A 72,089-nucleotide genomic window follows, 5' to 3' on the forward strand; every position below is an offset into this window, starting at 1 on the left:
GGTCAGACGAAACAGGTGAATCAGTCCATGGAGCAATATTTGCATTGCTATTTCTCTAAAATGCACAACAACTGGACAGAATGTTTACCCTGGGCAGAAATTGCTTACAATAACACTTGTCATTCTGCTTCCGGTGTATCCCCTTTCTACTGCAAAATGGGTTTCCATCCTTGTTGCAATTCGGATTCTTAGTTCCCAAGTTCTAATACACCTAACCCTAGATCTCCTGCCCATCATCTCAGGGCAAATCTGGAGAAAGGTCCATTCTGCTCTTCATGCTGCCTTCATTACCTCCAAACGATTCGCTGACCGACACCGTATCCTGTGCTCATTTAAAGTCGGAGAGCGAGTTTGGCTATCTACTAAAAACATCAAATTAAGACAGCCATCTCAAAAATTCGGGCCTCGCTGTTCAAACCAGTTATATTTTACTCCAGGTTCTCACCCCATGTCCAGACCAAACCTCCCTCGATTATGGTCGAAGGAGAACCTGAGTTCGAAATAGAGAAAATCCTGAACTCTAAGCTTAGGAGAGGTCAGCTCCATTTCCTTGTCCACTGGAAAGGTTTTGGCCCAGAAGAAAAATCCTGGGTTCCTAGTGCTGATATCCATGCGAATAGGCTCAAGTTTGAATTTTTTTAAAGAGTTTCCCGAGAAACCAGGTTTTAGGGGTTTCCTAACCCCTTGTCAAGGGGGGGTACTGTTATGACTCGCCGGGCTCTCTGTCAGAGTAACTAGATAGATGGATAGACATCTAGATAGATAGTTAGGGATAGGTAGGTAGGTAGTTAGGTATGTTTAGATAGCCACTGTTTAGATCGGTAGTTAGTTTAATTCTTACAAGATTAGATAGATTAGTTTAGGTAGATTAAATAGGCAGACAGATTAACTAGATAGACAGATAGATTAACTAGATAGATTAGATAGGTATTACATAGGGTCAGTTAGGTCTGTTCTCTGTCAGAATCTGCTCTCAATTCATGCTGTCTTTTCTATGTAATGCCTCACCTGGCCAGCCTGTTTTACTTAGCTCACTCACCTGGCTTCCTCATTATCACCTGCAGCCTATTGGTTCTGTTCTCCTTAAATAGCCGGCTAATCCTCTGCAGTATTGCCCATAAAATGTTTACCTCAGTGTTCCTGCTCCCCTGTGTTTTCTCTGTTACCTGTTCCTGTTGTTTCCTGCCGGCTTGTGGTATCCCGTGTACCAGACCATTTCTGTTCCTCTCAACTCTTCTTTGGATTTCCATGTGTACCGACTCGGCTCTGCTTTGACTCCTCTCCTGTGTGATTACCTGTGTGCCAGACCTGTTTCAGTTCCTGACTATACTCTATTGGATTCCCCGTCTATGGACCCTGCTATTCCCTTGATGATTTAACAATCTTCCTTTGGCTCCGGACTCAATCTTGCCACAGGTACTATTGACTGTTTACTCATATCACTGTGTGCCTATATTGTAGTTACCCCTGGCAACCACATAGGAACTGTTTTTTTCCAATCTCTGGACTCTCACCGGTACTGTGGGTTGTAATTACCCCTGGCAACTGCCTAAGAACTGTTACCCCTAAATCTTCAGACTCTCACCGGTACTGTGGGTTGCAGTTACCCCTGGCAACCGCCTAAGAACTATTTCCCTAAAATCTCTGGACTCTCACAGGTCCTGTGGGTTGTATTTACCCTTGCCTGCTGCCTACATTCAGTATCTCATCTTTACCTATCACTGCAAGTTCCGTTCATTTCCGGGTTTTGCTGTACAGCCTGGCTTCCTAACTTCTAAAGTATATAGAATTTATTTTAATATACATTTCTAAATTATCCAACAAGTGAAGTTAATAGTCCCAAAGCAGATAAAGGTCCGATGGAAGTATCAAACAATTGCAATGCAAATCACAGAAGGAAGCAAGGTTCTGTGAAAGCATCTGGTTCAGATTTAAACACAATACACAATCAAAAGCTTCAAAACAGGAAGTGTCTTTTATAGGCCCAAACAGGAAAGGAGATCAAAGATGGAATCTTCATGAGACAGTCCAGGCCATCTTCAATCATCTTCATTATTTATTTATTTATTTATATATATATATATATATATATATATATAGTGCCACTAAATCTGCAGCGCTGTACAGAGAAATCACTCACATCAGTCCCTGTCCTTTTGGAGCTTACAGTCTAAATTCCCTAACATACACACAAACAAACAGACTAGGGTGAATTTGATAGCAGCCAATTAAACTACTGGCATGTTTTTGGATTGTGGGGGGAAACCGGTGCACCCAGAGGAAACCCACGCAAACATGGGGAGAACGTACAAACTTCATGCAGATAGGGCCATGGTTGGGAGTCGAACTCAAGACTCTAGTGCTGAGAGGCAGAAGTGCTACCCACTAAGCCACTGTCACAGTGAAGGCTATTCTAAGGGCAAGTTCATAATACTAAATTAATTAATCAAACTTGATATGATTATCTCTAGTTTTCCAAGCTGCGATTTAAGAGTGATAAAAGAAAGTACAGTACAGGAGCAAAATTAATATTTTATTATTAATATAAAATTAACAGCAGAAAATGTGACTTTAGATAACCTCATCCTCCCTATTTATTATATAGACACTAATTCATCTATTAAGGCCCCTTGAAATACTGTCAGTTCTAATTTACAGAAAGCTAAGTTGCAATCTATACATCTGGGAGATCACATCAGCACAATTATAAGTATAATTTCTCACTTGGATAAAAATAATCTTTGATACAAATCGTGTTTATGACCGTTGAGATTTCTTCCAATCTAACATTAAAAATAAGTGCTGCAATTATCACAAATATTTCCCTATAAAAGACGATTACTAACTACATGTCAATTAAAGAGTTGATTTCTGGACTGTAAGTATGACACATCACTGTTACTCAACCTCCATCATTCACCTCACCTGCTTCATAAATAGATTCACTACAACTACATCCTCATCCACACACATCACTGTCACTTCTCCATCATACATCCTAATGAATACATTGATCACTGTCATTTCAAAGTACTCTATCATATACTCTATTCCATACAGACACCACTGTAACTACACCTCCATCATACACCCTAAACCATATACAAATTACTATCCGTGTACACACCTCTTTTCTTCATGTTATATATTTTACTGATGTCTTTTAGAATTAAATACATGACTACTCATAATATGTTTTTGTATTTCAATGTTCCGGACTGGTGTTAAATGGCAATAAGTGATATAACCTCTTTGTCTAAAGGTAATCATCAGATTTGTACAAAAGGATCAGTTTCTCTACAGAAATGTGGACCGTGTTAATGTTTGCCCTTCTTCCGCTGATTTATTCCATGGATCAGAGATGTAGACTGGATCTCCCCGCTCTTGAGGGGTTAACACAACTGGGAGATATCATGATAGGTGTTTTAAAACCTATTTTTATGGATAAAACTTACCAAAACATTTCCTTCACAGAGAAACCTCCCCAAATCAAATGCTCAACGTAAGTATGGACTAGAGTGCTTGTTCGCTGATTACTTTTCCATCTGTATTTCTAAATTTATTAACATTCCTTTTTCTTGATTGCTCATGTGATATTATGTTACTTTAGTATGTGTAATTTACTATTTTTCTTACACTGTATTTATTTCTGTTTTGAAGATTCTGGCTTGTGTCTTACCAACAACTTCTAGTCATAAAGTTTGCTGTAGAAGAGATTAACATGAATCCCAATGTTCTCGGCAATGTTACATTAGGGTTACAAGTGTATAAAACATGTAATGTGCCTCACTATGAAGTACAAGGGGCTTTACATTTGTTAACGGAATCCAGCACGGCCATCCCCAACTACAGGTGTCGTGGACAACCAACCTTCAGTGCTGTTATAGGATCTACATATTCCACAAGCTCAATTATCTTGGCAAATATTTTTGGGGTCTTCAGATACCCTCAGGCAAGTGTATTTTATTTTGTGCCCTGTAATCGATTACTTTTAATTTAATAAAGAATGTATATTACTTTGTCTTTATTTTAGTTTTAATAAGAAGAACTAGAGATGCTCATTGTTAGAACTGTAGAATGACAGAATTAACCTATTGTTTGAGCTGAGTGATCCATATGTGTGCATAAAAGGCATTTAATCCAGTGTCCAATAGCCATAATGATGTGATAGGCATATCCCTAAATCTATCCAAGTTTCTCACTACATTTTACAGAATAATTGAGTTGCTTGTCCTTAATGACTCTAATACAGTATACTGACTAAACAGTTACATTTTTAATACATCATAAAATGAATATTTTGGTGACTGAAATCAAGTTGATTTCAAGATGTATGTGGGAAAAAGTGCTCTGAGTCCATGCAGGTCCATCAGATTTACGCGCACACTCTAAGTGGTAAGAGTATACTGGTTTCAACATTTGTAGTCATGATAGAAATTGTGGTGTTAATGTACATGTGTGCAATTTTTATTTTCTATTTCCAGATCAGTGCAACATCAAGTATATCTCTATTAAGTAATCGAATAAGGTTTCCTTCCTTTCTCAGGACTGTTCCCAGTGATAAGGAACAGTCTATAGGACTGGCTAAGCTTATTTTGTACTTTGGTTGGACATGGGTTGGACTGTTAGCTGTGGAAAATGATTATGGTCTACAGGGAATTCAGCCAATCATGCAGGAGATAATAAAGGCTGTGGTATGTGTGGCCTTCACTGAATATATTCGTTTATCTCAACCAGATCACAACGCTCCCCATATAGTCAAGGTCATTAAAGAGTCGACTGCTAAGGTTGTCATTACCTTCTCTGCTGATATTCAGTTGGTGTCTATCATGAATTAGATGTTGAAACAGAAAATCAAAGGGAAGATTTTTGTCTCCAATGCTGGTTGGTCAATGTCTAATTTGTTCTCAGCTAAAAGCTTTTCTCAGATTTTATCCGGGTCCATTGGATTATCTATCAACAATAGAGTTATTCCAGGATACAGTGACTACCTCTATAAGGTCCACCCTTCTATAATTGAATCCTGGGTGAACTTATATTGGGAGAAACTTTTTAATTGCAAGTTTCTGTACCATAAAAACATAACTGGTTCTCTGGAAACTACAGTGAAACAGTGCACAGGAGCATTTTAAGCCTTGGCAGGTAAAGTTATGTCTCGGGTTAAAGTACTATAGAAGTGATCCTCTGCAATATTGTGATAAAAGATAACTGTGCCCAAAGCTTTAAGTTTAGGAGGATTTCACGAAGATGGTGGGTCCTGTTCCAATGGCGCCAGTATTTCATCAATGCACTCCTCTCACCTACTAAGGCAGACCTATTTTAAACTCATTGTGGTGTCGTTAATGCCTATCCACCTTGCACTTTCCATTCTACTTTGTGGCATTAGTATCCATCTTGTCACTTATACTGTAGGTACACTTCTGTGCACTCACTTTATACCGCTAATTAGGCCTGTTTTCCTCTACTTTACTGGCTACTTGATTTAGCAACCTACCATGTGTATTTGTTTAGACTCCCTCATTACAGAAGTCTTCACACAAAGACTTAACTTAGTACCACTTAAGCTATTTTCTTTCTTTAAGCTATCATTATTATAATATTGCTGGATGTATGAAACCCATAAATTCTGCCAACATATAGATGAATTTTGTTTTGTTTTTTGTAATTTGAGATCTGGGAGTAAATGTTTCAAGCTGAGAGTTTTCCGACGAGTTTGAAAAGTGGAGATGTTGCCTATAGCAACCAATCAGATTGTAGCTGTCATTTTGTAGAATGTACTAAATAAATGATAGCTAGAATCTGATTGGTTTCTCAAACCAACCGGAAAACTCTCAGCTTGAAACATTTACCCTCTGCTGTGATTTGCTTCAGTTTACTGGATGTCAGCTCAAATTTACCCTACCCACTTCTTACCAACCTGTTTGGGAGCAGTAAGCCGCACAAATACGCAAAGTGAGAACTAAGTGTGCCTAAAAGTACTCTTTTAGTGTTCCTTTTAGTTAAGTGGAGTTCAATTTTGTTGGTATTTAGATAAATGTTTTGATTATGTTTTTTTTCTTCTTTTTTGCAAGTTTTGTCATTTAATTGCTAGGTTTTTTTGTTAATTTATCTTTAGATATTTTTTATAAGTATATTTTTTTCCTAAAAATTAATATTAAATAGCGGCTGAATAGCAGTCACCTTATTCTTCATAAATATGTTCTCCCAGCCATTTTTATCCTTGAAGACTTAGAAGCAGATCAGGCAACTAGAGTACCAGTACCGTCTGCTAACGCTCCAGAAGCAGTTCTAGTGCAACATCTACTGCTAAAAAACCTTTGTCTGAATTTAGAGTTTAGTCTCACAGCAGTAAGGTTAAGGTTCTAGTAAGCAATGCTGTTGTTGAGGACATGACAAGTATCTAAAGTATGTAGACATGGATTTGAGCATGAAGTGTGAGTCTGGAACACTCCCACCGTTCTTCTTACTGTTGAGAAAAAAAATCACATGATGTTACAAGTATTGTCTGTGACAGATGTTAATGCATCAGGAGCTGCATATTCTGCCCATGTCAAGGACAGATTTGGCAGCACTAAACCGATTGTCTGCACCAAAGGTTTAATCCCCTTTGTTGCTGTTTCCATTGCTATGGCATCACTGGGCATTAGTATCAGTGCCAAGCTTCATGCAAATGCCTCTGCAGTAGTCATGGTAGACCTTTTTCGTCATTCACAGTAATCATCTCAGGTAAGCATGGGTGTTCAAGATCTACCTTGGGGCATCTGCTCTTGTCCATAGTATTGCCCACAGTTGTCTACTGTCATACTATAAGGAGAATGCTGCATGCTCAATGGCAGTTACCTGCAATCTTCCCAGAGCAATCATGCAGAGGAGGAGCCAGGTACCAGAGCAGTTGGGAACCTACAACCCCACCCCATACATCCATATTTTGCATAGAATGGACAAAGGCAAGGTTGGCATGCACTGGGCAGGGTGGGAACCTTATATGATGGGCAATATACAGGTGCATGCAGTCTGCTATGAGTGCCTCTGGTAGGATAGTGGAATATGGGGTCGTTTACTCCAAATATAAAGTATATACAGTGCAAATATTATTATTATATTTTGCAACATTTTTGTGGGACTAATAGTACCATTTTACAGCTGCAGTAAGGATTTGTGGGAGTGTGATCCCTATTCTTGTCATATTCTAGCGCCTGACTAGAGTATTTTGCATTTGGTCTTTTACTCTAATCATAATCCAGGCAGCAGGATTTACTTTTGTGTTCAGGGCAGCTAACAGTCAGAGTAGGATCCCATCCCTTACTAATGGCATACCAGATAGTTTCAAGTCCCTATACCTGACTATTTGCTTTGTCTAATATGAGGGTGTATTTGGTGAGCAGGATCTGAACATGTTGCTGCACATTAAGGTAGAATACATGCGCGTCATTCACTCTGAATATTCAGTCATGTGTATCGTTGAGTCCTACTGTTACAGGTACACATTCCTTTGCGTAGAACCAGGGACACAGTGGACACAATAGACCATGTACCTTCTTGTGCATTTACAGGTGCTGCTCTGACTGATTTGACTTTCCCTTTAACTGTCTTTTACTCTGGGCGTTAGACTGTCACCTTGATTTCAGAAACAGACAATTCTAGCTTTGTGCCAGTTTTTTTGTTATGTTGGTAATCAGACTGGTTTATATGTTGTAGATCCGAGAAGGGAGAGGTGCAGAAACATATTGTGTAGCTATATGCCAGCTGTGAGACATATTTGATGTCACACCCCATACTCCTGCTCAAACTGTCTGTCTCTACCACAAACTGAGTCACTTCTCTGCTTTTGCCAGTATCTCTGTATGGAGTAGGTAACAATTGGACATTTGGATTAATCACCTATTTCGCTTCACTAATTATTTTTATAGTTTGAGTTCAGGGCTGTACATAATAAATAGATTAGAGCTTATGTTTATGATTAGACTATATTGACACATTTTCCAAGAATTGAAGGCTCAGGGTAGGGCTGGCAAAATGTAGCCCAGGGGGCAAGACTTGACTAAGCAGATAATTAGGAACATTTTAAAGGAAAAAACGCAGGTGGCCAAGTGACCCAGCCAAAGGTAGCCCACTATGGGACCACCCAGGCGGGCAGATATACATCGCCCTACACAATCTTAAATTAAAACATGTTTTCAAATAAAAAAGAAAAACTAATTCATTATCTACTTTACAGCTCCTGCACTATATAAAGAATATGAGAGTTTTACTGAGCAGCGGAAGTGACCTTTATTTTGATGAAAATGGAGGCATCCCTGCAGTCTATGACATTATCAACTGGCAGCTGACACAAGAAGGGACTATGGGACAGGTCAAGGTCGGCAGTTATGATACCACAGCATCTTCTGGTCAATTTATCAACATCAACTCAAGTCTGTTGCTGTGGTCTATGGGAGAAAAAGAGGTGGGACCTGGTAAAGATTATCAGTATTAAATATAAAGAGTAATATTGAGAAGATGCATGAAGATTTAAAACAAGTGCTTGAGGGACTGATGTAAATGCTTATTTAAAGTTTGTTTGGAAAAATAAGGCATTTTGTTCGGATACATGACATAAGTGTACAGTAGATAGTCTATGCTTTATCTCATGTAGCATATAATAATTCACAATATGACGCTGTTTAGTAAGCTATTACAAATAAAAGCATTCCTAGTTATTTCTAGGGTCCAAGTTATCAATATCATCTCCTGTACAGAATACAAAAGAACACTGGGATCATGTGATCTGAAATATAAAATAAATATCAATGTGTAAATCATGTGGGATATAATTTTTTATTATCATTTATTTATATATTGCCAGCATGCTTAGCAGCACATTACAATTGTGGACGTAAACAGATATAAAACAAGCTTGGGTATTGACAGACAGTTAAAGAGGTAAGAGGGACCTGTTCACAAACTTAACATCATTAGGAAAATAGAAGTTTGATAAATAAGTTTAAATGTCACTTATTTCATATCAGTTCCACCATATTGCAATTGGAAAAAACTGCTTAGAGGGGCTAAGGGGTGCAGTCAACACTAAAATGTTGGTTTGAGTGTAAAAGTATTTTTTTAAGTCTAGAATGAGAATATATGTAGTTTTGAGTGAACTTTGTGGAAAAGGTGGTATTTTGGTAAAATAGACTTAGGTGGTGAAGAGGGTGATTTAGGAGTTTGATAAGCTTGTTTGAATGGGTGAGTTTTCAGAGAATGCTGGATGGTTTGGAAGCTAGAAGAACATTGTACGAAAGAGGACATTCAGTGGAATGGGTGGAGCTTAGAAATGTCAGTAAAAGTGAGCAAGTAATGAGGGTGAATGAAAGATGCAGATATTGGGCAGAGAACGGAGTGTTAGGAGATATTTTGAAATAAGGAAACAGATGAAAGCTGGTGCAGTTTTGTTTATAGCCCTATTGGTTAGTGTCGTGAACATAGAGAACTTACAGTTATTTATAAGGGTTAGCCCATCACATAATTGTGTGGAATGAGGCCTAAATCATACCTGCAGTGTAAATATGTTATATCAAATGAATCCATTGATAAGTTGAACTACTAAAGTGTAAAGTGTGAAGACAGAAAGTCTTATTTGATGGCTCTGCACAGTGTGAGTAGATAGAAGTGTCACCTGTGGCAGCAGCAAAGAGCTGTGAGATATATCCTGGCCTGGGATGAAGTTTTCACACCTGAATAGACTTTTAGGAACCGCTCAGCATGGTGTCTGGCTCAAAGATGCCATTTGTTGACTTAGGCTATATGTGATATAGACAAAAAGAATTCAGTTTTAAAATATGCCACTTAAAATCAATAAAAGTAGTGATTAACCACATATTCTTCAATAACATGATGAAGGGGATCTCATATGTCAAATTAAGAATTCTGTCCCACAGAGAGGTTAAGGAAATGAGTGTAAGCTCTACGAATACACTGTAATTAGGCGTGTTTGGGATAAAAAAGATGGACAACTTCATATGGGATTTATTAATAATAAAATTGGGTCTGTGTGACGCTCCACAGAAAAGTTAGGTCACATAGTAGAATTGGGTAGTAATTCAGACAACATGCAAATGGTTATTGAAAAAAGTATCACAGACCACAACCCCAGGGGAGTAGGGAAGGGTGTAAAGGTGTCTTTAAAAAGCTGAGACCAGTTACAGCAAATTGTCAGTCTTTTGGGAAATCAATAATTCTGTCACGATTCTGGTATCACAAACGAGCCCAATAGCCAGGTATTTCTGAATTCAAAAGGATTTATTTTGGTATACAAATAAATCTCCAGTGTCCAACAAATAAAGTCCAAAGTAACAAGAGGTTAAAGGTCTGGTGGAAGTATCAAGTACTTGTAGTCCAAATCACAAGGAGGCAAGGTTCTGTGGAAGCATCTGGTTCAGAGACAAACACAATACTCGTGCAAAGGCTTCATAACAGGAAGTGCCTTTTCTAGGCCCAAACAGGAAATGGGATCCAAGATGGAATCTTCATGAGACAGTCCCGGCCATCTTGGATAAGGGCTATTGTAAGGGCAAGTTCATAACAGAGATCCAAGATGGAAACTTCATGATGCAATCACGGCCATCTTGAATGAGGGCAAAACTAAGGGCAAGTACATAACAGGATGCCCCCTTCTCAACGACGTCCTCTGGACGACTTAGGACCAGGTTTCCCAGGATGCTGTCTATGAAATGCTTTTACCAAAAGTGGGGCATGAACATCCTTTGCAGATTGCCAAGAGTCATCTTCTGGCCCATAACCCTGCCAACGTAGCAGATACTGTAATTGGTTTCGAAACATACGAGAGTCCAGGATCTTTTCGACAATAAATTCCTCATGCTCATCAACTTGAATTGGCTCAGGAGGAGGCAAAGAGCGACCAGGAAATGGATTCTTAACTGAAGGTTTTAGTAATGATACATGAAAAACAGGATGTACCTTCATGGAATCAGGAAGATCCAATCTAAAAGCCACTGAACTAATCTGTGCAATGATCTTATATGGACCAATAAACTTACTTCCCAACTTAGCAGATGGTACCTTCATTCTTAAATGTCTAGTTGACAACCATAGTTCATCACCAATACTAAAAGTTGGAGCAGCCCTTCGTGATCTGTCAGCATCACGTTTATATCTTTCTTGAGCAGTTTTCAAAGTCTCTTTTAATAATTCAAGATTATTTTGCATAATAATCAGTCTATCTTCCACAGCAGGAATTGGAGAGTCACAAGGTAGATTGGGACAAATATTTGGATGATATCCTAGATTAGCATAGAAAGGGCTAAATCTTGTAGACGAATGTTGAGAATTATTGTATGCAAATTCAGCCATGGGGAGGATATCAACCCAATCATCCTGTAGGTGACAAATATAACATCTGAGATATTGCTCAAGTGTTTGGTTTGTTCGCTCCGTTTGTCCATTTGACTGTGGATGAAATGCAGTGGACAAGTTCACCACAATGCCAAGGGATTTGCAAAACTGTTTCCAAAATCGTGATGTGAATTGAACGCCTCGGTCTGACACCACATCATTAGGAACGCCATGCAAACGAAAAACTTCTTTTATAAGTAAGTCGGCTGTTTCTTTTGCTGTAGGAGTACCCTGGCAGGGTATAAAGTGAGCCATCTTTGTCAGTCTGTCAATTACCACAAAGATAGTGGTCATATTCTTAGATCTCAGAAGTTCTACAATAAAATCCATGGAAATGGAATCCCATGGACGTGTAGGTATTGGCAAAGGTTGTAGTAGTCCAAAAGGAGAAGCACGAGGAGTCTTAAATCTGGCACACGTTGTACAAGAGGATACATATTTTGCTATATCTTCCTTATAGTTGGGCCACCAGAATGAACGGCTTAACAGTTCTTGAGTTTTCTGAAGTCCTTTATGGCCTGCTAATTTAGAGTCATGGAATAGTTGCATGACCTTTAACCGTGCTTTTTCTGGAACGTATAGTTGATGTGCCATATGCCAGACTCTGTTGTCATAAGATAATTTAACATTTTTTGGAGGATTCATGAGGGTAGAATCCATATCATATCCATTCTTGATCTCTGTTAATAACTCCGTTGTACAAATAACCCCCAAAAAATTTGAATCAGGAATTATTGTTTGAACAGGCTTTACCTGTTGAGGATTCTCCGCATAAGCTCTTGAGAGGGCATCGGCTTTTCCATTCTTCGATCCAGGTCTATAGGAAATTAGGTAATCAAAACGGCTTAAAAAGAGAGCCCATCGAGCTTGTCGGGGAGATAATCTTTTTACTGATTTAAGGAATTCCAAATTCCGGTGATCGGTGAGGACTATCACTTGATGCTTTGCACCTTCTAAAAGATGTCTCCATTCTGAAAAAGCAGCTATAATGGCAAGAAGTTCTTTATTTCCCACATCATAGTTTCTTTCAGGAGCAGTCATTTGCCTTGAATAAAAAGCACAGGGGTGAAGTAACATTTTTTCTCCTACTCTTTGTGAAATTACTGCTCCTATAGCTGAATCTGATGCATCAGTTTCCAAAACAAATGGGAGTGTAGGATCAGGATGAATTAATATAGGAGCTGACGTGAACTTAGTTTTCAAAATGGAAAAAGCTTTATCAGCTGCTGGTGACCACTGAAAGGAGGAAACCTTTTTTGTGAGCTGAGTAATGGGGGCAGCAATTCCAGAAAAGTCCTTTATAAAACGTCGATAGAAATTAGCAAAGCCCATAAATCGTTGCACATCTTTGATGTTTTTAGGTATGGGCCAATCTACCACAGCATGCACTTTACAGGGATCCATACACAGTCCTTGAGGGGATATAATGTAACCCAAAAATTTTATTTGAGTACGATGGAATTCGCATTTCTCCAACTTGATGTATAATTGGTTTATACGTAGCCGTTGTAAAATAATTCGAACATGTTCTTGATGTTCTGGTAAAGAATTAGAAAAGATAAGGATATCATCAAGATATACAATAATGAACAGATCAAGCAAATCTCGAAAGACATCATTTATAAAATGTTGGAAAGTAGCAGGGGCATTACATAACCCGAACGGCATCACGAGGTACTCATAATGTCCATACTTTGTTCGAAAAGCCGTTTTCCATTCATCACCTGGTCGAATGCGTATTAAGTTGTACGCTCCTCTTAAATCAAGCTTTGTGAAAATACTTGCTGTCTGCAGTCTTTCCAATAATTCTGGGATGAGAGGAAGTGGATGTCTGTTCTTTATAGTCACTTTATTTAATTCTCTATAATCAATGCATGGCCGCAAAGATCCATCTTTATTTTTTACAAAAAAAATAGGAGCCCCTGCTGGAGATTTTGAAGGACGTATAAAACCTTTAGTTTCATTTTCCTCCAGGTAAGTCTTTAGTGTCTTTAATTCAGGATCAGCTAATGAATAAATCCGACCAAAAGGAATAGCAGCCCCGGGTAATAGGTCAATGGGACAATCATATGGTCGATGGGGTGGTAATTTGTCAGCATTTTGTTTGTTACAGATATCTGCAAAATCCTGATATTGAACAGGCAATTGTTCCTCCACAGAAGAGGGGGACACTGAGATCTGATTCTCTTTTTGTACAAGAGGGACCACACTGATAGTATCTTGAAACGATAGGGTTTGAGACTCCCAGTTAATGGCTGGATTATTGTTAGTGAACCAAGGGAGACCCAAAATTATGGGAAAATTTGGAGAAGAGATGAGAAAAAAAGTGAGTTCCTCCTTATGATTGGGTTCTATCATCAAGGACATAAGTTCTGTCTCATGTGTGATGGGACCAGAATTCAGAGGGGACCCATCAACTGTCTCCATCAATACAGGGGTCTTTCTTTCTTGAAATACTATATGGTTTTGTTTAGCAAAATCTATATCCATGAAATTACCATTGGCTCCTGAATCCAGCATTGCCATGGTTGAAATAAGTTGAGAGTTTATCTTAAGTTGTATTGGTATTGAAAAATGATTCTTTATTCTTCTGTTCTCTCTCTCCAATGTAGACAGTGAAGAGATTTGAGGAATAATAGCATTCAGTTGATGTGAGCAGCATGAAATAATAGATTCCTGGTCCGAGTCTTTAGGTTCCATTAATGTAGCAACTGTCTTGCGAGGTCGTTGAGAACAATTAGAAACATAATGTCCAGATTTACCACAATACAAGCAGAGATTTTCTTGTCGTCGTTGATCTCTTCTTTCAATAGAAATCTGTTTGCGAATGGTATCTATTTGCATTGGCTCAGACTCCTCAATTTGTTGTGTTGCAGGAGTTCCAGAGTAATTTGATATTGCTGGTTCTGGATAATTAGGACGAGTCCACATGGAACCCCATCTATCTTGTTTCCTCTCCATTTGACGAGCATCAATACGAATACAATGTTTAACAAAGGCTTCAAATTCAGTGGGTGCATCAGCTCTAGATAATTCATCTTTAATGAACTCAGATAACCCCTTTCGATAAACAGACAGCTTAGCTGCCGAATTCCAATCAGTGTCCAAAATCCATCTTCGGAAATCAGAGGTGTATTCAGCCACTGAACGTCTTCCCTGACGCATTTTTAATAAAACTGACTCAGCAGTAGCACTTCGATTTGGATCATCAAATATCTGGTTCATTGCATCCATAAAATTAGAAAGATTTTGTAATATGGGACTTTTTGCTTCTATCAAAGGAGAAGCCCATGCCAAGGCATCATCTTTCAACAATAAAAGAATACAACGTACTTTCTGTACATCAGTCAAAAAATAAGTAGGATGTAAATCAAAATGCATATTACATTGATTAATAAAACCTCTGTATTTTTTACGATCACCTGAGAATCGGGCCGGAGGTAGTGGGAGTGTGGGCTGATGTACTGCAGCTGAAGGTGCTACAGCATTAACTTCTTGAAGCCGCACCTGTAGTTCTGTAATAACTCCATTTTGTAGCGTTATTTGATCTTTGAGTTCATGAACATTTATTTGCAACTCCGTTACGTGTTGATTTTGCTGTTGAAAATTATTTGTACACTGGGTCTCCAGTTCTTGAAATTTTGCATGAAATTCCTGTAGCTGTCTTGAAGCAGAATGCATGTGGAAACTCAGATCCGCAAGTCGCTGTAAAGCAGATGGTTCTGACCCGGCGGGCTCCGTCATTTTGGGCACGAGTATCCTGTCACGATTCTGGTATCACAAACGAGCCCAATAGCCAGGTATTTCTGAATTCAAAAGGATTTATTTTGGTATACAAATAAATCTCCAGTGTCCAACAAATAAAGTCCAAAGTAACAAGAGGTTAAAGGTCTGGTGGAAGTATCAAGTACTTGTAGTCCAAATCACAAGGAGGCAAGGTTCTGTGGAAGCATCTGGTTCAGAGACAAACACAATACTCGTGCAAAGGCTTCATAACAGGAAGTGCCTTTTCTAGGCCCAAACAGGAAATGGGATCCAAGATGGAATCTTCATGAGACAGTCCCGGCCATCTTGGATAAGGGCTATTGTAAGGGCAAGTTCATAACAGAGATCCAAGATGGAAACTTCATGATGCAATCACGGCCATCTTGAATGAGGGCAAAACTAAGGGCAAGTACATAACAAATTCATTGTTAAGCTGTCCATCTTCAAGCCAATTTCCCTTGGCTCAGAAAATACCACTTTGATGTAAGTTATACTCTGAATCTAATGACTTTTTTATTTTAAACTGTTTTGTTTGTGTATGTTATGTCAGTTTATTACTTTTATTGATTATAGATTTAAAATTCAAAAGTACAGGGCTTCAATCTTCAATGGAAACAGTCTACACAGCTTGAAACCATTTAAAATTGTTTCAGGAGAGATTATGTCCATATTTCTCTTTGCAACAGCAGTTCTTTTCAAAATTAGTTTCAACCATATATCACCTGGGCGGTCATCAGTATGTGGATTTTCTTTATTCAAACCTGCACATTTTACTTCATCGGGGTGAATTGGAAATCAAAGTTTGTTTTTAAAATGCAGGTTTCTAGACTGGTTTCTTGTTCAGTAGCAGTTTTGGTCGTGGACCCATTCATCAGGCGCCTTCCCTGAAAGTTCTTTGTGTAGGGTGTCTTTTGGAATGTTGAATTCTTGATTTGCCTTGCTAAGACTCAAAGTGCCAATCCTAATAGATGTCAAAGCAGCAGAAAGTACTTCTCACTGTGCCTAAATTGCTTATTGGCAAATCTTGGTCACCCAGCATCCATCTGATTGTAAAGAAGAAATAGGTCTTATGAGACGGAAATTTTAATTTTCATTATATTAAGGTGACAATACTATAGTATTATTAAATAATGGGAGCATTATGTAATGCCACATGTGTGTATCATAAATAATGGTATCCCCCATAAACAATCAAATAGTTAATATAATTATATATCCATAGCTCCCCTATAATTTAATACACTAATATTGTCATTTAAATATAATGAAAAATTAAATTTGGCCCCATGAGTTATTTAGAAATTAATTTTGACCTTTAATCAATAAATAATGATTGCCCCATGTCAATGGTGCGTTGTCTTATGTTCCGAATGGCAAGGTAACTGCATGAAGTTTGAGCAATTTCACGTCTCTCAACCACCTCGATTTTCTGTCTGTTTTTCTGGAGGTTTTCTCGGTGGTTTGTCAAACAGCAACTTAGCAAATCTGTCTGTTTCTGTTTTGATCATGTTAAGAATCAGGATAGGTATTTGTAAAGTGGTGGTTTGTAAAACTGTCATTTGGCCTTTAGTAAATCCACCATTTTTAAAACTGGTGTAAAAACAGGCAACATCTGGTGGTTTCAGCAAGCAGCCCTTTACTAAATCTAGCCCCAAGTGAGGGACAGGCACCAAAGTGAGTTACTGGCACCAAAGTAAGTTATGTTATTGGTATTAGAATAAACATATCTTTATGAAGTGCATGTTTGTCCTTGGTCTGGAGACATAGTATTGGCACACTAAGGATATACAACAATTTGTAACAAACTAACATAGTTGATGAGGTTGAAAAAAGACACCAGTCCATCAAGTTCAACCTATTTTGGATCTCCTGCGATCCTGCACTTATATTTGAAATTAATCCAGAGTAAACAACCGCCCATCGGTTTCAATTGTGAAAATCCCCCCAGACTCAATATTGCAGTCCTATTTTTACCCTATATCCACTACTATCCTTCATTTTAATTAACGGTCGTATCCCTGGATACACCTTTCCGCTAAAAATTTGTCTAACCCTTTCTTAAACATATCTATTGAATCTGCCATCACAACCTTCCCTGGCAATGAATTCCATATCTTGACTGCCCTTACTGTAAAGAACCCCTTCCTTTGCTGGTTGTGAAATTTCCTCTCCTCTAACCTTAGGGGATGACCACATGTCCTGTATATGGTCCTTGGGGTAAAAAGTTCCCATGAAAGCTCTCTGTATTGACCACTAATGTATTTGTACATAGTAATCATATCTCCCCTTAGACGCCTCTTTTCTGAAGTAAACATGCCTAAACTGGCTAACCTTTCCTCATAACTTAATGACTCCATATTCTTTATCAATTTTGTCGCCCTTCTCTGAACCCTTTCTAGTTCCAAATTAACTTTTTTATAGAGTGGTGCCCAGAACTGTACTGCATATTCAAGATGAGGTCTTACCAACGATTTATACAGTGGCAAAATTACACTGTCTTCCCTTGCATCTATGCCCCTTTTTATGCATGCCAATACTTTGCCCTTGTAGCTGCTGCTTGACATTGAGCACTATTGCTAAGTCTACTGTCTACGAGCACTCCCAAATCCTTTTCCATTATAGATTCTCCTAAATTAATTCCATTTAATTTATATATTGTGTTCTTGTTTTTGATCCCTGAATGCATAGCCTTACATTTATCTGTGTTAAACCTCATATTCCATTTGGCCGCCCAATCCTCCAGTTTATTTAAGTCCCTCTGTAGAGAAGCTACATCTTGCTCTGATTTTATTACCTAACAGAGTTTTGTGTCATCTGCAAAAATAGAAACTTTACTCTCTAAACCATCACCAAGGTCATTAATAAATATATTAAAAAGGAGTGGACCAGCACGGAACCTTGAGGTACTCCACTTAAGACTTTTAACCAATTAGAAAATGTTCCATTTATCACAACTCTCTGTTCCCTATTCTCTAACCAGTTTTCGATCCAAGTACAAATTTTGATTCCTAGACCTAGTTTCCTTATTTTGTAAACCAACCTCTTGTGTGGCACTGTATCAAAGGCCTTTGCAAAATCTAAGTAGACCACATCTACTGTCCTGCCCTGGTCTAAGTTCCCACTAACTTCCTCGTAGAAACTAATTAGATTAGTTTGACATGACCTATCCCTCACAAATCCATGTTGATTCCCACTAATAATTTTATTGCGTACCAAGTAATCCTGAATACTGTCCCTTAAAATACCTTCCAGTATTTCCCCCACTATTGATGTCAGGCTTACAGGTCTATAATTCTCTGGTTGTGATCTCGTCCCCTTTTTAAACAACGGCACCACATCTGCTATTCGCCAATCCCTTGGTACTGAGCCTGATGAGATTGAATCTCTGAAAATTAAGAATAGCGGTCTAGCTATATCCGAGTTTAACTCCATAAGGATCCTTGGGTGTATGCCATCTGGACCTGGAGCTTTATTTATCTTAATATTATTCAGTCGCCTTTGGACTTCTTCCTCTGAAAACCAAGTATTAATTAATGGCATGGTTTCATTTCCATTTTTATGTATTACTCCTGCCATTTGTTCCTCTCTGGTAAATACTGAAGAAAAGAACGTGTTTAATACCTCTGCTTTTTCCTTAGTATCATTTATCAATCAATTTTTGTGATATTAAAAAAGTTAAATGTGAACATTGTGTCATATCAACAGGTCCCTCGCTCAGTGTGCAGTGAGAGCTGTCTCCCAGGTTTCAGGAAGGCTGCCTTAAGAGGACAAACTGTTTGTTGTTTTGAATGTGTCCCTTGTCTACAAGGAGAAATATCTATCCAGACAGGTAAGTGATGGACCTGCTGATACATTTCTGAGATACTAGACACATGAGAAGAAGTGTATTTTGTCTTCTGAAGTTTGATATATCATATGCTGTTCTTTATAATGAACATTGAAGTGAATGAGCCTAAAACTACCTTGTAGTCGTTAATGCATTATCAAGACTAGAATAGCCTGAAACCATTTAAAGCATTAGAATATTAATGGCATATGTAATAACATGGCGTATGTAATAGATATCCCAAAGTAAATGGTAAAAATTTTTTTTTTTTTTTCCATCATTGTCCATGATAATATAGCCAGTTATGAAACTGTTCTTTAAGACTCTATGACAATTTTTTGTTGTACTTTTCTGAGCATGTAATCTCCCACTCATGAAAGTAATATTTTATGTGCTGTTGAACATATAAAGAAAAAGTAGAAAAGAAAACATTTAGACAGTGGGTCGATTACAGACTTTGTTCTAGACCATACAATGACTAGATGGTATAAAGATATTACTGAAAGAAGATCAAAGAGGTGCAACAATATATATCCTATAAGCTGTGGGGTGAAGTCAACGCAGAAGGACATAGCTGAAATAATTCAATATCATTTGTCCACAATTATATTGGAGAACAACCAGGAAGAAAAAGTTTAGATAATGACACAAATAAATGAGAAACAATTATACTTAGAAACTTTTGTGCTATTATAATGTTATACTTCAGGCACTGAATAGAATCTGAGAGATGGAGTAGCTAAAGTGTCCATGGGATCAGTGGTCAAATCTCCAGAAAACCAAATGTCTACAGAAGACTACAGAGTACCTGTACTTTGAAGATCCATTAGGAGCAGCACTGGCTACTTCAAGCATACTGTCCTCGTTCATTCCTGTTTTAATTTTAAGGCTATTCGTCCACTGTAAGGACACACCTATAGTGAAAGCTAACAATTATTCTCTAAGTTGCCTCCTGTTGTTGTCCCTGCCTTTGTGTTTCCTCTGCTCTATACTTTTCATTGGTTATCCCCAACCTGAGAATTGTCTCCTACGCCAAGCTGCTTTTGGCCTGGTTTTTGCTCTTTGTATCGCTTGCATTTTAGCAAAAACTATTATGGTGGTGTTAGCTTTCATGGCCACTAAACCAGGCAGCAGCCTGAGGAGATGGACCACACCCCAAGTGTCCTACATGATCATTTTCATTTGTTTTTGTTTACAGTTCCTATTGTGTCTTACTTGGATGTTACTTGTCCCTCCTTTCCCACAATTCAACATTCAAACTAAACCAGGATTCATCATTGTTGAGTGCAATGAAGGCTCTTTAATTGCCTTTTGGACCATGCTAGGTTATCTGTTTCTTCTGGCCACCATTAGTTTCATTGTTGCCTTCCTGGCTCGTAGACTTCCTGACAGCTTCAATGAGGCTCAGTTTATAACTTTCAGCATGTTGGCCTTCCTCAGTGTCTGGATGTCTTATATCCCAGCCTCCCTCAGTGCTCAGGGAAAATACACTGTGGCAATGGAAATCTTTGCCATTTTGGCATCCAGCTGGGCTCTGATGATCTGCATGTTTCTTCCTAAATGCTTCATCATAGTGTTCAGACCTGACATGAACTCCAGGGAATATCTCATGAGAAGAGACAGACATCAGTCTTAGAATAGTAAGATATAGACAGAAGCATCTGCAAGAATCAAACTTTTAACTTTCGTACTGTTTCCAGCTATACTTTAATATAATAAATTATTTGTTAAAATGATAAAATATAATAAACACATTGCTTAAATAATAAAGCAAAATTTGGTCCCTTTGAGCCGATTGTCAGAAGCATCTTTTAATTATATTCTCAAATACTAGATTTTATTATATTATCATTCATATGTTACTTGAAGCCACTACATATAGACAGGCGGAACAGGGGAAGGAAGGGTCTGACTAGCATAGCCTGAGTACAGGAAGGGTATACTAAATGATAGCACAAGAGCTATTCCCACACACCTGGGCACCTGAGCGGTAGGTGTGGGTTAATAAAAACAATTAAAGGATTAAGCTTACATTTTTGCAAGGTGATCTCGAGGTCCCATATTTCCCTGACCACCATTACGTTATTAGCCATGCTTAATCTTGTAGTAAACTCCAGCATACTCATGGCACCAAGAGTATACTGACATTTGAGGAACCACAAGTGCCATGCCCTATATTTCCTCACCCAAGTACTGCAGCATTGCTGCCACCTTTGAAATCATCTAATGGATTTACTGGTCTTGGCAAAAGAGCAAACTCTCATTGACAACACTGAGCTTGCTCATATAGGAGCCCCTCGCAAGTGAGATCTTAGCGGTGGTGCAGTAATATTTAAAACCAAGGAATTTCCCACACCCAAACCTGAAATGTTGGCAATTTGCTTACTCTGCAGAGTATCTTAAGAAATATTCCAGGTAAATATCATGTTTTCCGTTGTCAAAGTCACACAAATGATAGAGTTGTTTAGAAGATCTAGTGCAATACCATCTCAGTTCAGCAGCCACTGGAACTGATCCTTTGGTGATCTCTGTGGCATCCAAGATGATAGCAATTGTTTCTTCAAGTTTTGTGAACATGGGTAATAAGCATTCTGGCTCTGTGTTGCAGATGACCACAGGAATGCCCATACAACACAAGAGTAAAATCCTTTTCCATAACCATAAAATGAAGGAAGTGCAGTTGAGATAAATAGTGAAGGGCAGCTATGGAAGCCAGTAGCTGATTGACTTCACATTTCTACAGTGACAGGTTAATCTATCATGTCTCCACCTTTCACTGACTCTCTTCATTTCAACTGTAACACTCTACCATATTGGCACAGAAATGTCTGTCATCAATGGTGGCTTTAATCACAAGCTACAATTGATATTCCAATAGTAATAATAATAATAAAAAAAGCTTTTGCTTATTTTATAAACATATTAAATGGTCATTCATCTCAACAATATAAAACCACTCTTGCCAGGAGAGGTCTTACAATTGACAGTGTAATCAGATTACAATTAGTTTATATGGGCAAGGTTACAAGGCAAAGTCTTAAGACTTAATGATCAAACAATATATCATTGAGTTTATATAGCTTTTGCAAAGTTTTAGCACACTTTAACAGTTCAATGATGCTACATTAAAACTTGAACAGTATAATTTTCATGCTTCTTAGACAATTATGTCCAGGAATCATCGCTTTGGTTTCTATGACTCTTCATTTCCCCCATTTTGAGCCCCTTTTTGCTTAAAACCAGTTTGAATATTAATAATGAGGCCATTTACATTCCTTATACTTTACTTTTTAATTTACATAACGTTAGAATACATAACCATCATCTGTTCTTTTAATTTCTTAATATGCACAAATAAAGAATTAAAATTATATAAACATATTTAATTTTATGTAAGATATATAATTTCTCAGCTAACCTTTCAGCTTCCTTTTATATGTTTGCAGCAAGACTGATTTTGTTCTTGGGATTTTAAAGAAAATATAAATATACAAGATAAACATATGACAAGATAAAGACAAGATAAAATATGATATCTTGCCATTTCATAGCTTTCTATTTGTTCACGACATATAGATATTTTACATGGAAAGGTGTGAGACTTCCACCATCTCCAGACACCAGCCTAGTCTAAACTAATTTTGAGCCCTTAAATTGGCCTAAATTCCTCAATCTATGAGGAATGGGTGGGACTTACTCCTGACTCCTAAGAGGTTAGCCATTTCCTCAGATGTGACAGTTTCTAACCCTGCCTTATACCTCCCTTGTTAAAGGGTGTTCACTGACTAGCTTAGGCAAAAGCTAGCACTCCAGCCCTGCTCGGCACAAATTTCTACATTAATTTGCAAGCATTCTGGGTGAGACATCTCAAAAGAGAATAGCTGAGGCACAAGGTACCACTAAGTCAGCTGATTTGAGTCTCACATAGAATGGATCCACCGAAAGGTAGAATTATCAGTGACCACCTCAAAGTCTACCCTACTGAGGTAATACTCTACATTCCACTTGACCATGAGGCACTCTTTCTATAGCACTGAATATCATGTTTCATTGAGGTACAAATTCCAGCAGAGATATAAAACTGGATGTTCTATTCCCTTTAAATCTTGACACAGGACTGCCCCTAGCACCACATCCAAGGCATTTGTTTGTAGTAATGAATTTTTGCACATCAATGTAAAGAACTGGAAAATAAGCATAACATGGTATACAGAGGGTAAACCAGTAGCAATGTAAATTTTCAAGGGCATGAAGAGAGTAATAATAACCATAGACAAGCCAAAAAGTCAAGGTGGGCAGTGAATAGGCATAGTCCAGAAACAAGCCAAGGCTCAAGACAGGCAGAGAGTAGAGAATATCCAGGAAAGATGCAGGAGGTCAGCAACAGGTAATCAAGACAACAAACATACAGCAAAAGGAGCGGTTAAATAGGCACACGCATAACAATATAACAATTAGGCTTAACCCTCCCTGCCATACAAAGTAGAGAGATCCAATCAAATTGCTCCATCAGGAACTGCACCGACAGGGCAAAAATGGTCATGAGACTGGAGTATCAGTACAGTATCCTGACTGCTAGACAAACAGCCATGATGGAAGATGCCATTTTTGCGGCCAAGATAAGGTATCCTGGCTTCCAAGCAATAGCTGGGACAGAGAAGCTATAGTGAGCCATAGCAAGTAGCGAGGCAACCCCTGACAGTATCCCTTCCCGCTTTGAGGTTAGGTCAAAGATACCCTACATTCAGGTTTATTTGGAAATTGATTGTTAAAGGTCTTCTTCAGTCACTTTGCATGTAAATTATTTGCAGGAATTCAAGATTTCTCTTCAGGTCCATAGGCCCATCCAGAGGACTAAAAAATTATTTTGGGCCTGCACCTTTTTAGAATAAAAAAATTCTTACAACAATGATTTATTGGTGCCCATCGATCTCTACTGGAGGAAGTTTAGCAGAGATACTAGACCCAAATATCTTGAAAAGGCTTGTAAAGAGGTCAAGGCGGGCCGTGAATAGTGAATAGTAAAAAGTGTTTTTAATGATCTACAAGATCCAACTGGAAGGCAATAAGGTTTACTTTCTTAATGATCTTGAATGGACCAATGTATCTAGGTCCAAATTTTCTAGAAGGTTGCCAAAGTCTCATATTTCAAATGGTCAAGCAGACCCTATCACCGACTTTAAAAGTGCATATCCTACGATGCAAATCTAAGTAAAAATTTGTTACTTTAGTGGTTGTGAAATGAAATAATGAATTAGCACTAGTATGCTGTCCAAAAATACCAAAGAAAAGAGAAGTGTTGATAGAGGAATAGCAGGCATTGTTGTAAACAAATTCAGCCCATGGTAAATATTCAACCCACTTATTATGAAATTCAGAAACATACCACCGTAGATACTTCACCAAAGGCTAATTCACCATCTCAGTTTGGCCATTGGCCTGAGGGTGATATGCAGAGTATAGTCTATGATTAATTCCCAAGCGTCTACTTCAAGTGTACATGGTAATTTTGGACTGAATGATGAAGCACTGAAGCCAAGACAAATACCTCTTTCAAGGCAATGAAAGCTTCCAAGCCATGAGGAAGCCAATTAGTGATGTCTACCCTTTTCTTCATCAGCGTGGTGATGGACACTACCAAGAATAAGAATAAGCAAATAAATATCCTATAATAGTTGGTAAATCCTAGAAACCTCTAAATAGCCTTTTGGTTTGTAGGTTGAAGCTGAATCTTATTTAAGGCCATGGAAAAACCCTCAGGAAAGATTATGTTTCCAAAGAAGGAAACTTTGGCAATTTCAAATAGGCACTTTTCCAATATTGGACAAAAAAACACAAGTGCTGGCTTTAAACGGCGCACACCAAGTAACAATTTTATATTTTTCAATATTCAATGAAAATTCCCTATCTGTAACTTTTATTATTTAAACAATATTAAAATTGCTATATAATTTAAAACCAGCAAAATACGTGAAAAAAAGTGGTTAAGTGAATATGGGTGAAATAAAAGTGAAATAAAATTGCTGCGTGTGTCTCTTTAACTCTAAATCAATGCCTGACTTGATATACAGTGTATTTTATCAAATATATATCAGCTACAAGGTATTAGTAAGTGTTAAATAGCTGTCACACGGTGCACATTCGGCTTCCACAACCGAAGACTAGGACACTCACCTGTCCCTTATTAAGCATACCTTAGCTTCTGGTGTTGATTCTGCACATGCACAGACCTAGTACCTGTCTGCCCACTGCAATTTCCCATTGGTCCTGAGTTCTGGCTCTAAACTTGAAAAGGCACTTCCTCCCTTTGCTCTGGGCCTTTTGATCAAGTTACCTGCCGCTGTGTTGCTGTTCCACGGGCTATACCGCTCAAGCTGCACCTGTCTCCACTGTGTTGCTGTTCTACAAGCTATATCGCTCAAGCTGCTCCTGTCCCCGTTGTGTTGCTGTTCCATGGGCTATACCACTCAAGCTGCACCTGTCTCCACTGTGTTGCTGTTCTACAAGCTATATCGCTCAAGATGCTCCTGTCTCCGTTGTGTTGCTGTTCCACGGGCTATACCGCTCAAGCTGCTCCTGTCTCCACTGTGTTGCTGTTCCACGGGCTATACCGCTCAAGCTGCACCTGTCTCTACTGTGTTGCTGTTCCACAGGCTATACCGCTCAAGCTGCACCTGTCTCTTCTGTGTTGCTGTTTCACGGGCTCACCGCTCAAGCTGCACCTGTCTTTGCTTTGTTGCTGTTCCACGGTCTATACTGCTCAAGCTGCACCTGTCTCTGCTGTGTTGCTACTCCACGGGTTATACCGCTCAAGCTGCACCTGTCTCTGCCGTGTTGCTGTTTCAGGAGTTCACCGCTCAAGTTGCACCTGTATCCGCTGTGTTGCTGTTTCACAGGTTCACCGCTCAAGCTGCACCTGTCCCCGCTGTGTCGCTACTCCACGGGCTGCACCGCTCAAGCTACATCTGACTCTGCCGTGCTACAGTTCCGCGGACTACATTGTTCAATCTACACCTGTCTCCGCTGTGTCGCTGCTCAACAGGCTGTTCTGCTCAAGCCGCACCTACCTCCATCTTTGTGCCATCAGGATTCTCTACTTCGCATTCGTCCCCGTGATCCGGCTGTACTACAGGTTGTATCTTTTAAAGCTGCTTGACTTCATCTACCTTTGTTGGCTGGTCTGTTCCTAATGCATCTGTCTATATTGTCTTGCTGGAGTACGGGATATTCCACTTTGGCTGCACTTGTTATTGTTATCCTGCTGGCTGGACTGTTAATTACATCTCTCCTTATGTTGCCATACTGTGATCCCGAATACTCAACCTGCTATTGTCATCACCATTCTGATGCTGGACTGTTCATGTCACTACCATTCTAATTATGTTATTATATTGCTAACTTGTACATACCTCTGTTACTTGACTTGTGGAACTGTTCATGCTACTACTACTTCCTTGTGTCAATATACCACAGACTGTTCCGTTTAAACTAATCATCATTAAACCGCTACTGAATTGTTCTTCCTGCATCTGTCTTCTCTCCACTGCTTGGAAATACACCTACTCCCCAAGAGTCCAGGGTACCAAACCGTGACAATAGCTTGTCAATTACTTATGTTATAATATTCTTGTATCAAAGGCATAAGTCAGTCAGAGCATAGAAGAATATTTTCTGCTATGCACATTACAATTTCATATCTATTCTCTTCTCACTAATAGATAGAGAAATAACCATTTAAATATAGACGGTGCTCTATATCTTAATAAATGAGGGGAGTGAATTGCTGACTACCTAGTGGTAAACTAATTCTTTCGGTTTGGACACACTGATTGGGCTTAATAAAAATCAATACATTGATGATCGTAATGAATAATGAGGAATCTAAATGAATAAGATCAGAGGCACACTAAGCAAGACGGCAACTCTCGTTTTCGCTAGACATGCTTTTTCCAAGCACAGTTTTCCAGTATTGCAAATAATGCTCCCAGAGTCTCAGAAAGACCTTTTTGACATTAAGCCAATGTAATTGTAGAGACAGAGAACAGATCAGGATATAATCCAGATATTATTGGGACAAGTGCAAGTCATGTGGCCTTTGCCTCCTCAATACAACAAAGTCCCAAAGAGCATCTCCTGTTCTATTCCTGAGAAAGTCTATAACTCCAAGTTGCTTGGGCTCAGTAGACTCCACTGTAACAGGTAAAGAGGCTACAGAAGGGGGAAAAGGGAGATCATTCCTTTTCCATCTTCTTTTCCAGAATGCACCTATCTATCTTGATTGCAAATTGCATGAGTTATTCGGCCAGTCTGAGGCCTCTTCATGGGTGGACAAATGGACTGAGAACTCCTGAAGCACTTGTGAGAGTGTCTGGATTTGGTTAGCCAGCATTTGAGTTGGACTAAGTAGTCCAATCTACATCATGGGAACTCAGTTCCCTATAAGGGTCAGTAACGGCTACAACTGATAACTTGATAAACTTTTAGAACAGAGCGAGAAAGAGATCTTCACCTATAGCATGCCACCTTTACTGTAGAGAAAGATGTTCTCACAGATACTCACATGCCCCCAGGACTTAAACTCAAACTTAGTAGAAATTTATCAAAGGTAGTGAAGATGTATAGAGACTGGGTGTACAGCACACCACACGGTAGACAGAGGGTATACCAGTAGCAATGCAAATGGTCAAGGGCAGGAAGAGAGCAAAAATAACCATAGACAATCCAGATGGTTGAGGTGGGCATCGAGCATGGATGTTCCAGAATCAAGCCAAGGGTCAAGATGGGCTGCAAGCAGTGAATATCCAGAAACAAGCAATAGGTCAGCAACAGGTAATCAATACAGCAAACATACAGCAAAGGAGCAGGTAAATAGGTGCAGGCACAACAATATAATTAACAAGCATGCTAAGCCCTCCCTGCCATATAAAGAACAAAGGGACAATCATATTGCTCATCCAGGAGCAAGCCCCCCCTTGCCCCCGTGACAGGGTAAAAATAGTCATGAGACCGGAAAGTATCAACACAGTGTCCTGCCTGCTATGCAACCAGTCGGAATGGAAGATGCAGTCTGTGCCACCAAGGAAAGGTGTCTCAGCTGCCAAACAACAGCCAGGAGAGAGAGATATTCTATGGTACCTAAGCATAACATGTTATGTACTTCCTTTATTGCGTGTTCTCATTTCCTTCTATTATGTCTGAATGGCCTTTGACTGACCACAACACTGGGAGGAGTCATGTCATGCAGAAGCAAATTAGTCCTCCTCTGCATATCCAAGAATACGTCTGAAAACTCAATCAGGTCCGTTATGGAGCCTTTTTGCCCCGAAGTTAAATTTGGCTCACATGGATCCTCACGTACCAACTGGGGGTTTAGAGGTACTTGAGGAGTTTTGTGAGGATCCACAACATAACTCAACAGTACACAAGAACAGAAAATGAAAGCAATGCAGAAAATTCAGGGTATATGGAGTTCAGGATGAGATATCCTCCCCAGACACCAGACAATACTAAATTAAATGTGAGCCTTTGAGGAATGGCTGTGACTTCCTCCTGACTCCCAGAAGGTTAACCCTTTCCTTAAATATGGCAGTTTCTCACACTGCCACAATCCCTATCAAAGTTTGTGTCAATGAGCATACATCTATTTTATGCACTTTTGCTGAAAGAAAAAACAGATATTAGACAGATTGATTGAACGATTGCATGACTATTTTCTTATATCACAGCAAAGGACTTTACTTTTACATGTCCTTGGTGGTGGCAAGGATCAGGCATCAGACTATATGTTCAATATGACATCCTGTGCACTTTCTAGGTTCGCTTTATATGAGAGCCTAGAATCCTAACAATGTCAGGTCAAGAGGCCCTTGCTCTGATCTTCTGATTGAGAGGTATTTGAACCTGTGGATATACAGGAGTGGGAGAAAACTTTATACAAGCACCCAATATTATAGAATAACCCAAGATTATAGAATCACTGCTGCTCAAAAAGAGCAATGGAATATTTGCCCATCACACTGGATGTTGTAAAGTTTCCATCTGTCTTATGCACATGTTACATAGCTCCGACTTTTGGTAGTAGGATAGCTAAAATGATTATTTATATGTTTCAGCAATAGGGCTGGCTTGTTTTATTCACAGGGGCTTCATTTACTATTTAACCTCCATCTAATAGAAGCAACATGTTCTATACTGATCATTCAAGTATTTGCTGAACACAACTGAGTGGACAACAAAACCCAGTTGGTGCCGAGGTCTGTTTTAATATGAGGATAATTATGCTATGGCATCCCTTTCCCTTTACACAGATAAACTAGTTGACATTAGCAAAATCAACATGCATGTATGGCCAAATTAATTACCATGAGGAAACACCATGCTAACCTGCACAGGCCAGCTAGTTGTAATTGGTTATAGAACATGTATGGGAGGACATGACATGCAGTAGTAATGACACAGCACTGGCTGTGATCGTGAAAACAATGTTAGCTTTTTAAAAATGAAAATGTAATATTTATGTTTCTAAATTAAATTAAATTCTTTCATTCAACTAAATATCATTTGGCCTGATTCATTAAGGAAAGTTAAGCAAAAAATTTAATAAGATTTCTTACTCATGTTTTCTGGACAAAACCATGTTGCAATACAAGTGGTGCAAATGAGTTGATTATTTTGCACATAAGGAAAATGCTGGCTGTTTTTTCATGTAGCACACTAATACTTGATAGCTTATTTGTACATTGAAATTTAAAGATGATCTAGGACTTGCCCTACCCAAACTATAAATCTGCCATCAAATTTTAAATTTACCTCCCCCTCCAATGCAACATGGTTTTGCCTTATTTGCTTACTTTTGTTTAACGTTCCTTAATGAATGTGGCCCATTATCTCTAACTTTCCATGCAGTGATGATTTAAGCAGGAATAAAGAAAAAGGACAGAACACTATCAAAATGAATATATTATTATTAATGATAAAATAAATGGCAGAAAATGCAACTATAGATAACATAATTCCTCTAATCATTGCATAGACACTAGAAATCTATTTGAGGCCCTGTTAATACAATTAGACTTGCTTTACAAGGTTGTGTTTACTATCTAACCATAGGTTACAAATTATACAGCTGGGACATCACATCTGTACAATTAAGTGTATAATTTTCCACACGGATAATGATAAATATCTTGAAAAAGTCCATTGAGACTCCCACCTTACTAATGTTAAACATACGTGCTGCAATTATGAATCGCACAAGTTTCCCTATAAAAGCTGATTAATAACTAGCTGTAATTCACAGAGCTGATTTTTGTACTGTAAGTAGGGCACACATAACTGTCACTACACCTTCATCATACACTCTCATCTATATACATCACTGTCACTACACCTTCATCATACACCTCATCTATACACATCACTGTCACTACACCTTCATCATACACCCTCATCTATATACATCACTGTCACTACACCTTCATCATACACCCTCATCTATACACATCACTGTCACTACACCTCCATCATACACCCTCATCTATACACATCACTGTCACTACACCTTCATCATACACTCTCATCTATATACATCACTGTCACTACACCTTCATCATACACCCTCATCTATATACATCACTGTCACTACACCTTCATCATACACCCTCATCTATACACATCACTGTCACTACCCCTCCATCATACACCCTCATCTATACACATCACTGTCACTACACCTCCATCATATACCCTCATCTATACACATCACTGTCACTACCCCTCCATCATACACCCTCATCTATACACATCACTGTCACTACACCTTCATCATACACCATCATCTATACATATCACTGTCACTACACCTCCATCATACACTCTCATCTATACACATCACTGTCACTACTCCTCCATCATACACTCTCATCTATATACATCACTGTCACTACACCTTCATCATACACCCTCATCTATATACATCACTGTCACTACACCTTCATCATACACCCTCATCTATACACATCACTGTCACTACACCTTCATCATACACCATCATCTATACATATCACTGTCACTACACCTCCATCATACACTCTCATCTATACACATCACTGTCACTACACCTTCATCATATACTTCATCTATACACATCACTGTCACTACACCTTCATCATACACCATCATCTATACACATCACTGTCACTACACCTTCATCATACACCCTCATCTATACACATCACTGTCACTACACCTCCATCATACACCCTCATCTATACACATCACTGTCACTACACCTCCATCATACACCCTCATCTATACACATCACTGTCACTACACCTCCATCATACACCCTCATCTATACACATCACTGTCACTTCACCTCCATCATACACCCTCATCCATACACACATCACTGTCACTACACCTCCATCATACACTCTCATCTATACACATCACTGTCACTACACCTTCATCATATACTTCATCTATACACATCACTGTCACTACACCTCCATCATACACCCTCATCCATACACATCACTGTCACTACACCTCCATCATACACCCTCATCTATACACATCACTGTCACTACACTTCCATCATACACCCTCATCTATACACATCACTGTCACTACACCTCCATCATACACCCTCATCTATACACATCACTGTCACTACACCTCCATCATACACCCTCATCTATACACATCACTGTCACTACACTTCCATCATACACACTCATCTATACACATCACTGTCACTACACCTTCATCATATACTTCATATATACACATCACTGTCACTACACCTCCATCATACACCCTCATCTATACATATCACTGTCACTACACCTCCATCATACACCCTCATCTATACACATCACTGTCACTACACCTCCATCATACACCCTCATCTATACACATCACTGTCACTACACCTCCATCATACACACTCATCTATACACATCACTGTCACTACACCTTCATCATATACTTCATATATACACATCACTGTCACTACACCTCCATCATACACCCTCATCTATATACATCACTGTCACTACACCTCCATCATACACCCTCATCTATGCACATCACTGTCACTACATCTTCATCATACACCCTCATCTATACACATCACTGTCACTACACCTCCATCATATACCCTCATCTATATACATCACTGTCACTACATCTCCATCATACACCCTCATCTATACACATCACTGTCACTACACCTCCATCATACACCCTCATCTATACACATCACTGTCACTACACCTCCATCATACACCCTCATCTATACACATCACTGTCACTACACCTCCATCATACACCCTCATCTATACACATCACTGTCACTACACCTCCATCATACACACTCATCTATACACATCACTGTCACTACACCTTCATCATATACTTCATATATACACATCACTGTCACTACACCTCCATCATACACCCTCATCTATATACATCACTGTCACTACACCTCCATCATACACCCTCATCTATGCACATCACTGTCACTACATCTTCATCATACACCCTCATCTATACACATATCACTGTCACTACACCTTCATCATACACCCTCATCTATATACATCACTGTCACTACACCTCCATCATACACCCTCATCTATACACATCACTGTCACTACACCTTCATCATACACCCTCATCTATACACATCACTGTCAGTACATCTTCATCATACACCCTCATCTATACACATCACTGTCACTACATCTTCATCATACACCCTCATCTATACACATCACTGTCACTACATCTTCATCATACACTCTTAAGTACATGAGTAGTCATACTACATGTATGTATCTTAATGTTCCCAACTATAATGGTGGTAAGTACTAAAAGTGACATGTCAGCTTTGTTTACAGGTCATTTTCAACACATTTGTATAAAATGAACAATTTCCCACCAGTAATTTGGACCATAGCAATGTCTTTCCATCTTCAATTGATTTATTGCATGTATCAGAGATGCAGACTGGATCTCCCTGCTCTTGAGGGGTTAACACAACCTGGAGATATCATGATAGGAGTTGTGATACCACTTCTTATGGATAAAGTTTACCAAAAGATTTTCTTCACAGAGAGACCACCCAGAATCCAATGCACAACGTAAGTGTGGATTATAATTGTATGATTGCTATAATGATTGTACTGGATGGGTAAAGAAATTAATTCAAAGCAGTAAGCCTGAATCTTTTAAATTCATTGAAACACATCTCTGCTATTCTTTTGCATGTTGCTGTCGTCATTAAATCTCCATTGTCACTTTGTCATTATCTGTTCCTGCCCTGTAACAACAGACAATCGAATTATATATTGTTCCTGGACTCACCTGTTTGATATCTGGCTGATCCTTCATTGTTATACTAAAGGTATAATACAATACTGCACAAACTAGATCTAATATACTAAATAATCATAACTGATATTTTATTGATGATACTAAAATATTAGGTGCCAATAACATCTGCAAATGCACAAATTCCACCACTGGTTCTCTTTCTCCTTACATAGGTGCACACCTGTATTCTGCTTTTGGGAATTGCCCATTTTATAATCACATTTCCTTTTATTTTATCCACTTGTATATTTTTGTCAATGAATTGTAAGTGTGAGCAGACAGCTAGGCTGACTTCATTCCGTACATCACTATTGTACATTTTACAAAGTATTATTGCATTGGGAATTGCATGCAGAAAATACCATGATGCATAAGGTGTTTAGATTGAAATGCAAGATATTTAGTGGTCCCTAAAGCAGCTGTAATACTAGTAAGAGCATATTTTATGTATTTATTTTTATTTATTTTTTAGGCTTTGCTAAAGTCACCTTTTCTGTATATTAAATGTGTATTACTTTTTATTTGATTCTCATTTAAATTTTACCCACCCAGCCTTTACCACCTATCATTGTTAAAATATTTCTCATGCTCACAGAACTCTTTGAACTACCAGGAGCTAGGAGTTTGGTAGATATCATGTGAGTGTTATAAAAATGATATTACAGGAACACCTACCTTGTCTGCCGCTCCCCTGGCATAGCCATGTACCACCTTCCCTGTTCTGGGGCAGGGCAATTCTCAACAATGGTACAATTTTCTGTAGAATGTAAAATATGTACTTTACAGAAAGTATTTTGAATTTCGTATGAAATGTGAGAGCGGATGCATGAACTAGCAGAGAGAGGTGATTAATGATGTGTACCTGCTTAAACAACCACTAATCCCTAAAATTAAAATGTTCTGACATGGAAGTAAAATACATTGTTCAATGTTAAAGTTCTAATTCTGCTCCTGAACTAGCAAGAAGTAAAGGTTTGCCTCCTCAATCCAACACAGAGAGCTGAAGCTCCTCTGACAATTTTAGGGCAGAGTCCTGATGTAATTTCGGACCGGTGGTAGTGACTTTAACGGTGCAGATAACACCGACAGTGACTACCACGAACAAAAATAAACGTCTCCGAATAAATGATGACTGACCTTAAGAATGTAAAAACAAGTCCCGGACAGTGTGCTAACTAATCACGATCAGCAGTAATAGCGGCAGCCTGTTTTGAGGTCATTTTAAATTGCGACCTCTATATAAGTATTTTTAAAGCCACAATGCCGCTTGTCATCAGAGCTAACTCTTACACTTAGGCTTAGCGTTAGGAATAGAGATGAGCGGGCTCGGATTCCGCTAATCCGAGCCCACTCGAACAGTGCGGATCCGAACGGGATCCGAGCACTGTTCGGATATTTCCGGCGGGCAAAAAAATGAAAACGAGGCTTTGTCGTCCAAGTCTCGCGTCGAATCTCACGAGGGGTGGGAGGGAGGGCCCAGAACAATTCCATCTTGTACCTCTTTTTTTGGCATTATGTGCTCAAGCTACCTCGGTGCAACCTTTTGGCCTAAAAACAATATTGTGAAACAATAGTGTTCAGAATAGACTGGAAATTAGTGGAAATTATTGTTATTGAATGTTATTGAGGTAAATAATAGCGTAGGAGTGAAAAAAAACCACAAAACTTGTTTTTAGCACTTTTTATGCTTTTTTCAAAATAAATCCGAATCCAAAACCTTAAATCCGAACCAAAACCTTTCGTCAGGTGTTTTGCGAAACAAATCCGAACCCAAAACCTCAAGCAAATCCGAATCCAAAACACAAAACACGAGACACCAAAAGTGGCCGGTGCACATCCCTAGTTAGGAATAGGGCTAGAAATAAGAATAGGCGTAGGCGTAAGGTTATTTTTAGGGTTAGGGTAAGGAATAAGGTTAGGGGTAGGGACCCGGCATTGCCTCTTTAAAACTACTGATATATATAGGTCGCAATTTAAATTGACGTCAAAACAGGCTGCCATTATTACTGCTGATAGTGATTTCTTAGCACACTGTTGGGGACTTGTTTTGTCATTCTTAAGCTCAGTCGGCATTTATTACGAGTCGGGCAAGTGAGTTCCCTTTATTTTTTTTCGTCCTACTGCCTGTTGTTTTTATTGCCTCCGTAAATTCGAACCCCACCCACAGGTCATACATCTGAGAATGCAGTCATTTCCACACAGCAACTCTGCAAAGCTGTCACTCACACGCTCCTACTATTTTATGTGTTATATTCAGCTCAGTAATACACAGCATTTCATATATATTCATGTCAAATAGCGGCTATAATCACTCTATAGACTCAATAGACCTGATAGCAGAATGCATAATAATAGATTGAGGTCTGTAGAGGGCAAGGACAACTCATGGTTTAGTCAGTGCATTTTGGTGGTGTTGTGTAAGAGAACAGGGAACACATTTTAGAGATGCTTCATCAAGGAAAATTATGTATTTCTGTCAGAGATGTGAGTGATTGAATGAGAAGTATTACTCTATCAGGGTAAAAATACTGTGGGTGTAAAGACGGGGCTCTTAACTTCAACTTAAAATTTAAGGAAATGTGATGCTTCAGATGAGGATAACCTTTACCTCTATACCAGTGGTTCCCAAACTTTTGCAGTTCGCGACACCCTTAGAGTCTCCATAATTTTTTCAAGGCACCCCTCCAAAATAATTATCGAGCAGTCCTGTTTTAGAAGTAGTTGGGTCAAAAAAACATAATACGTATTTAGGTCAGGACAGAAATACTTATTTAGTTGTATGCAAAAATAATACGCTAAGATCCAAGGAAAAAATAATATTTTTATATATTTTTTTCAATTATATTTCTGTCAAAGAATAATTGACAACTAACTCACACTGTGACCTCCTTCATCTCCACACAGTCTGCCCCCTCTGCATCCAGTCAGGCTGCCCCCTCTCACGCTGCCCCCCTCTGTCCTCTCTTACGCTGTCCCTCTACCCTCTCTCAAGCTGCCCCGTCTGCCCTCTCACTCTGCCATCTCTCAGCGCTGCCCTCTGCCCTCCCTCATCCTGCCCCTCTACCCTCTCTCACGCTGCCACTCTACCCTCTCTCACGCTGCCACTCTGCCCTCTCTCACGCTGCCTCCTCTCACTCAAAAAGAAAAAAAGTAAAAAACTTACCAATCCGTGCGGCGCCGGGACCCAGCATCCTCCTCTCTCCCGCAGCTTGTCACTGATTGTCGGGCGCGCTGCAAGAGAGAGGAGGATGCTGGGTCCCGACACCGCGTGAATTGGTAAGTTTTTTTCTTTTTTTTTCTTTTTTTCCTCTGGCTGGTCGCGGCACCCCTGTGACAGCGCCGCGGCACCCCTGTGGCTCCCAGGGATGCCGCGGCGCACACTTTGGGAACCGCTGCTCTATACATTAAAGATTTCTTTTTTGTGGCAGGAAGTTCTAAGGAAGCATATGATTAAATGAGAACTTGAGAAAGTGAGGTGGGGGTTTGAGAGCTTTCCTTAGGGTTTACCTATACATGTGTCCTGTCTGATGAGCACATCTCTCACCTGGTCTTGGAAGATTGAAATCCAGGAATAAATCTATTATGATTCTAAGAACTGTTGGATTCATTCTTAAAAGTTTTACTGCAATTTTGGTTTCTTTTTCAGCTTAAAAAAGTTATAAATAAATAAATATATAAATAAATAACGATATCACAGTACTGTGGAATATTTTTTAAATCCTATAATTTCTTGAATAGCAGTAAAATCTCTGCTTATAAATGGCATCACCAAGGAAAAACCCAGTGATGATGCAGTGTTGCCATGGTGAGATGAAAAAGTTCAATGAGGTCACATGATTTAGAACTGGTCCCAAAGGGGAGCAAAATTGGCCAATAATGCAGTATGACAACTTCTACATACATGGGTCTGTGCTGTAGCATGTAACTGTAATAGCAGTTCAGTGGCTTGTAACAATTGTTCCTCACATACATTGCAGCTTTGCTCCACCTCTGTCACATTTAGAGGATTATTACACACAGAGGAATGGAGGGATCAGCTCACATGCTGCAGGAGTGGAGGGATCAGCTCACATGCTGCAGGAGTGGAGGGATCAGCTCACATGCTGCAGGAGTGGAGGGATAGGCTCACATGCTCCAAGAGTGGAGGGATAGGCTCACATGCTGCAGGAGTGGAGGAATAGGCTCACATGCTGCAGGAGTGGAGGGATAGGCTCACATACTGCAGGAGTGGAGGGATAGGCTCACATGCTGCAGGAGTGGAGGGATCAGCTCACATGCTGCAAGAGTGGAGGGATAGGCTCACATGCTGCAAGAGTGGAGGGATAGGCTCACATGCTGCAAGAGTGGAGGGATAGGCTCACATGCTCCAAGAGTGGAGGGATCAGCTCACATGCTGCAAGAGTGGAGGGATAGGCTCACATGCTCTAAGAGTAGAGGGATGGGCTCACATGCTGCATGTTAATGAATAATCTAATTACTATGTTTGGACGCTGTAGCTTCCCCATGACTCCTCCTTTGGAAACTCCCCATTGGAAAAGAAGCACAAACCCAGGGAAGAGGCAAATATGGGGTAAAGAAAGTAAATGTGTCAATCTTTCCATCATATTTGTCTTTGGACATAGACCCCAGACAGACCCGCTTCCAGAGAAAAGTCCAAAGGCTCCTCTCAGCACTAAGGGTTTCTATAAAAGAGATTCAGTGCAGGATCCATCTGGTTAGGGACACCAAGAACTTTTGAGTTCCGGCCAGTCTGCTAGATCACAGCTTACTTTTCAACTGCTTTCCATTTATTTACATTGTTTCTACTTGATTAGTCATATGATATTTTGTTATTTTATTCTGTTTAATTAATTATTTTTACTTTCTGTGTCTTGTATATGTTTCGGTCCTGTAGATTTTGGTTGAATTCCTACCACGAACTTCTAGCCATGATGTTTGCTCTAGAAGAGATTAACGTGACTCCCAATGTTCTTGGCAATATTACATTAGGATTACAGATGTATAAAACATGTAGTGTGCCTCACTATGAACTACAAGGAGCTTTACATTTCTTAACTGAATCCGGCACGGCCATCCCCAACTACAGGTGTCGTGGACAACCAACCTTCAGTGCTGTTATAGGATCTACCTATTCCACAAACTCAATTATCTTGGCAAACATTCTAGGGGTCTTCAGATACCCTCAGGTAAGAAGATAATAATTATGCGCCCTATGCTAGAATACTTTTAACGTAAGAAAGAATGTACATTGGCTTGTATTTATTTTAGTTTCGATAACAAGAACTACATACAATGCAGTTGTTGATATGGTTAGGACTGTAGACTACCAGAATTAACCTATTGTTTCACTTAATGCACCATATGAGTCCAAAAGAGGCATTCAATATATGACCAGCATCCGTTGTCCTTGACAATGTCTTGTTTACACATTATAATCCATATATCTGAATCTATCCAAGCCTTTATTTACATGTTACAGTATAATTAATTTGCTTGTCTCCAACTACAATAATAATGTATATTGCCTAAAAGGTTATATGTTTAGTGCACCATAAAATGTATAAATTAGACATTGAAATTAGATAATCATGTACAAGCGTAGCAAGTTAATTATGAGATGTATTTACAACTTGTTACTAGTGTTCAGGGCATACAGGCCTCTGAGTCCACTCAGGTTCATGGACATGCCCTATATTAGAGGTCATAGCATACTGATTTCGCATGTTTCAATGTTTTAAGTCACAAAGAAAATAAATCATGCTGTTAATGTACTTATGTGTAATTATCTTTCTTTTTCCAGATCAGTGCAACATCAAGTATTTCCCTACTAAGTAATCAAATCATGTTTCCCTCCTTTGTCAGGACTGTTCCCAGTGATAAGGAACAGTCTATAGGACTGGCAAATCTGATTCTGCACTTTGGTTGGACCTGGGTTGGTCTGTTGGCTGTGGAAAATGATTATGGTCTACAGGGTATTCAGCCAATCAGACAAGAGATAATAAAGGCTGGAGTATGTGTGGCCTTCACTGAGTATATTCGTTTGTCTCAACCAAACCACAATGCTCCCCACATTGTCAAGGTCATTAAAGAGTCGACTGTTAAGGTTGTCATTATCTTCTCTACTGATAGTAATTTGGTTCCTATTATGAGTGAAATGTTGAAACAGAAAATCAATGGGAAGATTTTTGTCTCCAATGCTGGTTGGTCAATGTCTAATTTGTTCTCAGCTGGAAGCTTTTCTCAGATTTTATCCGGGTCCATTGGTTTATATATCAAAAATAGAGGGATTCCAGGATTTAGTGACTATGTCAATAAGGTCCACCCTTCTTTACCAGAGTCCTGGGTGAACTTATATTGGGAGAAACTTTTCAATTGCAAGTTTCTGTATCAGAATAACATAACCAGTTCTTTGAAAACCACATTGAAAGAGTGCACAGGAACAGAGAGCATAGACAGCCTCAAGAACAGCTTCCTCTACACCAACAGCTTAATATTTACTTATAGTTATTATGCTGCAGTCCATGTTGTGGCCAAAGCTTTGGAAGACTTGAAAAACTGCAAATCAAGAGAAGGAACCGTTTCTTATATGACTTGTAAAGACATTTTACATTTGAAATCATGGCAGGTAAAGTTATGATTTGGGCTAAAGTGCTAAAGGAGGGATCATCTGCAATATTGTGTTGAAATATAACTCTGCATTATCAAATACATTAGTATAATCTAATGTTAAAAAATATTGCCTCTTTTACTGTTTTGAAAAATTACACTGTTTTTCCATATTTTGCCTTTTTCTGCATAACTCGGTATAAAGTGTGTTTTAAGAAAAAAAATATTTTAGAATGATATTGTTTCAGTGCATTATCATTGGGGTGTGAATTTTTTTAGAAATGTTTTGTGTTATTACAATTTGATAAAATTTGCCCCATTTTAAGGATAGGGGATTTCATAACATTGCTGGGTGTAATGTGAGTAGCTTCACATGGGAGGATCAATATGGCTGGCTGCAGTGGAACTGGTTTGTGTTTGGGGGCTGCTGGGGTTCATCCCCAATACACAGCAGTGGTTCCTGCACTGATTACACAGAGCATTTGAAATAATTGTTATTTTTATCATTATTATCAAATTATCATTACGATATATGTGTTTGTTATGTTGCTGAAAGTAGCTTATTCCAATCTGGTAATTGTTAATTGTTAAACTACTAATTAATTTTGAATAGACAATGAACTGATGATGGTTATTATTGTTATTAATAATTACTATTAAGCTGTTACTTTCTGTGTGGATCCTCCTTTCACAAATCTATTCCTGTCTCTCCTACTGGCTATCTGGGGTAGTAGGCTGTTTTTCTGAGTCATCCACATTGTGGAGCCATCTCTGTGTCTCGGGGTACTGATTTTCAGTTCCAGGCCTACCCCAGGTTCTGAGTTGTCCAGGGCCAGTTCCAGGCTTATTCTGTTCAGGAGGCTGCCACCCCTGTATATTCTCTGCCTGAGTTCTGAGTCTTCCCAGTCCCATTTGTGGTACTATATTTGTCTGAGTCTCTGAGTTCTTGGAGGTATTAAGTCTTTGGTTGTGGGTTCAGGTCCTCCCACGTTTAGGTTCCAGTCAAACAGGTACAGATTCCAGTCACTTATTCCAGAACAGAGTCCAGTCCAGCATTCCTCCTCCTAACATCCAGTATACAGGATTAGACATTCATTCGGCCTCCCAGTTTCCTCTACACTCCAGTCACAGCTAGTCCCAAGGGTCCAGAGACGGATCCCAGAAACCCTATTGCCATGACATAGCTGCTGCCGCTGGTACTGCTGATAATTTCTCATACTGATATAACTCACATGCTTCTGGTGTAATGGCATGTAGACTCTGGTGGAACAGGAACCCGGGTGGAAAATTTGGCCTACCAATGGCAGCTAGTTCTACTGATTACTTATACACACATGTGAAGCAGATGGCAGGTTAGAGCAGAAAGGTTCAATTGTAGAGTTGTCATTGTGCCCAGCGGTCCTCAGTCGCAGTATTATCCCGGCAACCTGTTTGCCAGATTATTGTCTTTGTTACCTTGCACCAGTGTCTCACTCTCATGCTCTCCATGCTTTTCAGTGTACAAGACCCTCACTTTTTCCTTAACTATGAACTCTACTATCTCCTTCTATTTATATGCATATAAAAAAAAAATGGAATTGACCCCTGCTGTGCCAAGCAGTGTTTTTAATCTGTCTCAGTGGACCAGACCTTTGCTTTTATATTGTCTACGATTTCTGACTTCCAGTGTGCCACATCCTTGATACTTATCTAGACAACGATCTTTAACTCTTTGCTTATATGATAGGACAGCACATTGGCACAGTGGTTAGCATTGCTGCCTTATAGCACTTTATATTGTAATCGCCTAATGTGAATGACACATATTCTATGTGTAGCTCTGTATAATTGGTAGTGCTATATAAATAATAATAATAATAATAATAATAATAATAATAATAATAGTAACAAAATAATATTAATAATAAGACCCCGGGCTTTGAAATTGACAACAATATATTCTAGCACTTGTATCATTTGTATTACTCATTGTACATTGCAAGTAAATTCTATATATTGGACAATGATTCTGATTCTACTCAGTAGTGTGCTATTAGAAGATGAATTGTCAGTTACCATTGTCATCAGCACTCAGAGAAATACTCCTTCTCACTAAGGCTACCGTTCAATATTGTTCCATACTTGCTGTTAGAGAATACCAATGCTTACTATTTCATAGTCAACAGCCACTGGTGTTCTTCTTCTAAGCAGGCATCAGATTATCATTACACTGCTATGGAAGATGTGTAATATATGCAGAATTACCATTCGATGTGTAAGTTACATCAACTGGGCAGCATGGTGGCTTAGCGGTCAGCACTTCTGCCTCACAGCACTGGTGCCATGAGTTCAATTCCTGACCATTATTATTATTATTATTATCCTTTGTTAGGCACCACAAGAGTTCCACAGCGCCGTACAATGCACAAACAGTAGACAATACAGGGTAAAACATTACTGAGCAGTAAACAAAAATACCAACACTTCAGAAGCTCCAAGCAGGCTAATGCAAAAAAAGACGGAGCAGAAGAGCAGGTAAGGACACAAGAGGGAAGAGGGCCCTGCTCAAATGAGCTTACATCCTAAGGGAGGGTGAACAAAACTCAAGTACAAAAGGGAGCCAGTTGACGTATAAGGGAGAGAAAAGGGGGTGGGAGGGGAGAATGGGTTAGGTGGAAGGTTGGTAGGCTTTGAGGAACAGTTGGGTTTTTAGTGCCCGCTTGAAGGAGCTTAGAGTGAGAGAGAGACAGATGGAGTGAGGGAGGTCATTCCAGTGAAGGGGGGCTGCACGGGAGAAGTCTTGGATTCTGGAGTGGGAAGAGGTAATCAGAGAGGAGGAGAGGCGACCGTCATTGTCCGAGCGCAGGGAGCGGGCAGGAGTGTGAATGGAGAGGAGGTTGGAGATATAGGGGGCAGTAGACTGGGAGAATGCCTTGTAAGTGGTGGTCAGGAGTTTGAAAAGGATTCTGTAGGGGATGGGGAGCCAGTGTAGGGCAAGGCAGACAGGGGATGCTGAGGAGGAGCGGCGAGAGAGGAAGATGAGTCAAGCAGCCGTGTTGAGAATAGAGCAGAGGGGGGCGAGGTGGGAGAGGGGGAGGCCGGTGAGGAGGAGGTTGCAGTAGTCGAGGCGGAAGATAATGAGTGCGTGGATGATAGTTTTGGTGGCATCCTGAGAGAGGAAAGGCCGGATACGGGCAATGTGCCGAAGTTGGAAGCGACAGACTTGGGCTAGGGATTGAATGTGAGGGGTAAAAGAGAGAGAGGAGTCAAAGGTAACACCCAGGCAGCGAAGTTGGGTGACAGAGGAGATGGTGGTGTTGTTGACAGTGATAGAGAGGTCATGGTGGGAGGGGAGCATGGGTGGAGGAAAGACAATGAGTTCAGTTGTAGAGATGTTAATTTTGAGAAAGCACGAGGACATCCAGGAGGAGATGGTAGAGAGGCAGTCGGATACACAAGAGAGAAGGGTGGGGGAACGATCGGGCGAGGAGATGTAGAGTTGGATGTCGTCAGCATAAAGGTGATACTGAAGACCGAAGGAGGAGATGAGAGCATCAAGGGTGGAGGTATAGAGCGAAAATAGTAGAGGGCCAAGAACAGAGCCCTGAAGGACTCCAACAGGGAGAGGGGAGAAGGAGGAGGAAGAGCCAGACGTGGATACAGAGAAGGATACAGAGAAGGAGCGGTTAGCGAGGTATGAGGTGAACCAGGTGAGGACAGAACCAGATAGGCCAAGAGCGAGAAGAGTTTGTAGCAGGAGGGGGTGGTCAACGGTGTCAAAGGCCGCAGAGGGGTTGAGGAGGATGAGTAGGGAGAAGTGACCCTTGGATTTGGCTGCTAGGAGGTCGTTGGTAACTTTGGCCAGGGCAGTTTCAGTGGAGTGGAAGGGGCGGAATCCTGATTGGAGAGGGTCGAGGAGGGAGTAGTCCGAGAGGTATCTGGTGACGCGGCTGTAGACAATCCTCTCGAGTAATTTGGAGGCATAGGGGAGAAGTGAGATAGGGCGATAGTTAGCAGGAGAGGTGGGGTCAAGATTAGGTTTTTTGAGGATGGGAGAGATAACTATGGCCTTAGCTGTTTGGAGTTTTTAAGTTCTCCCCATGTTTGGGTTTCCTCCGGGTGCTCTGGTTTCCTCCCACACTATAAAAACACACTGGTAGGTTAATTGGCTGCTATCAAATTGACCCTAGTCTCTCTCCTTTTCTGAGTATGTTTGAAATTTAGACACTAAATGAGTCAATTAATGTCTCACATCCAGTGGTTTTAATGTTCCTGCGGCACTAACGTAAGAAGCAGCATAGATGGTGGTGCAACACTTGAGAAAGAGGCACCATTTCAAATGGGGAGGGCTGCAAGTTAAAGTATCCCAACAGCTATCCCCAGCCCTGAGAGCATTGTACTGCAAATTATCATTTATTTTTCTATACTATGAATATATGTTATTGTACATTACCAATAATATCATCCAGATACATATTACTAAAATTATAGTTTTAAATGATTAGAAGCATTCATTTTTTACTAAGGGATCTATGTAATTTAAATTGAATTATTAATGTGACCTTAATTGGGTTTAATGCTTCAAGTTGAAATAGAACATATGAGTTTTTATATTAACTGGAATGGATATAGACAAAGACTACACACAGACACAATGATACACAAACACACCAACACACAGACACACATCACCATACAAAATCTTAAAGTACAACATGTGTTAAAATAAAAAAAAACAATTAATTCAATATCTAATTTACAGCTCCTGCATTATATAAAGAATGTGAGAGTCACACTGAGCAGCGGAAGTGACATTTATTTTGATGAAAATGGAGGCATCCCGGGAGTCTATGACATTGTAAACTGGCAGCTGACCCAAGAATGGACTATGGGACAGGTCAAGGTCGGCAGTTATGATACCGCAGCATCTTCTGGTCAATTTCTCGACATCAACTCAAGTCTGTTGTTGTGGGCTATGGGCAATAAAGAGGTGAGACCTTGTAAAGATTATCAGTATTAATTATAAACTGCAATATTGAGGAGGGGTGGGGTACGAATTAGCGACGAGCATAATTGCAACAAAAGAGATATAGAAACTACAATGCCGATAGCTGTTAGAACGACATGTAGTAAATGTAGATTTACAGAGAGTGAAAGTAAAGATTTGAAACAGATTTGAGTGCAGGAAGTTTAATTCTTGTTATTTAAGTTTCCGACAGTGAGATTGCTGGTCTTAAGGGGGCGATGCGACCACGCGGCTCCAGGATAAGGTCCAACTGTTAATACAAAAGCTAAAATAAAAAGCCTAGGGGTGTTTTTAATAAACACTATTAACTTTGGCACTGCTACAGTTAATAGTGTTTATAAGACAGACCCCTACGCTTTTTATTTTAGCTTTTGTATTAACAGATGTACGAAATGCTGGAGCTGGGTGGTCGCATCGCCCCCTTAAGAGCAGAAATCTCACTGTCGGAAAGTTAAATGACGAGAATTAAACTTCCGGCATTCCAATCTGTCGCATATCTTTACTTTGACTTTCTCTGTAAGTCTGCATTTACTACATGTCGCTGTAACAGCTACCAGCATTGTAGAGTCTACATGTCTCTTGTCGCAATCATGCCAGTCGTTGAGGAGGAGATTCTGAGAAGAAGAGAGTCGTAAAATAAGCTATTGTGTAAATATTGTGTTATGAAAACTGACAAAAAAAGATTTTTGGAAAAATAATTTGGAATGTAAGTACACATTTATTTCTGCTACATGGAATAAATGTACATTAGATATGTCTAAACTCTATCTCATGCATATAAGAATGCACAATTTGATGCTGATATGTGAACTGTTACAGATGCATTCCTCTTAGTTATTCCTATCATCTACTACACATAATTTCAAAAAACACTGATGCAGAGCTTATGGAAACCAAGTGCATATGCTGCCAGTGAGGAGCAAGATGTATCTTGAGATGTGTAGGGCTCTGCAGATGGGTAGAAATACATAATTTTTAAATTGTAATTTACACCCATTTTGCGACAAACTATTTCAAAGTGTCATTTACACCCATTTTGCAACAAACCGCAGAAGCCACAATGAATGCGTCAATTAAGATTTAGTAGAAGTTCCCCTTCAATCTGTACTTAACGCAGCCGCTAGGCTTATCTTCCTTTCTCGCCGCTCCTCTTCTGTCTCCCCCCTCTACCAATCCCTCCACTGGATCCCCTTCCCCTACAGAACTCTGTTCAAGCTCCTCACTCTTACATACAAGGCCCTCGCCAACGCCACTGCACCCTACATCTCCTCCCTCCTCTCTATTCATGCTCCATCCCGCCCTCTCCGATCGGCCGTAGACCCTCGCCTATCTTCCCCCCTCATCACCTCCTCCCACGCGCGTATCCAAGACTTTGCCCGCACTGCCCCCCTCCACTGGAACAAACTCCCTCCCTCCATCAGGACTTCCCCTAACCTGTCCAGTTTCAAACAGGCTTTAAAAACCCACCTTTTTCTTAAAGCCTTCCAGTCTCCCACTTAACTACCTACCTTATCCTCTGCCTCTCCCCCTTCTTTCCCCTTCCCTGCCTCCGTCTCTCTACTCTCCCTCTCTCCCCTGCGTTTCTCCATCTGTCCACCCCTCCCCTTAGATTGTACGCTCCTCTGAGCAGGGCCATTTCTCCTCCTGTTTCCACCACTTCTAACTCTGCTCTCCAGCTACTTTGCCCTCCACCTCAAGGGCCCTCCTCCCCCCTCTGGGGGTCTCCCTGTCTTCTGCGCCCTCCTTTTGGGCCCCATCATTTGCGGATACTCCCCCCACCCTCACTAGCTGTGCAGTGAGCTTACTGAGTTACTGTGCTTTATGTTTACTATACTGTGCTGTCTCACCTTGTATTGTAATTCGTTTTTGTCCCTATACAGCACCACGGACACCTTGTGGCGCCCTATAAATAAAAATTAATAATTGATAATAATAATAGTATCTTGTGTGAGAAATGTGCATATTTTGAAGAGATTTGTTACATATATGAAACAAGATTTGGATACAGATTGGACATAGGGAGCAAAGGACAATTCGCAAATCAATGATGATACCTAGGCAGTGATTTTCAGGGGAAGGGATTATTGTTATGATGTCAACAGAAATATAAATGCTAGCTAGGAAGCTTCTGTTGGCTGGTGGGAATAATATTAGCTCACTTTAAAAAATATTACGTTTGAAGTGGCAAGAAGACATCTAAGACAAAATGGCAGAAAGACATTCAATAACACTTGCTCACTTAGATAAAGACGGATCTGAAGAGGATTATTATTGTTTTAAGAAGGGCAGTATAGGTAGAGCAGACCACACAGAGCTTTGTAGTACTTAAATGATAGAAGAAGTAGAGAGGATGTGGATCCAGAAAAACAAACACTGAAAGAGCAACTGGATAAGTAGGTTTTTATTGCTGTATTTATCCTCTTGTACATCTGTGTCTTCTTTTTCTGTAATGGATAGATCCAGTTTGCACTTTTCTCTCAAGACAGTAGTAGACATCTTTTTATGGAACCTTTAGTTTCATGGCAATCTGATGCATGGGAAGGCCTGAATTTTTCAAAACAGCAATAGACTGTTGAGAAAGCTGTTTTATTTTGGCCATTTTTAAACTCAGAATTAGAACACTGAAATAATAACTGCTGAAAACGGGGCTTTGCAGTCATATGTGAATAATAAATTAAAAATAAGTCATTTCAAACAGTAATAGTCAATTGTAACACTAGTAACTATATTTTTAAATCAATTTAATGGAGCCTTGATTAAAGAAAAATCAAGAAATGATGTATATCATGGTCGAGAACAGGAGTAAAGGGTAGTTGGAGCCATGTGGTAAAGGGCTGCTACTAGGATGTCATCAAAATGTGACACTGCCAGATTAAGAGAGGAACATATAGATGTTTGGGAGAGAATTTGTTGCAGAGAATTGGAAAGCTATTGAACTTTGGAAGAACTGATTTTTCCATGGATATGATGAGACTTGGTAAAGTTCTACAGCAGAGTGTGGATTACAGTTTGCAGGTGATAGTCTGGTAGAAGGAGTGGTGTGTTAAAGAAATCAAATTGTCTTCAGAAACATGGTCAAGGGAGTGGCAATCAGGATGTAGAGAATGGGTGAAGTCAAGACCACCATGTGAGATGACTGAAGGTTGGTATGAAACACAATACCAGTTAGGTCATCAGAACCTGTTGTAGATATAGACACCTTTAGCAACCCCAATTCAAATGGAACCAGATATGTTACCTGAACCTTGATTGACTTAATTTTGAGTAGTGATAACTTAAGGGGTAGGTGGTCACCACTGACGACTTGGCACTGGGATGCAGAGCAGAGATACCTATTGCAGCAAGGATGCAGGATTCACCTGGGCCAGGCTAGGCAGATATATTGAGCTGAAATAAGATGTAGTACTAACATCTGCCAATATAACAGCTTGGAAGTATAGAGAAGAGGATTAGATGTAGAGATGGGCGGGCTCGGTTCCCCGAGATCCGAACCCACCTGAACTTTGCCTATCCGAGTGCCGAGCCGAGCTGGCTCGGCACTCTCCCACCCGTTCAGAATCTAAATCGAGGCAAAACGTCATTGTGACGTCATCGGATCTCGGGGCTCGGTTCTCACGATATTTGAAATGCATAAATACCCGCTTCCACAGCAATCCATCGCCATTTGACAGAGGGATGGAGCAGGGTTAGGTCACAGGCTGTATTAGAGCAGGGACAGAGCAATAATTGTACACCTTATTCTTTCTATTATTATTTCAATTCTATTCAATTCTATTATTATTACCAATTCTATTAGCAATTGTTAGAGCAGGAAGAGAGGAGGATAGAGGAGGCATTTTCTTCAATATTTTGCACTACAAGTGCTTTGGGGTGTCCCATATTCCCCAGTGTGAAACAATAATTTTTCTGGCTGCCAAATGTCATATTTAGCAGCAGTATTTATCTATACAATATTTTGCACTACAAGTGCTTTGGGGTGTCCCATATTCCCCAGTGTGAAACAATAATTTTTCTGCCTGCCAAAAGTCCTATTTAGCAGCATTATCTATACAATATTTTGCACTACAAGTGCTTTGGGGTGTCTCATATTCCCCAGTGTGAAACAATAATTTTTCTGGCTGCAAAAAGTCATATTTAGCAGCAGTATCTATTGAATATGTTGCACTACAAGTGGTTTGGGCTCATTAAAATGGATTCAAAGCAGTCCACATATGAGCAGAATCAGCAAGCAGGTGTTGGCACCAGTCATGATGTAATCTACCCCCAAATAGGAAAGGGACTTGGGGCATTTCTATATCACGTACCGTCTTGAAAGGCTGCTGTTTTGGCAATTTATCAGTAAGGGTAGGGTGTCATACACAGACTGACCCCAAACTGGCTTTGTCCATTTCAATTAATATTGTACAGTCTAAAACGGCTGAATTTTTTTGTATTTTCTACAAGTGGAGGGGGCCTATAGAGACAGAAACCAAACTGCCTTTGTCCATTTGAATTTATATTGTACAGTCTATAACGGCTGAATTTTTTTGTATTTTCAACAAGTGGAGGGGGCCTATAGAGACAGAAACCAAACTGCCTTTGTCCATTTCTTTATATATTTAACTATGGGTGTTGGGTGTAATATACACTCAAAGATGATGGCTGCATTGCCAATATGCATAGATGGAGAGGAAGACAATCTGGTTTGGGTGTAGAATTATTGACTGCCTATCAGGAATTAAACAGTTTTTTTTCATAATTTTATTAGCTTTACAATTACATTATTTATCCAAGAAACAGGTGGAGCACTAAATTTGGTTATTTTATGCCCCAAAAAATTGATTTTTAAACAAAATTGCAAAACAAAACCAAACAAAACCAAAGCCAAAACACACAAGGGTGGTTTTGCCAAAACCAAAACTCGAAGGTAATCCAGATCCAAAACCAAAACCAAAACATGGGGGTCAGTGGGCATCTCTAATTAGATGTAATGCCATTTGTAGCTGGTGTGGAAATGGTGCTGGAGAGCAGCACACAGTGTAAAGAAAAGTGCAGAGACAAGGTCACACTATATACAGAATAAGTATCACTGCTTACACAGGATATTTCGATGGAGGGGATATCGGATATCACAATACTGCACCTGGAAAGTGGTATCACAGACAAAAGACAGAGTCAAACACCAGGCAGCAATCAGGGGTAGTCTGGTCACAGGCACAGGTCAAAACCAAGCATCAAACAGAATAAGCACAGAACAGGAGCACAGAGAAGCAAGCATGAGAATGCTTTAACTGGCGATAGTTCATTGAAACTGACAAGTATTTAATGCAGCAGTCAACAATCAGGGCAGGTGTCAGATTAAGTTCCAGGTGAGTGTAGATCAGTTGATCACACCCAGGCTGACATCTAAAGGTATGCAATACTGCAGCAGCTAAACAAAAGCTACAATTGCCTGCTGTTCCTAACACAGTTGAGGCAGTATCTGATTATGTAAGGCATATTTCTATTTTTGAAGAAGGTTGAGGTTGTTTGAGAGGAAGAGGTCATGAATGGAGTTAGTTTGTCACAAGCATAGAATGCATTCAATAATGCACATTTAAAATATGTTGAAAGTGATGGGAGATAGATAGAATGTTGATGTTTGCTGGATTGGTACTTGTGTACTTTACGGACTCATTGCAGAGAGAGCCTAATGAATGTAAACATCACACTGACAGACAGAACGGATCAGACCTGGCACTACAATCATATCGGATTGTTGGCGAGCTTATACAAATATTGGTAACAGTGGTTTCCAGCATCTAAGCGTGAATCACACCTTCAACTTAATGGATCCTGAAACGCTAGCAAATACACAGAAGATTGAAAGTATGTGGGGATCTGCTACGAAGAAGAGGGACGAACAGGAATTTCCTTGAGTCGTACATGGCAGAGTTTATGTGGAGGAGTAGCCTAAATAATCGGGATCCTTGCAAAGTGATTTTGGAAGATATTTCCAATTTTTGGCTGAAAAAAAGTTTCAGCGGACGTCATCAAAAGTTCTATATAATAAAGTAAACATGACACTGACAGACAGTCACCGAAAGTTCCACATAATAAGGTAATGAGTCTGTAAAGTACACAAGTACCACTGGATTTCTGTATAATGGGGCATTTATGAAAGATGTTGGGGGGCACATGGATTTTGTGAAATATCCCCAGCTACAGCCAGCAGGACTACCTAGAGGTTAAAAGATGATTATAATATGTAAAAGGTTTTAATTTGTGGAGAAAAGGTAAGGATATTACAGTTATGGAACGAAGATAGGAATGAAGTTCATGAGTGATAGTTAGAGGTGGATTAATTGTAGTAAGGGAGCAATATGGATAAAGGGGCAAATTATTTTATAATTCTGGTAATAATGTCATGGAAGGAAAGCAAAAAAAACAATTTGTAGAACGTGGTGGTATTTGAGAATAAGTGGCAAAGGACTAGGGGTAATAAACTGTGCTAATTGAGAGATAATTAATAAAAATTCACCAAGTTACTTTGCAAGGGCAGAGAGATGAGAGCAGTTTTTGGATGTAACAGATAAAGATTGTTACTGGTTCTCTTCAGATGTTGTTCAGTTTGTTCCACTGTGTTGTTTGACTATGATTTTCATTCACTTTGCTAATAGCTCACTTAATTTAGAAAATCATAATCATATCCTTGCTAGACTGACTGTTAAGATATATGAGTCTAATTTATAAAATAAGCAACATGTGAGGAGATTGGTCAGCTGATAAAACATACTTGCCAACTTTTCCTCGTTGGCTTCAGGGAGATCCCGGAGAAGGTGGGTGTGCGGGGGCGGGGCTTGACGAGTTGCATCATTTCGCCCCGCCCCTAAACGATTGTCACAATTTTGGCCAATCACAGCAGCTAATGAATCTCTAGTGACTGAAGTGTTTTTTACATTTCTGTCTCCATTACTGAAGTCATGTTGTCTTACCTGTCAGTCTTTGATTAAATCTTGATCTCCATAAAAATGGCCACCATCAGAGGCATCAATACATGGACATAGGACACAATTTCTGAACTGTGTCATAATGCCGCAGATGGCGAAGCCAACCATGTCTTGTACTGGCTCAGCATCAGGGAGAATGCCAAACTCTTCAGGGAGTGAGGGAGATCACCCCTATTTCAGGGAGACTCCCTGACATTCAGGGAGAGTTGGCATGTATGTGATAAAAGGGATGAAAGTGCTGAGTGTTAGGACTGATAACCATACTTGCCAACTTGCATTTTGCGAGAGTCTCACAGACTCCCGGGAGAGTGTGGTAATCTCCCGGATCTGCCCACTTCACTAGGAAGTGCCCACTTCCTAGTGAAGTGGGCAGAATTAGGTCCCAAACGCTGCGAATCACGGCATTTGCGTCATTACGTCACGGGGGCGGCTCCAAAATGATGCGCATTTTGGAGCCCCTTCACGCCCACCTCCCCCGGCAGGCTCCTGGAAACCAACTTTCTAAAATTGGTAAGTATGCTGATAAATCTGCAAAACTGATCAAGGATATAATACAAGTTATATCAGTTGCGAATGAATTGCAGTCACATACATTGAAAATGCACAGACTGCAGTCAGGTGAGGTTCAAATCTAAATAACAGTGGATGACAGAGATGAAAGATTGTTAGATCCAAAACAAAAAACAAGGAAAAAAGTATATAATACTTTATTAGTAAATCGCTTAGTTCAGGAAATCACAAGGCAGAGAGAGAGCCTCTATTAGCAAGGTTAACATTGACTTGACACACCCTCTTTGCTTCAAAGGCTGCTAGATTACACTGAGGGAGGGGTCTATACATCAATAAGATGCGGTGCACCTAAATGTGCATCACTGCAAATCACAGCGATGCATATTTATGCACCGCTGAATACACCATGCCGGGGCTACTCTGGAGGCCCCTGCGAAGTGATCCCTGTGCTGCGATTAGTTTTTCTCATTTACCAGCAGCTTCCTATTTACTGGCAGCATGTGCACATCACTTCCACTGTAACAGATTATGTGAAGCCGAAGAGGCTTCAGCAGAATCCCGTAGGAAATGACAGGTAGCGTCATCCTGAAATGGCGTTACCTCTCTGCGCAATGCAAAGCTTATCAAAGCTTCATGCATTGCAGAACATCGCAGTCCCCATAGTAATCTATGGGGACTGCGATGTTGCACAATATTTTCCTAAACAGAGGAGATTTCGTTAGGCAGTGAATTCATAGTAGCTGCACTTAAATAATGTGTAAACAGCTGTTTCTGCATAATTTAAGTGCTTGATCACGTTGATGCATAGACCCCCGAATGACTCAGAGAAATGTGCTTCAGAATGGGTTGATCCACACTGGATGTTTGATGTCAATCAGCCAAATATCGCCAAATTTGCGGCCACAAAATGACTAGCATGTCTGACAATGATCCAATAAAAATCATCTGCGTCATTTTTTGACCTGCCCGAAAATGTAGTCACTGTCAGTCATTATGTGCAGTTATCTGTGGACGGGTTGCAGGCGTTGTCATGTTCCAGCATATTCCGTACAATAGAGATGAGTCTCTATTTCTGCCTACGTGAGGAAACTAAGTTATGCTATTAGTATTGGAATACACATGCCTTTATTAAGTTTATGTTTCTCCTTGGTTTGGAGATACAGTAATGGCTCACTAAGAAGATACAGCAATTTGTGATATTTGTTTTCAAAAATGAAATGCAAACAATGACACACTAAGGAAATATTGTAACTTGTGATGTGTGTTTTCAACTTATTCTAAACATTATGTCTCATCACCAGACCCCTCGCTCAGTCTGCAGTGAGAGCTGTCTCCCAGGTTTCAGGAAGGCTGCTATAAGAGGACAACCTGCTTGTTGTTTTGAATGTGTCCCTTGTCTACAAGGAGAAATTTCTAACCAGACAGGTAAGTGATGGACCTGCTCATACATCCTGAGATACTAGACACACAAGAAGAAGTTAATTTTGTCCCCTGAAGTTTGATATATCATATGTTGTTCTTGATAAATTAATGAACTTTGAAGTAGATGAGCTTAAAACTACCATGTGGTCGTTAATGAATTATGAAGACTAAAATAGCCTGGAACCATTCAAAGCATTAGATCATTGATAGTATTAGAATTAACTTCACAATATATGTTTGAGATGATTTTGTCTTTGTTCAAAAGATAATGTTCCAATGTTTTTTGACTTTATGATCAAGTCTTCACAGAAGTACATAGTTGTTATAATTCAAAATTATTTGTCCAAAGTAATATTCAAGGGCAACCAGAAAGAAATAGTATAGACGTGGCATAAAAAGAAAACCTTGAAGAAAATTTATACTGTAGAAGCTTTTCTCCTATTATACACTATATGGACAAAAGTATTTGGCCACACCTGTTAATCAGTGAATTGAGGCATTCCAATCAGACCCATTGCCAGAGGTGTATAAAATCAAGCACATAGCCATGCAGTCTCTATTTGCAAACATTTGTGATACAAAATGGCTCGTTCTGGACAGCTAAGTGACTTCAAGCGTGGTACTGTGACAGGATGCCACCTTTGCAATAAGACGGTTCGTGAAATTTCAACCCTGCTGGATATTCCATGGTCAACTGTAAGTGATATTATTTGAAAGTAGAAGCATTTAGGAACAACAGCAACTTAGTCACAAAGTGGAAGATCACATACAATCACAGAGCAGGATCAATGACTGATAAGGCGCATGGTGAGTAAAAGTCGCCAACCCTCTGCTGATTCCATAGCTGAAGAGTTCCGAACTTCCACTGGCATTAATTAAGTGCAAAAACTGTGCGGCAGGAGCTTAATGGAATGGGTTTCCATGGCCGAGCAGCTGCATGCAGGCCTCGCATCACCAAGACCAATGCCAAGTGTCGGATGAAGTGGTGTAAAGAATCACGCTTCTCTGTTTGGCAGTCAGATGGTCGAGTCTAAGTTTGGTAGATGCTGAGAGAACGTTACCTGCCTGACTTCATTATGCCAACTGTGAAGTTTGGTGGAGGAGGGATAATGGTATGGTGCTGTCTTTCATGGTTTGGGCTAGGCCCCTTATCTCCAGTGAAGGGCAATCTTAATGCTTCAGCATACCAAGTCGTTTTGGACAATGCTATGCTTCCAACTTTGTGGCAACAGTTTTGGGAAGGGCTTTTTCTATTTAAACTTGACTGTGCCCAAGTGCACAAAGCAAGTACTACAAAGACATGTTTTGATGAGTTAGGTGTGAAAGAACTTGACTGGCCTGCACAGAGCCCTGACCTCAACCCCATTGAACACCTTTGGGATGAACTGCAATAGAGATTGCGAGCCAGGCCTTCTTGTCCAACATCAGTGCCTGACCTCATAAAAGCTCTACAGAATGAGTGGGCACAAATTCTCATAGAAACACTCCAACGTCTTGAGGAAAGCCTTCCAAGAAGAGGGGAAGCTGTTATTGCTGCGAAAAGGGGACCAACTCCATATTAAAGTATATATATATTGCATGTCATAACAGTCCTTGTTGGTGTAATGGTCAAGCATCCCAATACTTTTGTACATACAGTGTATGACCTATTTTTAGTGAGACCCACATGAGTAGATTAATGCAAAGTTTCAGCTTGAATGGATATAAATGTTTAAATGTCCAAATTAATTTTTTGTTTTTCACTTACAAAGTATAAACAAAATGTTATAATTTAGATGTTCTATTTCTCAGATTCTGTTGATTGTCTGAAATGTCCATGGGATCAATGGCCAAATTTCCAGAAAACCAAATGTCTACAGAAGACTATACAGTATCTTTACTATGAAGATCCATTAGGAGCAGCATTGACAACTTTAAGCATACTGTCCTGCTTCATTCCTGTTTTTATTTTAAGGCTATTCATCCACTTTAAAGACACACCTATAGTGAAAGCTAACAATTATTCTCTAAGTTGCCTTCTGTTGGTGTCCCTGTCTTTGTGTTTTCTCTGCTCTTTAGTTTTCATAGGTTATCCCCATCCTGAGAATTGTCTGCTACGCCAAGCTGCTTTTGGACTGGTTTTTGCTCTTTGTATCTCTTGCATTTTAGCAAAAACTATCATGGTGGTGTTTGCTTTCATGGCCACTAAACCGGGCAGCAGCCTAAGGAGATGGACCACACCTCAAGTGTCCTACATGATCATTTTTACTTGTTCTATTTTACAATTCATCTTGTGCATTACCTGGCTGTCACTCGCACCTCCTTTTCCACAATACAACACTCAAACCAAACCAGGATTCATCATTGTTGAGTGTAATGAGGGATCCACCATTGCCTTTTGGACCATGCTAGGTTATCTGTTTCTTCTGGCCACCATTAGTTTCATTGTTGCCTTTCTGGCTCGTAGACTTCCTGACAGCTTCAATGAGGCTCAGTTCATTACTTTCAGCATGTTGGCCTTCCTCAGTGTCTGGGTGTCTTTTATCCCAGCGTACCTCAGTGCTCAGGGAAAATATACTGTGGCCATGGAAATCTTTGCCATTTTGGCATCCAGTTGGGCTCTGGTGATCTGCATGTTTCTTCCTAAATGTTTCATTATAGTGTTGAGACCTGACATGAACTCCAGGGAATATCTCATGAGAAGAGACAGAGATCATTCTTAGAGCAATAAGATATAGATTGAAGCATCTGCAAAAATCACATTTATCATTTACTATTAAGTCTTGACATAATAAAAACATGATTTAAAATGTAAAATAGTATTTTTGCTCTTCGGACTGATTGACATAAATATCTTGTAATTATTTTCCCACTAGATTTTACCCCCCACCTTGGCACTCCACAATCAGAGATGTGTGTACGTGTTACTACAAGCCTCATTTACATACATTTTGTTCAAATTGTTCCTGGAAATATTATCAATGTTGTGTTGCTTTTCTATGATTCTCTAGAAAATTATGCCGAGCTGAGGAAACAAATAAAGTGCTTGACTCATTCAAGGCACAGTGAGCAAATAATAAAAAAAAAGAGTTCATTTGCCCCTGGACAAACCATGTTACAGTGCATGGGGTGCAAATTAGTTTATAAATCTGTCCCACATTATAAATTTACCTCCCCCTCCAATGCAACATGGTTTTGCCTAGGTGCAAAGTTACTCCTTTATTTGCTTTGCATTTCTTAATGGTTCTTGCTGAAAGAGTCTTCCACTTTCTTCTCTGAAGTTGGATGGCCCTTCCTTCTGGGTCACAGTCGGTGATAGCTTCTTATTGTCCACTTCTCAAGTTTGTAAACTTCATTATGATGTTTTAATGGTTTTCAACTTTTCAGTTTAATTTCACAGTACTTTGCATATTGGCAAGTGTTGTGAATGCAAGAAATACAATGAGGGCACTATATACCAAAACATAATATGACCACTAATCAAAATTATATCGTTATTCTTTTATATCTGAAATAATGATTGGTAAAATATTTTTTGCATTAGAAAATTGATAAGAACAATTGGTGAAAAAAAAACCCAAGAAAGTAAACACCAAATAACGGTACTGTACCAGTGTCTTAGTAAGGAATGTGACCATCACATATAGTGAGGAGGAATGGGGCTGGCTAGCGCAGCAATCACAAGGAACAAGTTTCCAGTCTCTGTGCACCTTACTACTTATGTAGTGATGGAAGCAGACACAGATACTCTACTCCTCTTAGGAGGTTTATCTGTTGCAGTTGATTTCCCCCCTGATGCACAATCCATGCGATAATTTTTGGCTCAGATCTTTCCACACAGATAAAATAAACCTTTACACTCAGCACTAGTGCTACCAGCCCAGGATTTTATCGTCAAAATGGTGTGACAAAAAGCATGTAGTCCCACCTGAAAATGCCAATACCAGCAGAAGGCTTTACCAGACAAGGTTGGTGGCAGTATTCCATAGAAACCTGCAGAGTGGAGTCCCCTGTCATAATACAGACCAGCCCAAGCCCTAAGGAGGTCAGGCCAGTAAACTATATGTGGGTCCCCTAAGACAAACCATCGCCATGTTAATAGTCCTAAGGCTCTTTCCACACTCATGGGTGGTGGGTGTGGCTTAATAAAAATAATTAAATCATTAGACTTTAATTTCTGCATGGTGCACTACAGATCGCAGCTTGCCCTGACAGCATTTAAGTAAATGCAGCCAGGGCATGCTGTCACTTGTGGTATGGTCCACCATACCAATAGCTACCAAGGCATGCTGCACTTGAGGAACCACTAGTTCTAGCATGCCCTGGTATCCATGACCCACTGGGACCTATAGTTCACCATGAAAACATTTAAAAAAAAAGCACACATCAGAGTTAAAAAATATTTAAAATAAATACACCCCCCACACACTTCTCTTTTTTGACGCCTTCAATTCCTCATCAAAGTACTTTCATCATGGTTGGCACCGATGGAATTTTCTTGTTTCAATTCTGGTCTTGGCAAAATAATACATTTTCATTGGCAAAGATTAACTTGCTCACACAGGAGCCCAGATGCAAATGAGCTCTTAGCAACAGTGCAGTAATTTCTTCACCTTCTCATAAATTATGTGTACAGTTGTATGCCGAGATGTTTTTTTAGTTCTTTGTCCTCTATGGCATTCTGATATGTGGATGCCGTTAGAGATGGCTGCAGTTTACATCAGCTCTGTACCTTATCTCCCACCTACATACCTTCTCACAAATATTAAAATGTGTGAAGGCAGTGGGAGAAAACAAGTTGGGGCACACCAAGGACAGGGATGTTTTGAAGATCTACTGCAATACCTTCTCGCTTCAGTTGCTGCTGTATCAAACTGTCATTGCTGTTTCCTTCTCTGTTCGTCCTTTGTTGATCTCTATTGCCTCCTTTATGACAACAACTGCTTCTTCAACGTCTGCAAACACAGGGAACAAGTTTCCTCTGCGTTTAGCACCAAATTACACAGCCACTACAAGCTTACTGATGACCATGCAACACATAAGTATAAGCTTACTTCTTTTTCCATATCCAGAAGAAGTAGGAGGTTAATTTGAGAACAATAGTGAAGGACAGTTCTGGTCGCCAGCAGCTGATTGTCTTGTCATGTCTACAATGACTGGTTCATCTTTCATGTCTCCACCTTCCACGCTCTCTCATCATTCCAACTGTACCACGCCACCATATCTGCACAAAATGGTTGCTTTATACGCCAGCTACAATTGTTAATTCACTACCTAACGTATTACATTTTCCTCAAGTCACTTAGTTTGCAAGCTCATTTGGGTAGGGTCATCTTTACCTTCTGTCTCATGTTATTGTTATCTTCTCAATGTACAGACCAGTACATGTTAAAATGTTGGTACTTTATAAATGATAATAATAATTTAATATGGTCTCTTAAATACTCAAATATCTCCCCATACATTTTAAGTTATTAAACTAATTGCATAGTTACATGGGGCCTGATTCATTAAGGATCTTAACTTGAGAAACTTCTTATTTCAGTCTCCTGGACAAAACCATGTTACAATGCAAGGGGTGCAAATTACTATTTTGTTTTGCACATAAGTTAAAAACTGACTGTTTCTTCATGTAGCACACAAATATCAACAGGCAAAATCACAACATATTTATGTGTTGTATGTGATAAATAGTAATTTGCCTTAGAAAATGTAACACTGCAATTGCTTGATCAAATTAAGTATCAGAAAAGGACCGAATAGAGACGATACATGATGGATTTAAATAATTATCGCAAAGTTTTAGCACATTTTGAAAGTTTAAGGATACTGCATTAGAAATTGAAAAAAACAAGCACTATTACAAAATCCTTTTGACCCATCACCTTGGGGTCTATGTCTCTTCATTGCCCCCATTTTGAACCTCATTTTGCTTAACACCAATTTGAGTTTTAAAAATTGTTAGTCGGACTTATTAAATACGTTTCACTCTACTTTTTAATTTCCATAATATTACATATTAAAACATAATAATCAATTGTTCTAATACTGTATTTAAAAGAAGTAAAGTAATAAAGAATAAAAAACAAAAATGAGAATCTAAAAAAAAGATTGGAAATATGATGCTGTAAACTCACTCACTGAAGGGAATTCACATACGCACTTTTAATAAAATGAGCAACAAATCACATTACAAACTCATCATTACTTTCCATGGTAGTTCTGGGCCCATTGCAGTAGCAATGACATATAAAAACCCTGTGTAAATAAATTCATTGAGGAATTCATTGAGGAATATGCATCACAGCAGCTCTATTGTACCTTGGTCACTTGAGAGCCATAGATTGTGTTTATAGATTCTTAAGGTCCTACTTTTGCTAGCAGCATGAAATCAGTTTCATTGCAATATTTTCATGTAAATTGCTGTTTACTGAGCAAGAATACACCCAGGGCCTGATCAGCCAACATGCTGACCAGGCTGCAGCCTGGGGCGCTGAGTCGTGGGGGGCGCAGCAGCGATGGGGAAGAAAAAAAAATTCTCTTTTTTGCCCGATTCAAACAACTCCCCCCCGCCCGCCAAGCCCCGCCCCCTTAAATTCTTACCTTATAGGGTCCGCCCGTGTGTATGGAGTCCACCTATGACTCCATACACAGGCTCAGCTAGTGTAGGCAGAAGACGGCAGATGACAGCTAATCACAAGCTGTCAGCTTCCGTCAGTGCGGGCGATGTGCGCTGTTCAGTGGGTCACGTGAGATGTTAACATCTCACAAGACCACACTGATCAGACAAACCGCGCGAAACCATAAGCACCGCCGGACGCCGGAGAAGACCAGAAGAGGTGTTCACAGGCTGCGGCAGGTAAGTAGAACTTTGAGTGAGCACTAAAAACTGGGAGCACTAAAAACAGGGAGCACTAAAAACACGAAACACTAAAAACTGGGAGCACTAAAAACAGGGAGCACTAAAAACTGGGAGCACTAAAAACTGGAAGCACTAAAAGCAGGGAGCACTAAAACTGGGAGCACTAAAAACTGGGAGCACTAAAAACAGGGAGCACTAAAAACTGGGAGTACTAATAAAGGGGGGAGAGCATTTTCAGGCACAATATGGGGGGGGCGTTTTCAGGCACAATATGGAGAGGGGGAGTGTTTTCAGGCACAATAATGAAAGGGGGAGGAGAACCTGGCATTTTCAGGCACAATATGGGGGGGGAGAACCTGGCATTTTCAGGCACAATATGGGGGGGGGGAGAACCTGGCATTTTCAGGCACAATATGTGGGGGATAACCTGGCATTTTCAGACACAATATGTGGGGAGAACCTGGCGTTTTCAGGCAGAAATAATTAATTAATGGGGGGAGGGCAGTGGCACAGATCATGACTGGGGGTGGGATAATAGGCTGAGTGGCTTTACTTATTATTCTCTATGGGCGGGGGCAGTGGCATATATCATGATGCAGGGGGGGGGGGGGTAAGCTGCAGGGGGATAAATATTTTTCTCTATATGGGAGCCAGAGGTAAGATCATGACTTGGGGGGGGAATAAGCTGCAGGGGTCATAAAAATTATAAATTGGCTAAGGACTGGGGGGTTAATTAACTGACTGTCAGGGGTTGGTAGATGTTAGTATATTATTATAAATCATTTTCAAATCTTTTATTATCTATATATGCCTGTAGTAAGGGGTTGTTTTATTTTGTCATAATGGAGTGTTGTGTTTGAATCATTCAGGGTTTGTTAACATTTTGCATTTTTGCACATTTTCAATACAGGACCCCAATGTTCCAGAAGCCAACTGACAACAATACTTCAAGAACAAGCAAGAGAACGTCAGGTAGTCTGCACTGTAAGATCAGGTAAGAGAGAACAGTGCAATCTGTCTAACTTTGAATGTGAATTTTTACTTTAGTGACATTTTAAATGTGTTTTCAAACTAATGTGGACCTGATTCATGAATGTAAGTTCTCAAAAAAAAATAAGTAGGTTTTCACCTGGATAAAACCATGTTACAATGCAAGGGGTACATATTAGTTTATTATTTTGCACATAAGTTAAATACTGGCTGTTTTTTCATGTAGCACACGAATACCTGTTAGCTTTATGTTTACACTGCAATTTAAAGTTGATCTAGGACATGCCCTACCCCAACTATGAACCTGTCCACACATTTTAATTTACATCCCCCTCCAATGCAACATGGTTTTGCCCATGTGCAAATTTATGGGGATTTCCTTTCCTTAATGAATCAGGGCCTGTGTGTTTTTATGTATTAATTAATATTTTACAATTTTGTGCATATATATATATACACACACACACACACACACACACACACATATATATACACGCACACACACAGTGGTGAAGTGGGCTGGCAGACTGTGGTATAAATATAGAAATATAGGTACTGGATGGGGCGGGTGGCGTGCGGGGGGGGGGGGGGGGCGGTAACCGGTGTGTTAGCCTGGGGCGGCTGGAACCCTTAATCAGGCCTTGATTACACCAGCATCCTAATGTGGAACAGGCTATGCAAATTCGCCATTTATTAGAAGAGTCAACATTGAGCCTCATAAGGGCCACAAAGCTGTGATGTGCTGACATTGGTAAATAATTCTGTTTTTATAGTCTTCTATGATTCTCTCCCCATAGGATTGAATGGTTAACATCATCTCCAGATAGTGTTAGCCATTGGGGTTAAGCTCCAAAAATTGCCCACACTGCAGTCCCCTTTAAGTATTATAGGGACTGACGGATTGTACGGCATTGTGACTAATGCAGGCGATATTTCCAATATCTACTGCGTTAGGATTTTCTTAAATTACAATGCCTAAACCAGTGGTTCCCAAACTTTTACAGTTCGTGGAACCCTTAGGGCCTGAGTCCTTAAGGAGAGTAAAGCATAAAAAAAGGAGTAACATTTGCACCTGGGCAAAACCATGTTGTATTGGAGGGGGAGGTAAATTTAAAATGTGAGGCAGATTTATAGTTTGGGTAGGGCATGTCCTAGATCAACTTTATATTTCAATGTAATAATAAAGAAGCAAGTATTTGTGTGCTAGATGAAAAAAACAGCCAGTATTTAACTTATGTACAAAATAATAAACTGATTTGCACCCCTTACATTGTAACATGGTTTGTCCCAGAGAACATTTACTCCTTTGCTTGCCTTAATGACTCAGGCCCTTAGAGTCTCCATCATTTTTTCAAGGCACCCCTCCAAAATAATTATTGAGCAGTTCCGTTTTATAAGTAGTCAATAAAACTTAATAAGTATTTAGGTAAGGACAGAAATACTTATTTAGTTGTATGCAAAAATAATACACATAAATCCAAGGGAAAAGAATATTTTTATATATATTTTTTCGATTATATTTCTGTCAAAGAATAATTTACAGCAAACGCACACTGTGCCCCCTGCATCCACATACACTGTGCCCCCTCTGCATCCACACACTCTGTGCCCCCTCTGCATCCACACACTCTGTACCCCCTCTGCATCCACACACTCTGTGCCCCCTCTGCATCCACACACTCTGTACCCCCTCTGCATCCACACACTCTGTGCCCCCTCTGCATCCACACACTCTGTGCCCTCGCTGTGCACCCTCTGCATCCTTGCTCTGGCCCCTCTGTATTCAGCCGTGGACAGGAAGAAGACAAAAAAAAAAAAAAACTTACCAATCCTGCAGCGCCCGGGACCCAGCATCCTATCTCCTGCTGCTTCTCACTGAATATGTCGGGCGTGATGACATCATGCCCGGCATTCAATAAGAAGGGAGGAGGATGCTGGGTTCTGGGCGCCGCCGGATTGGTAAGGTTTTTTTTTATGATTTTTTTTTCTTCTTCTTCTTCCTGTCCACAGTACCCAGGCCCGGCGCTCCCATTAGGCAAGGTTAGACACTTGCCTAGGGCGCCGGGCTCTGGAGGGCGCCACAGAATGGTAAATGACTTTAAAACTGTGCGGAAACCGCTGACCATACCTGTCACGGCATCCGCACAGCATTCAGATGCACGGGGAGGGGGAGAAGAGGCTATTGCTCACCACCGCCGCCTCTCTGCTCCGTCTCCTCCCCTCCACTCACTAGTCTCAGTGAGTGGAGGGGAGGAGACGGAGCAGAGAGGCGGCGGTGGTGAGACAAGGTAAGGAAAGACGGGGTGAGGGGGGAGGAGGGAGGAGGGCGCCGATTTTTGCGGGGGGGTGGACGCCAATTTTGTAAAAATGCCTAGGGTGCCATGGACCCTAGCACCGGCCCTGACGGTACCCCTGTGACAGCGCCACGGCACCCCTGGGAGCCGCGGTGCACAGTTTAGTTTGGGAACCTAGGGCCTAAACTATGCAGAAAAAACATTCGTTTTAGGGCTTCATAAATAGGTCTCTAAGAATTTTATAATTCAAACTGCAATAGGGAAAAAAAGGCGGCCATGCCGTTTATATTTTTCTAATGTGGCCATGTTGAAGACATGGAGAATTATTAGGGAACTGCCATTCTTTCAGTGATAAGAAATCTTTGACACCCCTGCACCGATTGTGATGAAACCAACGCAAGGTGGTCCAGTTTGATCCTGGCCAGTTTTTAGGGGTTTAGGCTCCCGGTCAGACCTCCCGTTGGTGTATGCTGTCCAGAACTTTGACCTGGAAAGCCTCTTCTGGGCCTTCCACTGGATGGATTTGGATGACTTTTAATATAAAAGCAAAAATGGCACTGGGCAGTCACCTCATGGATGTGTAGGAAGAGCTGCTAAGCTGCTAATTATTTTTAAAATGTTGACAGTTACATCCAACTCATTGAGAACTTAATAACTTGAAGATTTAAACCCGGGCATCGCCAGTTACTTCAGCTGGTACATGTCTATATAAATATATATATTGAAATATTAGTAATTCTACATTCAGTATTTCATAACTCAATAAAAATAATACTGCAAAGATTCTAAAAAATACATCATAAAAAAGGATCAATCTCAAATGCAATATTTAAATCTGAGGGTGAGAATGTTATCAGGGTAGATATTCATTATATATATCCCTCTTGGATAGAGACTTCTCACTACCTCCTCCACTTTTACTCATTGCAATATGTTCAATGGCCTTAAATGTAAGACCTTTGGGATCTGAATTATGGTGTGACAAGAAAAGATTGGATACTGAATGAGATGCAACTTTATTCCTGTTATTTCTTCCATGCTCCAATATGTTGAGACTTAGATGTTGCTTAGTCTTTCAAATATATTGTAACCCACAAGGACATTCTATCATGTATATGACATGTGCTGTCCTGCAGTTCATCAGTGATTTTATTATATATGTTTTAGAATGACCTGAATATGTAAAAGCTCTTATCTGGGGATTCACCCACATTCAGACACTATAATGATTACAAATAAAATATCTGGCACATTCATATCCTAATATGTTCATTACAGAACATATTAGGTGCTGCGGATACCTTGTGGTGCCTAACAAATAAATGATAATAATAATAATAATACAGACCTCTCAGTTACTGCAATTTTTCTTAATTGTAGTGAACTAGAGAACTGGGAAAAGGGGATATTATTCTTTCATTTGTTAAGATGGCAACTGTCTTTGTTATACTGTGTGTGTGTGTGTGTGAGTATATATATTTATATATATATATATATATATATATATATATATATATAGTGACAGAAGCACTTGTAAAGTGGTAAATGGCAGATATAACTGTTCCAGGCTTTCTGCCTTATCTGCTTTGAAAATCCAGGGAGATTTTTTCTGTTTGGGAAGAGCTGTGGTGAAAGCCGGTACAAGGGTACCTGGGGTTATGAATGGAGAGAGAAGGGCAGGTTCGATTCAACAGACCTTTCCAGGGCTTCCAACCAGCTAGAAAGTTACTGGCAATCAGGAGTTGCACCTGCAAAGTGCTGATAAAAAGCCACTAGGCAGTCTTTTACTACCTGAGGAGCAGGCCAGATACCTGTGGAGACACTACAATTTGTGACCAGTTAGTGCTGATTTTTTTGTGTGTTTGGGGCACATTGAGAGTGGGTGTTCCTGTGTATTTAGAACTGAACAGACTAGGAATTTTGTTCATGTTTTATTTATTTTGATGCTGGCAAATAAATCGGAGGCTATTTAAACCAAGGCACTGGACTGGTGTAATATATTTGTCTGAGATGTGTGAAGTGCAGCCAGGTAACCCCAGGAGATGATAACCCTAAGTGGATCCTGCAATATATATATATATATATATATATATATATATATATATATATATATACATACTGTATGGGCAGGTATGACACATTCGCTCCGGAACTTTTCCGCCCCACTTCTTCAGCCTTGCCAGCAGTAAGCAGCTTTGCCCGACAGTCAGTGAGACTGGAGCAGAGAGCAGCCAGGTGCCAGAAAAGCTGCCTGATGCAGCAGAAAAGAAAAGAACACAAAGGCAGAGGAGAAAAGGAGGAGAAGACAGCAGAATAAAGGTCATAAAAAGGTAAGTATAGAACGGAGATGGACAGAATGATTAATGAGGACATAGAGGGAGAGAGAGAGAGAGAGAGAGATAGATGGAGGGGGCACAGAGAGAGAGATATGGAGGGGGGAACAGAAAGAGAGATATGAAGGGGGAGCACAGAGAGAGAGAGAGAGAGAGTTTTGGAGAGAGAGAGATATGGAAGGGGCACAGAGAGAGAGAGAGAGAGAGTTTTAGAGAAAGAGAGAGATATGGAGGGGCACAGAGAGAGAGAGAGTTTTGGAGAAAGAGAGAGATATGAAGGTGGCACAGAGAGAGAGAGAGAGAGAGTTTTGAAAAGAGAGAGATATGGAAGGGGCACAGAGAGAGAGAGAGTGTTTTGGAAAAAGAGAGAGATATGGAGGGGACACAGAGAGAGAGAGAGATGTGGAGAGGGCATGGGGAGAGAGAAATGGAAGGGGGCACAGAGAGTGAGAGATATGGAGGGGGCACAGAGAAAGAGAGAGATTTTGAGGGGGGGCACAGTGTGATGAATGAATTCTGTCAACTTGGGCCAACTATATTCCAAGTAGTTTTCTTTTGTACCATGCTCTCCATTGCACACAGAGCTATGACACTTGTTACCCAAGCTCACAAAAGCTTTATCTGCTGCTACCTGTGACAAACAAGCTAGTGGATGATGCCTACTTGCTGGGATTGGCACTGCTAAAGTTGGAGGCTCACAGGCTAACGCGCCCCTGGTCTTTGCCGGGGACTGCCGCAAGAAGTCATGGATTTTGACGTAAGGAACACGCAGACAGTGGTTTTCTAAGACAGCAAACAGCGAATTAGTAGGTGAGAAACAATAGTCAGACAGTCTGAGTTCAAGCAGGTCAGGATACAAAGCACAGAAGTGGGATCCAATAGATTGGTAAATACAGCCAGAGGTCAAATGCCAGAAGGTATATGCAGAGCCAGAATGAGATTCAAAAGAGTAGTCAGTGGAAGCCAAGTCAGAAACCAAGGAATCAACAATACAAGTGACACAGGGACTACTACAGGAACGCTGTATTAGATGGAAACCAAATACTCTGGCACCCTAATGGTGCCAGAGCCTCCCTTATATAAAGGAGAGGAGAAACAATATTTCCCGGCGACAGTGATGTCAAACTCTGGTAATGTGTGTAGATTTAAAAACATCTAGCGGTTTATTCAAACTCGCTGAAGATTCATCAATAACAGAAACTCGCCCAAGATTTAACCAAAACAAAAAATCATGATAGGAATTGTTAATGTAACAGGATGAACAATGCAAGTTTTAATTATGAGAGTAATCATGAATTCTTTTTTAGAGGTGCAAAAAATCATCTTAAACATAACAAATTATTTTATGAATAAATTAGTGAGCCAAGTTTCATTAATAATTATATGTAAAAGAATTTTGTTTTATTTTATTTTATTTTATTATAGTGGCATACTATATCAGTGGGGTAATAATTTTTTTTTTTCTGATGTGGCAACACGTAATATTTCCAGATAAAGTATATACTTGAGGCACTAGAATTGGCAGCATGCACCTGTGCCCATTGATTCTGGCGATTTTCACAGCAATCTCAGGCAAGTTCACGAAATCATAGTTTTATACATAGGGTATTGTAGCGAGGCGATTTTGACAAAATGCCTTTATTGGCAATTTACTATCAATTTGTACTTTCATACATCAGCGAGTTTAAACTCGTCTGAGAAAATCGCTGAAAAACTCAAATCGCAGCTTGATACATTTACCCCAATACATTTTTAAAACAACCCCTTTTTTGTTGTGATGACACTCCTCAGTGCTACTCTGTATTCTCCCACTGCCTTCACAAATATATATTTGGGAAAAGATATCTATGATGGAGTAGGGCACACAGCTGAAGTAAAGTGCACCAACTGCATACCTCAATACTAGAACAATATAATATCTATTAAAATATTGGCATTATCTGACTTACACAAAAGGAAAATGTGTAATTCTCTGATAACGGGGGGACAACATCAACAAACTCTGTGATGATAACCTGGAATCTAAAATTGCAATATCTGGTACACTGGCTTTCAAGACTACTGAAATGTGATTCGCATAAAAGCTTTCAAAATGGCATATCCTAAATTAATTATATATTTTATTTTATTTTCAAACTCAGCCTGAGTTTATTGCTCACGACAATCTATGTTCATACAAACTCACAATAAATGTTTAAAATGAACTATACATGTGTAATTCAAGAAAATGACTATTGAACAAACTTTATATATAAAAGACATTAGACAATGGGTCATAAATTTTGAAGTCCTAAAGGTAATTCAAAAATATATAAAATAAAAATGAAAAATACATTAATTAATTAAAAAGGAAATTGAACTGTTCAGGTAAATTAAATTCTTGTTCTCCAATTTCTTTTTTGATATATTTTTGGTATAATAATTATTTCCAATAGTCATATTTTCAATTTGAGTAAAGTTTTCCCTATGTATTGTTTGCCATAAATACTAACCAATAAATATATGTAATGATTTTTTCTGCAATTAAAATATGCCAATTTTATATACTTTATTGCAAATGTGTGTGGTAAATATTGGTTCCTATATATCCTTTTCTGTTGTTCTGTTTTCACCCAATTACTTTCTAATTAAGGCATTCTATCTACTCTACTAGCTCTATTAAATGCTTGAAATATCACCTGTTCATGATATCTTCTTTCCAAAAAGGACAGTTTTAAGAAATTTTAATGTCCAATAAACATTTTTTCATCCTTTAAAATACTATTTAAACATACAAATAAGAGTTGACATTGGTTTCTTTAAAATATGCCTTAATAATTATTTTCTTATTCAATACATTAAAGCTTCGATCTAAACATACTGTATTCATTTGAGATAATGAATAGGTAAATATTAGATCTAAATCAAGATTTTCAAACCACAAAGAAAACTTTACAACATTTTATTTGTGATTTGTCAAATGTTTATTCAATTCTATTCCATTTATATTGATAAAGTATTTTTAGATCTAAAAATTAGTGTATTAAGTAAAGAGTGCTGTTAAAGGTGAGCTCAGCACTTAAAGTTTTCTTTGTTTTCAAATGTACACGTTGACAACATCACGCACATGAATGCATTCCACACGTTTGTGCTTTAGGGATTTTCTTATTGTCTGTACGTAAATAAAGTTATTTACCTGACTATTGGACACGAGGAAAACACAACTGATACAGTGATATGTGATATGAAGAAACAAGTTTGGTATCACCTTAACCAGCCTGTCCCTTGTTTCTCACAAATTGTGGAGTATAGCACAGAGTGGGGATCATGGGACATTGTAATAATACCAAAGTAGGTGCTTTTTCACTCTGTGTTGCTCATTGTAAAAATGTATACTGTTGATATTGCAATCATACTGCTATACATTGTTCTTAAATTGAAGCCAGGTGGGTAATGAGTAAGGATCGGGTAGGGTCCAGTTCCAGGATACAGGTGAGGTGGCTGTAACTGCATTAATTCTACCCCTCCTATCTCTACAGGAAGTCTTCATCAACTAGAAGCTAGTTCTGTAGTTCTGGCTGTAAAAACCTTGTTGTGGGTTAATACTAGGATTATCACTTAATTATCTTGGCCTTGTCCCTTATTAACCTGAGTATGTCTCCATTGTCAAAACCAAATAATCCCTGGCGCTGTACACATGGTACCCGATTTTACACTATATGTGAAAGCTTCTTTTTCATGACAGCTATTTACATTTACCACCTATCTGCATGCATTTGAGATTCATTTGCTAAAAGACTGGATATCGTCATATGTTGACACTTTACCATCACCTCTCTGCACTGATTATATATTGAGTCTTATCTACACAGCCACGCTGAAATGAATATCAATTACTGACACCTGCTTAAGAAAACTATTTGTGAAGACCGTTGTTATATTGATCTCAACACATATTGGTTTTGAGTGAAAACAGTGACTGAAGAATGTGGAAACATTAATTGAGTACATGTAGACATTGTTCTTGTTCCATACTATTAAGAGAAGATCTAACAAGGGGATTTAGGAAATAATAAAGAGATTCTCACACATTAATAGCTGATCAAAAGAAAATTACATTTATTTATTTTTAATGATTTGGATTCATTTACTAGATCAGTGCACTGATCAGATTGTTATTATATGAATGTGATTATTTATTTTTACTGTTTATTTTCATCGTATTTGTTGTTTTTATTTAATGAAGTATGTTCATTTTTGCATAATTCCACAAACTCTTTATCATCATTGGAATCGTGGTGGTACAGTATCCAGTGCTGTGAATTTTTCTTTATATATGTCAACATTTTTTAAAAGTATGCAAATGTGGCTTGTAGTAACATCTGAATTTTTAAATATACACTTAAATTTAGACATATACTTGCTACTTGCTAAAACATACACCTCTTTTTGGTGAGAGCCAGTTTGGTAACATCTTGTTTAAGCCTTGATATAAGTATATTATATATGTATTTAACTACGTAACATATGGAAGTGCCCCAGAAATATTTTCATGTGATAACAATGAAATTTACTATGGTCAAAAATAGTTACACTTGTGACAGACTGGACAGGACTTCTCTGTCCACTATACAATTAGTCAGAGTCAGTTTAAAGTGCAGCATTAATATTATACGAGAAAAAGCATTTTTTTTTTTTACCTGGAGGCTATATTTGAAATTGTAAATTATAAATATGATTTTTGCAGATGATTTTATCTACATATTCTTAGACTGACCTCTGTCACGTATTATGAGACATTCCCTGGAATTCATGTCAGGTCTGAACAATATGATGAAACATTTTGGTAGAAACATACAGATCACCAGAGCCCAACTGGATGCCAAAATGGCAAAGATTTCCATGGCCACAGTGTATTTTCCCTGAGCACTGAGGGAGGCTGGGATATAAGATACCCAGACACTGAGGAAGGCCAACATGCTGAAAGTAATAAACTGAGCCTCATTGAAGCTGTCGGGAAGTCTACGAGCCAGAAAGGCAACAATGAAACTAATGGTGGCCAAAAGAAAAAGATAACCTAGCATGGTCCAAAAGGCAATGGGGGAGCCCTCATTGCACTCAACAATGATGAGTCCAGGTTTGGTTCCTGTATTGTATTGTGGGAAAGGAGGAGTGAGTGACAGCCAAGTGAGACATATGAGAAACTGTGAAAGTAAACAAGTAAAAATGATCATGTAGGACACTTGAGGAGTGGTCCATCTCCTCAGGCTACTGCCTGGTCTAGTGGCCATGAATGCAAGGACCACCATGATAGTTTTTGCCAAAATGCAAGAGATACAAAGAGCAAAAATCAAGCCAAAAGCAGCTTGGCGTAGGAGACAATTCTGAGATTGAGGATAACCAATGAAAACTAAAGAGCAGAGGAAACACAAAGACAGAGACACCAATAGAAGACAACTTAGAGAATAATTGTTAGCTTTCACTATAGGTGTATGCTTATAGTAGATGAAAAGCATTAAAATAAACACAGGAATGGACGAGGACAGTATGCTTGTAGTTGCCAAAGCTGTTCCTAATGGATCTTCATAGTATAGGCACTCAGTAGTCTTTTGTAGACATTTAGTTTTCTGGAGATTTGGCCACTGATCCCATGGACACTTCAGACAATCAACAGAATCTGAGATATAGAATACCCAAATTATTACGTGCTTCTTTTTATATCATTTTTAAGTGAAGAATGTAAATCATATGTTTGCAGTAAAATATTTTCTACATGGAGG

General features: G+C 39.5%; 2 protein-coding genes across 2 annotated transcripts in view; one reads left to right on the forward strand and one right to left on the reverse strand.

Annotated features, from left to right (window-relative positions):
- The first annotated feature begins 27,726 nt into the window (after positions 1 to 27,726).
- Positions 27,727 to 56,574, forward strand: LOC142150535 (extracellular calcium-sensing receptor-like). Its single transcript, XM_075205731.1, has 7 exons — positions 27,727 to 27,843; positions 37,858 to 37,931; positions 38,256 to 38,547; positions 39,162 to 39,986; positions 44,709 to 44,936; positions 53,752 to 53,875; positions 55,664 to 56,574. The coding sequence occupies exons 1-7, from the start codon at positions 27,727 to 27,729 to the stop codon at positions 56,572 to 56,574; spliced, it is 2,571 nt and encodes an 856-aa protein (XP_075061832.1).
- Positions 56,575 to 58,720: 2,146 nt separating this feature from the next.
- The window catches only part of LOC142150536 (vomeronasal type-2 receptor 26-like), a 14,384-nt gene continuing 1,015 nt past the window's right edge, over positions 58,721 to 72,089 (reverse strand). Inside the window, exons 2-4 of the mRNA XM_075205732.1 lie at positions 71,087 to 71,986; positions 66,994 to 67,113; positions 58,721 to 58,806 (exon numbers count right to left, since the gene is read on the reverse strand). Coding sequence (XP_075061833.1) covers positions 58,721 to 58,806; positions 66,994 to 67,113; positions 71,087 to 71,986 — 1,106 coding nt within the window. The remainder of the gene's footprint in view (positions 58,807 to 66,993; positions 67,114 to 71,086; positions 71,987 to 72,089) is intronic.

Source organism: Mixophyes fleayi, chromosome 4, assembly GCF_038048845.1.
Source record: "Mixophyes fleayi isolate aMixFle1 chromosome 4, aMixFle1.hap1, whole genome shotgun sequence".
Taxonomy (NCBI): domain Eukaryota; kingdom Metazoa; phylum Chordata; class Amphibia; order Anura; family Limnodynastidae; genus Mixophyes; species Mixophyes fleayi.

Excerpts from the sequence above, each read along its gene's own strand:
- LOC142150535 (XM_075205731.1), top strand. The coding sequence starts at position 27,727 with ATGGATGTTCCAGAATCAAGCCAAGGGTCAAGATGGGCTGCAAGCAGT. Across the intron at positions 27,844-37,857 it reads AACATACAGCAAAGGAGCAG|CTTCCCCATGACTCCTCCTT; the intron begins GTAAATAGGTGC and ends TGGACGCTGTAG. Across the intron at positions 53,876-55,663 it reads AGAAATTTCTAACCAGACAG|ATTCTGTTGATTGTCTGAAA; the intron begins GTAAGTGATGGA and ends TCTATTTCTCAG.